Source organism: Numenius arquata, chromosome 4 (genome assembly GCF_964106895.1).
Source record: "Numenius arquata chromosome 4, bNumArq3.hap1.1, whole genome shotgun sequence".
In the NCBI taxonomy this organism is placed as follows: Eukaryota; Metazoa; Chordata; class Aves; order Charadriiformes; family Scolopacidae; genus Numenius; species Numenius arquata.
The window spans coordinates 29,805,510-29,877,598 of NC_133579.1; the positions used below are offsets into that span (position 1 = coordinate 29,805,510).

Sequence of the window (72,089 nt, forward strand, 5' to 3'; positions counted from 1 at the left end):
CAGAATTTGATTCTCTTCAAATTAATCCATAATGAGATGTTATTACACGGACAGCATATTCTTTGTCAAAATGTGTATCTTTTTCTTATGTTCACCAGCTTTGACATATTGCTAAGATTTCAACAAACTGAAGTCACCGAGAGAAGCAAATGAAGAAAAATTCAGAGCTGTTACAGTAATGGTCTCAGATTATTCCTTTCATGTTGGTTATGATTTTCTCAACATCTCTATGCATATGTGGACTCTCATACAATTACATAAGAATTCTCTTTTGTTAAACTTTATTTAAAAAAAAGGGGAAGAACTGAAGTTTCTTGTATTTAGAGAGGCAATGTTCTGTGAGGGAAAATATAGGTGCTCTACTTCAGTGTTTTTGTTCCTTTTGCTTTTTTATCTCCCCTCCCCTCCCCTCCCCCCCTCCCCTCCCCCCGCCACGTGAAGTCTCTATTACAAGAAAAAGAAAGGTGTTGCTTTATTCCTGTATTTGTTTTGTAAATATTAACTCTGCATCCCTCAGAACTCTGAATCACCTGAAAGAATATTTATTAGGCAAAAAGGGTGCTAATAAAAATATTCAGAAAAAGTTAGAGAGTGTGAAGGAGACATTTAATTTCCTAGAGAGGGAGTCTGGATTTATCTTGTCTTATCTATGCAATAGTTTTTATTTTGTTTTTTTTTGTTTGTTTTTGTTTTGGTTTTTTTCCCCTGCAGCTGGGGGAAAAAAGATCAGTGTCTGTCCCACTTTGTCTGAATACACATTACATAAAGAAAAAAGCTTGCCAGATAGTGAAAAATATATCTTTCTCAATGCATTTACTGCAAATTAAAGTTCTCCTAAAACGTGAAAGGAGACGAATATGTGCTTAGTCCAGCCTTCTAAAGTAGAAGTGAGACAGGCAGAATGAAAACCCTTCCAAATGGATTTTGTTAAGAATATGTTCTGCAAAGTGTAGATAATCTTACAGCGATGGGCTGTAAGATTATCTACACTTTGCGGAACATATTCTTAACAGCTAGAGAGTATTATATCACACAAGCTCTGGTAAGGGGGTAATTCTGAAAGTTATATCTGTTTATCCAATAACTTGACTCTCTTCAAGCCAGGTTAAAACTTCAGCATTATTGCAGCTTGAAAGCAATCTATACTTTTATGCCTGGTCTCAGGAGAGTTGTGATGCCACAGACTCCAATAATCTTGCAAAATGTTTTCATCCTGTTCCTTCCATGTCCACGCTGTAGTGGCACAGTGTCATAAGCATCTGCCATTCTTTGTTTTTGTGCTTAAAAGAGTAAAGTTTTCATAAGACCTGCAAGTATTTTTACCACAGTATCTCTGACAAGCCCTCTGACCGTGCAGCTCTTCAATGGTCCTGTTTGAAGTGTGTCATTGCTACTTCAGGTGGGCAGCAAAGGTGGTTCAGCTGCATGAGTCCTCAGCACAGCCCTGCAGAGTGCCTGCCTACTGCTCAGCAACACCTCTGACGGCTCAGAGCCATAGCTCGTCACCTATCAGCCCTCCACCCACTGATTTTAGAAACTGTATTCTTTTTTTAGCATAAGTTGGGACAACTGTATCTGAAAACATCTTGTCGCCAAGTTTAAACGAAGGTCAGCACTCTCCTTTTCTAGGTCATTAATAGATAGGGTCTTGGAAACACTGTGCTGGCTCACAAAGACAGGATGTCTGCAGGGAGACTGAGAGGAGATTCATGTAGCAACTTGCAGAGAAGACTCTGCAGGAAAGAGGTAATTCTTATATCTATTTTATAACACAGAAGCCAAGGAAGTAAATGGTCTAAGTTTACTATGTGCTGAGTTAAGGGAAAGTTCTGTTCTCTTGAGAAGTCTTGAGAGTGCACGATACAGGTTCAAATGGAGAACTTATCTGCACTTTTAGGGCATGTGTTGTTCACACATGTTCAGTTTTGTGCAAATGAACGAGCAAGGGTGAATAATTCCAACAATCAGTACTGTAAGAGCACAAGACAAAGACAAGAAGAATTTCTTGGTCTGACTTCTAATTCATTAAGTTGCATCAATGAGATGCTAATGCTGTGATTTTTAATAATATGTATTTTGCGCTCGTGAGACCCCACCTGAAATACTGTGTCCAGCTTTGGAGTCCTCAGCACAGGAAGGACATGGACCTGTTGGAACAGGTCCAGCGGAGGGCCACGAAGATCATCAGAGGGATGGAGCACCTCCCCTATGAATAGAGGCTGAGAGAGCTGGGCTTGTTCAGCCTGGAGAAGAGAAGGCTCCGGGGAGACCTCATAGCAGCCTTCCAATATCTGAAGGGAGCCTACAGGAGAGCTGGAGAGGGCCTCTTTGTCAGGAAGTGTAGTGACAGGACAAGGGGTAATGGGTTTAAATTGGAGGAGGGGAGATTTAGATTAGATGTTAGGAGGAAATTCTTTACCGTGAGGGTGGTGAGACACTGGAAGAGGTTGCCAGGGAAGTTGTGGATGCCCCATCCCTGGAAGTGTTCAAGGCCAGGCTGGATGGGGCTTTGAGCACCCTGCTCTAGTGAGATGTGTCCCTGCCCATGGCAGGGGGGTTGGAACTCGATGATCTTTAAGGTCCCTTCCAACTCTAACCATTCTATGATTCTATGATTTTTGGTTGAGTGCATTCTCTGTCAACTTAAAATTCTCATTTGGATACTATTCAGACAGGTAGAATATAAAAGAGAACAAAAAGGTTCACTTTCTTATTCTTTGTGGCTATGCTAATGCATTTGTATACAGCAGTGACATTTTCTCAGATCACTAATATAGTTTTTCCATCATATGACACGTAATTGTATTATGGCATACTCTTCTCATTTTCTGCCTTTATCATGCTCTTCCCTGAAAAACTGTGTTTCGGAATGGTCAAGAAATAGGGTTACCTGGAAGACTTAACAATTAAATAATGTAGCAAGAAGAGGGGAAGAAGTGAAGATACCAAAGAGAGAAAGTACTTACTACCAGTTGTGCCATGAATCCTAAAATTTCAGTTGTCATAGTGTCTATTCCTTTAAAGCTTCACCTGGGAGACTTGTAATGATATCAAGTGAATTTCTTTAAAGTGAAATTTTATTTACTTTTGAAAAAAATTTGTTCATTATGCAAGGATAAATTAAGCATCTGTTAATTGTTCTTCTCCCTGACTCAATTAAATGTCATAAAGACATTTCGTTTCACTAAATTAGGTATTTAAGCTAATAAATTTAAGAGTCAGATCCTGTGCCTGTTTATGCAGATCCAGTGAGAACTTGAGTCCATTCAGGTGTTTGTACCACACCTACTGCCAGAACATGGGCCCAGATCCACAGAAAAAAAATCGTGGTGTTTTTTTTTTTTTTTTTTTTTTTTTTCTGATGCTGGGGAAGGCTTAGAAACCCTGTTTCTACAGTTGCAAAATGAAATCTGCTGTTATGACCAGTTGGTTGTCTAAGGTAAGCCCTGTCTGGCAATCTATTCAGCTTTACTGAGATTGCTATCATGTGACATGAACCCCTTCCTGAAAGTTTCTAATAATTTTCTTTCATGGCAATGATAGCAAGAGTTTCAGCCATTTAACCAACAGCTCTGTGACTCTTAACGCCCACCAAGTGTGCAGGTGGCTAGATTCAAAGGTTTCCTGTCCAACATAGAGCCATAGAATCATAGAATTGTCTAGGTTGGAAGGGACCTTTCAGATCATCAAGTCCAACCATTAACCTAACACTGATAAAAAACATCACTATACCATATCTCTAAGCTCTATGTCTACCCGTCTTTTAAATACTGCCAGGGATGGTGATTCAGCCACTTCCCTGGGCAGCCTGTTCCAATGCTTCAGATTCGTATCTTCCACATATCAAAACTATAGGGAATCCTGTGTTGGAGCAGCTCTGATTTTTTCCTTGAAGAACTGCCACTTTCAGTAGATATTGAAATGTTTGTTAGACCAGGGAGAGAGTTTGTTCTCACCGAGCAGAAAGTTTTTGCTTGGTGATTAGGAGGGGAGTGATCAGTGTTCCCATTTATTTTTCTAGTGACTATTTAAAAATCTTAATTCCCTCCACTCTTTCAGATTGGGTGGAAAAGACCAGTCATATGTTCACATTTCCAGGGCTTGTTAGAAGTTAAATGAGGATTACGATATTCATGACTTCAAAATAGGAAATAAGTTGGATTCAGGCTAATGCTTTTAGTGACTATAGCACCTGGGTAGAATTTTAGCTGTCAAAAAATAAATCTGTCCATGTCCCCAGTGTTTCCAATTGTATCTAGGTGGCTTTTCAATAAATGCCTTTAGTGAATAATATCAATTTTCTTTTTGGTGATACTTACCTGTCTGATGTCTGGGCTGGGTCTTGGTTTAAGCTGACCAGTAGTTACTTCCAGCAGTACTTTAACTAGTTTCACTATTTTTATCATTAATTCTTGTATGGCTTGGTTTTATTTGTCTGGAACTGCAGAAGCTAGCATTCCATTTGCATTGGATAGTAACCAGTAAAATCTTCAGTCGAAACCTCGTCTAAAATAGGAGAGGTGAATTTTACCTTTGATTTTTTAGAAGGAACCATCATGCTTGTGTCCTAACATTCCTTAGGGAAACTCCAAACAAAATCTTTAAACTAAGTTTAATCCTGAATTTAATTTTTGTTCAGGAGGCACTAATTTGATTTGTAGCTTTTCTGTAACGGTAAAATGCATCTTAGATTGTTAAAGGTAGAGTATTGTAGCAATATAAGTTGGTTTTTTTTTCCCCTAATCATAAAACAAAACAAAATTAAATTAAAACAAACCAAAGCATCCCTCATCCCCCTCCTGCCCCCCCAATTCTACAAATAGTAGTAATAAGTACATCGGTAATGGGTGTCAGTTATGCCACCAGTTATGCCAATCACTGAATGGAAATCTAGACAAGGAATATGGGTATGTCCCTAAACCTCCCTTTAAAACCTGAAGCATCCTTTCAATATCTATTCTAAATTACAATTTTCGATATTCCTTTAAATTGGTATGTCAGAAAGACTTCCTCAGTTATTATTATACACGTTTAAGGATAAAGGGAAGCAACTCCAAACTAAAATACTCAATGGCATATTCAGCTAGTTTTCATTACAACTTGATTTATTTTGTGATTAAAAAATCCAAAGCTGCCCGTGAGAAACAAAGTGTTTTGATTTCTGCTTTTAGTATTCTAAATGAGTAATTCCTTGCCCAAAATATTTAGTCATTCTGATGTTGAGATTCTTCAGATTTAGTCATTCTTTAGTCTGCCATTTTCCATGATCTTCCATACATCTCTCCTTTTCTTTCCTTTCTTCTCTTCATTATTCCTGGGGCAAGGATAGTGGGAAGTGATGGCTGACTACTTGATCTGATGAGTAGACCTCATTTTGATAAATCTAAGTAGTTCATAGTTTTAGAGAACAGGATATTTGCATTTTCTTCCATCCAGAGAAGTATCTTGCATGGTATGTTTTAGTTCCCAAGGGAATAAGGTGTTCCTGGTATCTAGGTATCTCTACAATAGACCTTTCATTTTGGAAAAATCTAGAAACTCCTGTCAGCACTCACTTTATGGTCTAGTACTTCAATATGTATTCTATCTGTGCTCATGCATCATTCTCAGCGGCTCCAGTGGGAATGTCATTTCAGCGCAAGAGCTGAAGGACAAAGCACTATGAGCTCAGTCTAATACTCACTGAAGTTGGTCAGAAGCATCATACTGACCTTGTAGTGCAGCATTAGGCAAAATCAACTGTCCCCCACTGCAGTGTTTGTATTTCATAAAACAAGGCCTTCTATAAACAAATAAATAAAGCACTGGTAATACCTACTCTGATCTTGCACATTTATAATAGGCTTCATTTAAAAATTAATTTTTTATGATCGACCCAGTGCTGCTTGACCAGTATATTTATGTAGTATAATTGCACTTACTGTAATTTGAAAAGCACAATTCTTATTGCTCAGTGTTTCTCTTGTGGCTGCAGTTCTGGTCCATGTTTTCTATAATCGAAGCATCTGAAAGCCCACTACAGTTCTGTGACATTCTTACTTCAGTTGGCTGGCTTTAAAATCCATTGCCACTGCAAGGTTATTTACTAGTTTTCAAACATTTAAGAGTTACTAGAACTGGTACGGATGATAAATTTATTTTTCTTCCTTTTGATGTGTGTTAAATAATGAATATTGATGGTTATATACCCGTGTAAGGCTTGCAAGCATTCACTCTTCTTGTTTTAATAGCTGTTGTTGCACACATGAAAATGTAATTCCTGCATATGCACAGAATGAGTCTGCAAAGGCAAAGTGTCTTCTCATCTTTGTTGGAAAAAGAACCATGCTGGCAGGAAAGTTTGTGTCAGTTCTTCTTCCATTTTGTCCATTTTTGCTGCACAAGACTCATCTCTCAGGTAACACTGGGGGACTAATCTGTATACTGGCATTAAAGGTATGGGTGTTTGGTCACATGATACAACTGCATATGCAGTCGATTGCAGATATTGCACAATATAGGCAAACTTAAATGAGCTTAGATTCATGGCAGGAGAGGGATATGTCTCCACTAACAGCATACCACTGGAGTACAGCAGCACTGTCTCCTGCTACTGACAAGGCCACCAGCAGGAGAGGAAATTTAGCCCATCAGCAGTAGATGGCACAAACTGTTTTGGAGCAAGAGAAGAACGGATGCAACTATGCTTCTTTGTGTCATATAGGAGCAACAGAACAGGAGTGTAAAATGAAGATATTATCTGTTTTAATTTTCATGATATGCACACAATTTAACAGATCTGTAAGCTATGGCTTGCAGCTGTGAATGAGGGGTCCCTGAGCTGAAAACTGCTTTTGGAAGCATTTTTTCTCCACGAGGAGCTCTAGCTGCTGTTTTCTAAAGGCCAAATATACTGTTGGAGTTAGTCGCCTGCTGCTGATCTTGTTTATTATCTCCATGTTTATTATTTGCTTTCTTATCTCTTTAAGTCTTGTGTCTTAAGGACCAAAGGCAAAGGGGAGGTCTAAGTGCACAGAACATTACTAAAGAAAAGTACAAATAAAAGGTGGCTTTGAGTTTTTTGGGGTGACAATTTGCCTCACTGAGATACAAAATTAGCTAGATCATAAGCTATATTTAACAAAATAGTTTAATTTAAGAAGGAAGGAGCATAGTCCTTTCTTATTCTTAGTATTACTGCAGTCTGCTGATTGGTCAAATTTGATTATTACTGTCCCAAGAGTGACTTGGAGAGGTATTATTGTAGATGACCCTGACTTATTTCCTGCAAAGAGAGACAGTGTCTTCTAACTCCATGGACCTTTTGTGCGAAAGAACATTCAGACCCAGTAGCACTTTAAAGAAGAGCAGCAGCAGGAAAATTTCAATGCAGAAGTTAATGCAGACTCTTTTTGAAAGACATGAGTTCTGTTGCCATGCTGGTGTGTATTTTTATCTTTGAGCTGTTATGAAGAATGTGCTCTTACACAAACAAGACAAAACCCAGGCTCCTATATTTTATACCCTTATATATAATGTATAATTGTGTATAATTACAGAACATCTTTATAATTATACTTTGGTCTGAATATATACAGATCTCCTTCTATATACCTCCTGAATGTATTTCATATTCTAGAAGCTTTCATTTTGCAACCTGTAGAATAGACAACTCATAAGCATGTAATAAAATGTAGTTTATGTGGGCAGAATAGAAATGTTTGTTCTATACGTGAATGTATAATCATACACAGAGCACCATATACCAGACATACAGCATCGTGAGTTGTGTTTAAATTTTAGATCACCACATATGATGTCGAGTTATACTGCAGCTCAGTTTATACAGAACTACCAAGTGATGGCTCATGAATGTGCACTGCGAGCTAACCTTCCCAATCTGAAACAAAGTCCACTGAAGTGGGCACCAATAACATTTAAGTGTCTTTCAATAGTAGAACCAAATGATTCTGAGATACCATGCACTCAGGGTAATTTTGGTCATGGGTTGGTTTATTTTGCAGTCATCCAATACTTATTGTACAAATTTATCAAAAAAAAAAAAATCATACACGTTGGCTCATTTCTCTTGTACAGCAAATATTATATTTTTCATTATTATTTACTTCTACAGAGGAATGCAAGGGAATAAGACAAAATATATATGACTTGCTCAAAGTTGCCATGAAATTATCTTACAAAATAGAGGTGAAAACAGCTTGTTTGTTACAGCTTAGACAACTATTGATACTAACCTCTTTTTGTTCATTGTAGCAATTAGTGGATGAAGGAAGGGTCTGTAAGATGCACATAATGAAAGCAATATTTTTTTATTACACCTCTTGGAAATGTCTTGGTGACATTTAGCAGTCTTCAGAATGAAAACAATTTATTGCCTTACCTAGAAGTTTGAGTCTTTGTTACTTGATGTTCTTCGTTTGCTCCAAAATAACATAAACAGTAAGATCAGATTTTAGGAAGTTCCAGGTGTTTTAAATGCATGGAGACCAATTTCCTACTCATCAAGAGCCCTTTTGACTAGTTTCGGGTCATTTTTACTATCCTTTCATCTGGTTTGTTTAGCTTGGAACTTGCCAGTCCAAGAAAAATAAAAAGACTGAAATTTTTCAAGTGGGAACTAAATCTTCCATAGAGGAGTAAAGCTCTCAGAAGACTATTCTGATTATCAGAAAACAAATAAATTCATTCTGTCAAAGCATTAATGCTTACAGAAATTACAATGCTTACAAAATTGCTGATTAACTACTTTGTATTTGATTTTTATTTTTTTTTTAAGACTTGAAAACAGCTTTGGCCAAATAAAAGGTGTCGTGTGTGTCTCCTCACCACCCCACCCCCCCCGCCCCACCCGTCAGCTGATGTAATAAAAGCTACTATTACCATCTTCAACCTTCTATTGCTTAAGTAACCAAGATGATTTTTCCACCTTGTAAGAACATAAACAATTATTACTGAAAAAATAAGTGTAATCATTTTACACCTGGATGTGAGTACTTAAAGGCTCAAGGTTTTATCATTATTCCAGACATCTGCATCTGTCTTGTTTCTTTTGCAAGACCACAAATTACAACTTCTAGACCACACTGCACTTTATGTTGAAAAAGGAGTCAAAGCAATGCCCTTACATTCAGAGTTGCCACATCTATTTGCACTGGGGGAAGGAAGGGCAAATATGTGTTTTTCTGTAATTAAAGCACTGGATCATCTACCCACTGCCACACTTTAATATTTTATTGTTGTTCTGTCACTGAAAGTATTACAAGAATAGATCATAATCTGGGAAATGTGTTTCAGGTAGATGGCATGTATGTTTTTCTAGCTTGCAACTGATAATTGTTCTTTCTATACTGCATGTAGATGACTACTAACCTAAAGCTTGTGAAACTACACTGAACTACCCCTTGGCAAGGTTATTGTTAGTCAAACTGATAATAGCACACACAAATTTTCTTTGATCTCTCATTTCTGAAGCAATGTGTTTTGTCAAGTAATAACATAAAGATCTGTGGGAGAGCAATGATTAAAATTTTAGTTCAAATATTATTGTATACTTTTGAATGGGTAAAATGATTTTATAAGTCTGTACATCATTAATAACCTAATTAGAATTCATGATATTGCCTCTGGTGTTTTCTTCTATTCTCGAAGTGCCTTTAAATTATGTATAGGTCTGAGTGGTCAGATACACTTTAAAACTAAATTAAGACAAACAGAATTTCCCTTTGTCCTCTGGACATATGCCTAAAATATATGGATTAGTCTTACCGTGTTTATGCTGAGCTGATTCATATTCTGCATTAAGATGGCATGATCACCAGTCAAGATCTCTAGCTATGGAACCTAGCCAGCACATGTGAGCAATGCAAAAAGCACTAACATAATTCATCTACTTGTTGTATGAAATGAATAGGGAAATGAAAGATAGAGCTATAGAGAGAAAACACATCATAGCTTACGTATGTTTTGAAACCAGTTTAACTCTGGGCAGGCATGAATAAAAGGAATTGGTAAGGCTAAAGAAGGTAAACTCTGAAGATGTTATGCAGAATTTTATGGAAATATTTGACTTTAGAGATGAACAAGAATTTTTAGAAGTCCTTGCATTATGTGAGATGTCATTTAGGTCAGTAAATGAATCTTTTCACACCACTAAAAATTATTTTCAACAACTGAATTAATTCCTCTAATTAGATCTTACCTGATGTCCATAGTTGCTATGATAACTCAGTGCTGAGAAAAAGCTTTTTTCACGTCATCCATATTCACTAGGTCTACTTACTAAAAGTAAATGAGAAGCAACTCTGTAGAAGATACCGGATTTACATTAATATACACCCAGTATCTGAAGGAAAATCAGGCTCTATCACACTGCATTATTTTGGATGACACATAGTAAATAACATAAAACTTTCATTTAAATCAGATACTAAGTATGAATCTGGAAAGTAATAAGACCTCAGGTTTAGAATCTTTTTTTATTTAAACAAATGTCTTATTTATTCAAACTGCAAAATCCATAAAGCTACATTACAGAATTTATCTGGTTCCTAGATAGCATTGTGAGGATTCTCTATGAGATATTCAGTGTGCTAAAATGGAATAAGTACACTCTTTAATGTTCAATATGACTGAAATACAAAAAAGTGTGTTAATGAAATAGTGATAAGAAAAAATTAAAATAAGCATTAAATATTGTTCCAAAAATAAACATGGAAATTCAGAATAGCAGCTAAAGTTCTGAATGAACATGCTTTAATATTAAAAATCATTAGTGAAATAAAATTAGAAATGACAGTTTTCTACCTTGCTGAAGAATAATTTATGTAACCTCAGCAGAGAGATTTTGAACTAAACAGTATCAGTTAAGTATAGAATTGCAAATAAAGTGCCAGAGCATTTTTGCAAAAGCAACAAGGTTGATAGTTTGTTGTTGTAATTAAGGGCACCTGGATAATTATTTCTATTAGAAAAATTCCCTCTTAGAAATCTTTCAATTGCCAGAGCTTGTGTTCATATGAAATATAAATCTATTTTTATACCAAATGTATACAGTTTTCTTTCTTCCATTCTTTTTTTGCCCATTTCCTTTTTAATTTTAATATTTTTTTTGTACTTGGGATTTTTTTTTCCAATAAGAAATTCTAGAGTTTAAATATTTCTCTTAAGTTTGGATGAAAGAAATGAATGTAGAAACTCTGCTGAAAAAGATCCCCTCAAGTACCCCATTCTGACATTGTGCTATTGACTGACTTCTCTGAATTATAACACTTTTTTTTGTTTTAGATGTTCTTGCCTTACACAGCTAATATTGTAGTTTGTTTCCCCTTCCCTGTAAGCAAGCCATATCCTTCCTGTCTCTTCCTTTGACTAAAGTGCAGTGATGGTGCAAGAAGAAGTAAATGTCCAGAAATGATATACTATTTAATTTTTCATGCTTTTCATTTCTTTTTTTTTTTTTTTTTTTTTTTTTTCCTACTGGATAAAGACATTATTTATCATGTTAATCATTTGGGCTATTACTTTTTCTCCTACTACCCTTTTCTTATGGGAAAAAGAAATAAATCAGTGTAATATTTGATATAAGATCTGAAAACTTTTCATTGATGACTGTGATATTCCAAAATATAAAATGCTCATCACAGATAAATAATTCCAGACTGTAAGAATTCTGCAGTACTCACTCATGTGAACAATACTGTTGATTTTTAAGCATTCTTAATAGCTAAATTTTATCAGTAAAAAAGAGTAACATTTTCTGACAGGTTAATTTTTTTCTTGACTGATATGACAGATAGTGCTGAAAAGATATTGTAGTCAGAAAATTTGAGCCTTTGTAGTATATCACAAACAGTGAAACCATTTTAGTGGTGCCAAACACTTGAAGAGAGAGGAGAAAGAAAGATACCTTTTTCATTAAGACAAAGCGATTCTTTGTTGCTCTAGTTCCGCAGTGTGGATTTTCTCATAATGGCAAGAGCCCAAATCAAATTTTTTTCATTTGATGTCTAGCTAGACTTAAGACTCTTTGTTGAGAATGCTTTTAGCACTGTTTAAACAAAGGGTCAGAACATCTACAGATAGAAGTACATTAAGACAATTACAAATAGGAAAAATATTATTATAATAATACTTTATGCTCTAAATTTTAAATCAGTCGGAGACCCACGTGATCAGAGGTATGGTGAGATTCCAACATGTCTCTTAAATATTTTATTTCAACCATTGTTTCAGTGCAAGAGTGGACCTGATGGATTTAGCTTTGCCACTCTTGTTAAAACTACTCTGCAGTAGAACTGAAAAATTAATGAAAGTAACTGTCGGGATTTAACCATCAGCTATGACCACGCATCCACTCGCTCATTTGTCCTCCTCCCCAGTGGGATGGGGAGAAGAACTGGAAAAATAAAGAAAACTCATGGGTTGAGATAAAGACAGTTTAATATGCAAATCAAAAGCCTCACATGCAAGCAAATCAAAACAAGGAATAAATTCACCACTTCCCATTGGCAGGCAGGTGTTCAGCCATCTCCAGGAAAACAGGGCTCCATCATGCGTAATGGTTACTTGGGAAGACAAATGGCATAACTCAAAACGTCTCCCCTTCCTTCTTCTTGCTCCAGCTTTATATACTGAGCATGATGTCATATAGAATGGAATATCCCTTTGGTTGCAGTCAGCTTTCCTGGCTGTGTCTCCTCACAACATTTTGTGCACTCCCAGCCTACTTGCTGGCAGGGTGGTATGAGTAGCAGAAAAGGCTCAACTGTTCAGCAACAACTGAAAACACCAGTGCACTATCAACGCTATTCTCATCCCAAATCCAGACACAACACTATACCAGCTGCCAGAAAGTCAACTCTATTCCAGCTGAAACCATGACCCTATTATAAAGCTCCATGTCCTTTGTGCAAGAGTTAAGATTCATTTTGCATCATACCTGATGCTTGACAATATTAAATTGCTTCTTTTAATCTTGTTGCTGTTTCCCAGATATCTCATGTCTGCAAAATCCCATGAAGACAATTAGAATTTTTGATATTTCATGCTTTCAGGCAAACCTGATCTATTTATTATATTCCATCTATTTCTGTTCCCAGCACAGACAAAATGGGATAGATGAGGAAACTACTTAGAAATGTGTATATATATATATATACACAGAGTCAATATTTTTGAAAAATCTTACTTACGGTGGATTCAGTGATTTCTATGCAACCTTGTTTATTCATTCAGCTTCTCAACAAGTGCTACAACCTTTTCATGTGTGTCCAATATAATTAAAAAGGCATTGAAACAGAATTATTATGAACATATTCACACAAGAATAAATGCTTGGACAAGTCAAGAAACACTGGATGGTATGAATGGTGGTGTCATTCTGAAGATCATTGCTGTGTGGCAAATGACAAAGAAAAGTCTGTGCTTTGCTTAGCTGGCTTTTTCATTTCTTAATTTATGAGCCCTTTTTTTTATTGTAATTAAAGTTGAGATTTTTTTTATTTTATTTTAATTAGCAGTTTTCTTGTGTGGTGTTGTTTTTTGTTTTTTTTTTTTTTTTAATTGTTCAGAAGGAAGTCCCAAGATTACATTCAACATCTTTCTTGTTCTGACATTCATTGCAATTCATTTAATCTGTGAACTGCTTTGTGCTCCTCTCTGTTTTCCTGATAAGCTGTGAATCATAGAGGATTTCATAAGTCACTGGGCTAGAAGTGCCAGGCTTCTTTTCAGATTTCTCATCATCTTTTGTGGCAGAAGCCTGGGACTACAGTGGCATCCTTGCACCTATAGCTGCCTTAGATAAAATGATGCATGTCATACCATATCGATATAGAACCAAATCATCTTTTTGCCTAAGGAGTCTGTGACACATTGCCAATGAAAATTAAAAAATTGTGAAGTGGAAAGCAAGCTTCAACCTATGAATGGTTGAATGTGTTTTTTATGACCTTCTAAGTTGTTACACAATATCACTTAGCCAACAGTTTTTTAAAAAAAAATCAGGATGCTGTTATTGTCAAAAAATAATTTATTAACCTTATTTAAGATTAACTTACATTAATAAATTTAATTTGTTAGTCATTGGTGAGACCAATTCTGTGAATGAGCATTCTGTAAAATAACACTATACAATGAATATGAAAAACAGACTTATTGACAAACTGGGTTAACATGTTTATGGCAAGACAGGTTTTGTAGCTAGAGATAGCACAGGCACCACATTCATCCACCTTTGACAGCCAAGGAAAGGTATTCAGACACTCATTTGCTGATTGATTTGTTGTTTGGAGTAGTATTCAAGCTAACACCCCTGATTCACTAGAAAAATGTCTTCTCTGCTCTCCTTGCTATCAAGGAGAAGTTCGCTTGGGTTTTTTCTTATCTGGAAGTATAAGAGTGGACTGAGGCAAGGAGAAAATATGCTAGGCTGCTGCAAAAAACATTCAGTGTAATATTCAAACAGACAAATACAAAGCATGTATGTATCACATCCCTTGAGCTGCTGTGAGACTGTTAAGCAGGTGCTTTGTAAATATTAATTATTTTAATTCCACAGATCTTTAAAAATTCATCAGAGACAATAAACAAGTTGGATTAATATTTCCGACCATACATGCAGAAGTGTAGGATTTTCTCTGAGCATTATGAGGAAATATTAAAATACAAGAAATTTGAGGAAGTAGCTGTGAATTTATGATGATTGTTAATATGGAAAAAAAAATCAGAAAAAAAAAAAATAATACAAAAGTGATAATATGAGACAGGAAGGATTTCAGCCACTGGTGTTACAGGTAATTTTTTCACTGGGTCCAGAATTTTGTTCTGTACGTATTTTGTAGAATAATCCAGTAAAATAACTTTTCATAAAATGACAATGTTTGGAAGATTTTTGTCACATTTTGGTTGTACCTGTGCTTCTGCGTTCTTAACTTTGATACTTTTTGCACCTTTATCTTTAAATGGAGATGTATCTTTAACACACCACCTGTAAAATACATTAAATTAAAGACTCTCATGAAGTCTTTTAGTGAATGACGGCAGTAGTAGTAGTGCAGCCTTCTGCAAGAAACCTACCATCACCAGTTTATCATTACCTTTCATTCAAGTTACATACTCTGATCGTTTTTATGCTAAAAACAGATACGACAGTCAGGGCTCAGAACTAACAATAATTTGTATCCTAAACTGTTCCTGGTAAAGAGTTTCCATTATGGGCATCAGACAGCCATCACACTATATTATATTTACTAGAAGAAGAGAAAAATGGTAGGGAAAGTTTGCATTTCTTACCCAATTATCCTAATAAAGAAAATGAGCTTGATTTATAGCAAATAAGGGGTCTTGTAAAACAGAAGAGTCCAAATAACATTTTCTTGCAGCTCTGTGGGCACAACTGAGACTGGTGTCTTATCTTGTGTTTTCTTTCTTTGTTTAAATTTCTCACTGCTAGGAAGGATTTTCATCCTGGAGCAAGGCTTGAATATAAAGCATTCTCATATAAAAAGCAATTTATGTGAGGTCATAATCTCTCCCGAAGCATAGCCTGTATTTCTGGTATGTGTTCTGTAGAGATTTGCTAGAGTGGAGTATGAACCCTAGATCAAAAGTACTGGAAGACTGATAACAAAAAGCACAGCCTCAGAGACATGCTGCTTGTTGCAGTCATCTCTCTCCTAGGAAGGACCACTACATCTACCATTATGAATCCAATATAGATTACAAACATTGAACAAGAAAGTGCAAATAAACAGTAAAGAACTCTTGTTTCCACTGCCACCAGACAGTTTTGGGTGTTTGTGCCCTGGATCTCTTAATCATTGAAGCAGAAAAGTTTTCTTGTTATTAACACACTCTACTAGGAGTACTATTCAGGACTTGGGACGTGTGGCTTTCCTAGAAATCTGTTGTAGATGTCTTTTTTTTGGGTTAAAACAATTACTTTGGGCAAGTAATTTCTCTCTTCCTCTCCTCCCAAAATCTGTCCTGGGGATTATGTTTCCCCTTTGTTTAGTACAAGACTGAGTGCTGAGGTGACAAGTGCCACATAAGATCCTGCACAGAATAAACAATTCGAGAGCACTGTTCATACATCTAATTTTGGTTTCTATGTCCTTTTCAGCATTTAGAACAAACACTTAGACTCTTGAATATGTATTTGGGGAACCCCATAGTACATGGTTCTCCCTCCAATACTCTTGATGTCCTCAAACAGAACAGAATTTCAAAAACAATAGGAGAAACACAGCCAGAAAAGGAAAATTTTTCTGTGTTTCTGTCTCAAAAGTAATTGATATTAAGTGACTTGTAAATTTTTTTCTTTGTCTTTTTAAACTGTTTACTTGTTCATGGGAAATATTTTCTTGATTTATTTTTGGTATGTAATTTTGCAAGTAGGAGAGAGAAATTACATTTGTGTGCATGATAATGAGGAATGTCTATGTAACACCAATACAGACTTGGTCTCCAAACTATTAATTTTTAATGCTTCACCATTTAAAACATATTATATGTTATCCTGTTTTCCTTTGTAACTTTTAAATAAATGCTTTTAATGCTTTAGCTAAAAAATGAAAAGAACTTCACAGAAGGACATTTACTACAGGATACAGTAAGATATGACATTTCATTTAAGTTTTTCTTTATGGAGGAAGGGGCTGAATAATGAAGAAAGTATTGCAACTCATATAGTTCCTCCCCCCTACCTCCAGTTTAATAATCCAAAGGTAAAGTGCCTAAATATTTATTCACCTATGGCTTCTACAGAGTAAATAGAGAAATGTTCTTGTACCAAAAAAGCACCTAATTTACCTTAGGCATGTGTCTTAGAATGATATAACTCTCACAGAGAGAGTCTATAGTCTTTCTATAGTCTTTCTATAGTCTCTCTAGTCTCTGTAGTCTTTCTGTTGACTATGGGAAGCCTAGGGTGTCATTTTGGACAGGACAGAGCATGATAGCTTAAAAGAATAGTGCCCTGGATGTATAATGGTGTAATTACATTTTTCCTTAAAACAAACTGTTGTGGAGAGACGTCCTGTACTCCATGTCATAATGCACTCTTTTGAGACCTTGTAGATCATGAAACTATTGTGTTCACACAAAATTTGCAGAGTAGGCTTTCCATTGTGGCAGTTAAAGAATGGTTTTTCTCAGCTGTCTCTTTCATGGAGAGCTTCACAATACTGCTAAATAAAAAAGCATGTCTTGATTCTGTAGGAAATTTATTAGGAACTATGCAAAGCTTTAAGTGGTGGAGGATGATGCATCATATATCAGGTTTTGAAAGTGTCCTTTACAGAAATAGCAGCAGTACATGTTCCTCCATACTTTAATTTAGCTAATGTGTCATTTAGAGAAAAGGTAAAATCGGAAGACTGAGAAAAACATAGGACTTTGAACAGATGTTATCTGTGAGATTTATTTCTTAGGTGTTTTTTGAAAGCTTTTTAGCAACTACAATTTTTACAATATCATTAAAAAAGCTGCTCTGTACTCTAGAGGCGCTTCACCAAAGCCTGGAAATAAAATACACTTCTGTCCTAAGAGTATAACATCCATTTGTTTCTTTAAAGACATCATTAATCTGTATTTGTATAAAATCAGTTTCTGAAAATAGCCTATGATCAATTTGTTTTAATGAAGAGTTTTACTGAACTTGGTGATGTTACTCTTTACAGTAAATTTAGCTGTAACCATTTTCACAGTCAAATCTTATTTGAAAGGAGTGTAGATAAGGAGTTGCATGATTGAATCTTTAAGCTAGAATTGCATTTGGTAACATTAAAAGGTACACATGTTTCAGATCTGCAATTTCTACGATATTCTGTCAACCGTGTACTCTGCAGTACAAATAGGCTTAAAATGGACAGGAATTAGGACCAGGGGTCCAAAAGAAGACACTCCACTGCGGTCCTGAATATGTGCAGGGAGATGACTAGGAATTAAAACTAGAGGGGGTGGGGGGAGCAAAGGCAGAGCATGAATATAGGGGAAATCAGTAAAAAAATATAAAAATTAAAAATTGCTTGACTTTCTTCATTCTTTATTATGAAGAAAATCCTAAAAGTCTCATTTTAAAATTGGTTGTCTCCATTTCTATCATTGAAGAATTGCATCAGTAGCAACTGGAAGTTTTGCCTAGAGAAAATAAGGGAACATCCATTGTGGCTTTTAGTCAAATAAATCATTTCAATTTTACACAATGTTCACTTACTCTGGAAAAAAATACAACAAAAAACTTTCTACAAAATGCTTCCTTTGATTCTGTTAGGGAAAAATAGTAGTCTTTTCATCTTTCTCTCTTCTTCAGTAAAACTTTTCTTGGTGACCTAAGTTTTTCCCTCTGGTTTTTAATATACAGTTTCAGTGCTCTTTTTTAAAATGTTCATTTCTCTTTGTCGTTATTCCTTTTCTTCTTGTTCTTCCTACAGATTTCATTTTATTACCATTTGACTGTTCACAGTGTTCCTGTTCTCCTGATCCTCTGTTATTTTCTTTGGCCATTACATGTTTCTAAAGCAGAGTTCAGCTGTACAGAGACACAGTCAGTGCCACAAATGTGTATAGAGTAGGAACTAGATGGAGCTTTAGCTTTCTCTTGATCTCTTGTGCACACAGAAATGTTCTTACTGCTTCACTAGACCCAGAAACTTTCCATGTTTTGTGTGTACATTTTACTTTTCTGAAGTCTGAAGACTTAAATTTGGTGCTTGAACAACTGTGCTGCATTTCTAGCTGAGGAGAGCCAGAAATGCAGTCCAGTGAAAAATAAGCAAGGCTTTAGCTCAGTCATGGCACTACAGAAAATATTGCCGAGTGTTCTGACTTATATACAGACAGACTTGTTTGCTGAGGTGGTGTGAGCAGGCTCTCCCTACTTGACTATCATTGAAAATACTAATTCATGGGAGTACTGTGTGGGCTCCACCACTGTTGGACACTTTTTTATCTGTTTTTAGCTTTGCCAGGCATTCCCTGACCTAACACAAAGATTTCAAATTTCATGAAACAACTTAGGCAATTTGAAATGTTTCTTCCCAATTGCTTCAAGCAGACACAAAAAGTAACATAATGGATAAACCTATGGGTAATATCAGGATCCTGTGTCTGTGTCCATCTACTATAATGCAGTTTCAGGGTCCTTAGCTCTTTTCTGCTGTAATAGAAGTTTCCTCATTAAAAGGGAAGATGTTGCAAACTCTCTTCTCCTTATTATTCAGACATCACTTGCACCCTTGTTACAGCAGAGTCTGTCTTTGTAAAAATGATTCTTGTTATTACATAGATCATCTCCAATCTAAATCTAATATCTGTTCCATTTGAGTTAAATTCATTCAAATTTCAAACACCTATTGATTCCAGTGGGGCAAAAGTTCATCTTTTCTGCAAAGGAACAGTTTATTTTGTCAATGCAGTCAAAATGAATGAATGACTTTCATTAAAGAGAATTCATCTTTCCAGTGTGTCACATACAACAAGGAGTTTTATTTTATTGTTGCAAAAATCTCATACAGTCTTGGGAAAAACAGGTGAGTAGGGGGGTTCATTGCTTGTTTTTGTCAATAACAAGGACAATAAATCTTATACAGTGATAGGAAGCTCTAAAATATTGTTATTGAACTGATTATTACTGACGTTGCTTACAAAAAAGCAAGTGTGGCAATGCTGCTATTATTATTGCAGAGGAGCAGTTTCATCACCAAAGGATATCATTGCTTTTAATGGAAAATTACCTCTAACTAAACGTAGTTAGATTGTGAAAGATTGGACTGCAGAAAATATGCAACTCTTCAAATCAATTTTATATGCTTGACTCAGGAAGGTAAAAAATCAATGGCTAATGTATGATTTGAAGATACTAATAAATAAACTTACTAACTGTTATCAGGTTAAGATACTTTAATAAACCCACACCATTCTTGCTAATTGCTTTTCCAATTAAAGCATGTTTACACTTTGCAATGAACGGGCTATGCAGTTTAGCATTGGGTACGTATACAGGAAGGATAACTGTCTGTATTCTTGGGAATGTGTAAAATCATTCATAAGATAACAGGACCACCTTTAACCACTCTTTTATACAGTAGGAATCACAGCAAATACAGACAAGCAGGTCTATAATTGCTGGAGAATAAGGAAAACAGTGTATAGGACCTTTCATATATCTGTCTTGGAGAATAGGTCAGGGAGTCAGGAAATATAGGCAGGGAATCTGAATGTAAAGATGTTTTCCATGACCTTATGGAAGTCAACTCCTCTGTGTTGTGACAATTACATCTGCACTAATTAAAGGCTCTTAGATAACATTTGCTTGTTTTGTGCTTTTATTTTTTTAATTATATGTTTGCACCTGAAGTGACTGGACTGCAGTAAGATTTCAAAAGGTTTCATTTCAGGAATTTCATTTGTATTCATGACACAAGTTGATTGACATGTTTTCCTAAGTATATACTATTTTGCAATGCAAGATACAATAACATGTATATATTTTTTATCTTGAGATAGTCTTACATTTCTAATGTGTCATCTAACTTTATACTAATGATTTAATACTTCCTGTATTGTCTGGATCCCAAAGCAGAAAAAGGTGTGGCAAAAGGGCACACCTATGTCCAATCAGCACACACTTGCGTTTGGTAAACATGCACCTGTGTCAGATAAGCAAAAGCATTAGAAGTACCACATTTGTCAGCTGTGTTAGTAATATGATTTGTGTGATCTCTATGATAAGCTAAAGTTGAGCTATAAATGGAATTTAAAATGTGCAGCGTGTATTTCACACAAATCATGGAGCATGAACGACCACCATCCCTAAATTTTATTTCAGGAAAATATTGCAAGCTACAATTGATGCACTAATTAAGGAATACAGTCAGAGAATTTGGTTGGTGAAGAGGATAAAAGAGAGAAAGAGAAGTGGAAACTGGAAAAAATTAATTCCAAAAAACAGGGAAAGAAAGCCAAGTTGCAACAGACATATTTGATGAGAAAGCTGTTTTTCAGACACAAATTCTTTTTACAAAAACAAAACATACAGAATACTGATAAAGCGAACACAAGTGAGAGACAAAAAGGAGCATTTTGAAAGACAACAGTGTAAGTTAAGTACAATAACTCAGTCAAGTCCTCAGTGCAGGCTAGATTTGAAGGAGAGAGTTGACTTGCCAAAAGAGCAGCTCCGTATTTGTGTACTGGAGTAGTGCTTTTTTAATTTCTTTTTTTTTTGTAGGAATGTTTTAGTTACACAGTCATTAATTTATTTTACCAAAGTAAATGATAAGACTGGGATGGGGACTTCTTTGAAATTTGCCTTGTTTAAACTCAATTCAAAGCAATATAACATACTTGAAAAAGTTTAGTGGGATTAGTAGATCCACATAAGTGAAGGCAAACTCAATGCGGTCTGTGGTGCATGGGAAGTTTGGCATTCTTCATTGCTGAGATTTGTTTCCTAAACTACAGAAAGAAAAGTAAAAAATATAAAAAGGAAAGGCTTGTTAGTTATTCCCTAGAATGTTCCTTCCAAAGCAGGAAAATACTCATTGGTCACGGGCATTTTCCAGTCTCCTCTGTGAAGAGGAAAGCAATATACAGACAAGATGAACACTACAAAATACTGTTAGTTCTTCCTTATGCTTCAGTTACTTAATTATGTTTCTTAATGTGGGAGGTTTTCAGACCACTTCACAAGGTGGAATATTGTAAGATATGTGAAAGCCCGTGGCTTCCATTAATCAGAAAGGTTAAAGGAATCAGCTCAGCATTATGATAGGGATGAAAAATCATTTGTCACATTCTCACAGACACACATAGACAGACACACGCACACACACAAATAAAAATACATTAAAAATTAAGGTGTTATGATGCGTGAAGTGTTGGTTCTTCTGGCTCCCCTTCTGCAGTTATCTTCGGTTTGAACTTCTGTTTTATTTATGTTAAATCACCCAACTGTAATTAATTGGAGAACTTTTAATCTCATTAATACAAATAATTTCTATAGACTGAGCCTTATTCATAAACAAAAAAGCAACTTTTACAGTGAAATTGTATTAATTTTTTTTTAAAGTGATTTCTTACAGAAACAGTAATCTCTGGGAATCAGGTTGCTGGCCAAAAACATTTTGTGTTTAGTGTCTAGTTATTCAAGAAGGCTGAGTAAGAGCTGGGACAGTCCATGACAACTGGCTTGAGAAGCACTTCAAAGACTTTGTACTTAGTAGGCCTTTCATTCTGTTGCTGGTAAAATTGTTTAGTTATTTTAAGCCAGTGTCTGAAAATTAACCTTTGTATGCACTGAAGAAACTCTTCTTCTTTCCCAAGCATTTTGCTCAGAAGTTGCTAGTCTATCAACATTCTATTGCTTCCCTGATTCTTTTTCTGTAGAGGTACCATGTTTATAAGTGGCTGGTTTTACATAAAACATTAGGAGGTACACTTTGTAGCCATGAAATTTAATTTTAACTATGTTAAATCAATTCTAAGTTTCTTTCCTGACTAAATTTACCACGTCTCAGGACTTATATATACAACAACTCATTCTGAGTAGATTTCGAGGTTTCAGTGTGAATTCTGTCATGTCTAATGAATCAGGATCTTTTTTTTCTGTTTGATTCTGGGTGACATACTACTTCCTAGCTTCAAGCTCATTCAAATTTCAAATTCAGAGTAATTGTTCAATGGTTCATATTACTGAACACCTGCAAAATGGAAAATGTTCCTTCATTTTTATGGTGAATTCTGGATGAATTCACAATTAGTTTGCAAATGGCATTAGTTTTGCACACAAGTGGAATCCTGACTTGAACCTATTGGTTTCTGTGACTGATATTGCCATTAGATTTAATCATTAGGATATGCATTTTGATTTTGGTCATATATATTGTGATTCAGTAAAGCAAGTGTTAGTTCCTTGACTAATCTACAAAAATACTTGGATACTTATTCTAACGCTTTACACATAACTGCTTAAGTTTTCCTGTTTGAAAATAACAAAATAAAACTGATAATATCTTAAATTAAGAGAAATAATATATAGCATGCTATATCGGTTACATATTTGCAATGCATCACATAAGCTGCATCCTCTGTCAGAGGAAACAAATATTGTTGTGTTGTAATTTAATGTTTTTGCTACCAGAGAGAGCAGGAAGCTTTGAAAACCATGTTTTGTTTTTGTCTCAAAGGCCAAATTTATTCTGTCAAGGCATTTAACTTCATCAAAACCTTCTGCTGAATTCTGTATTAATATGCACGGGGACTTCCACAAGAGTTATGGCCTGTCATATTTTCAACAATGCCCTGCATAATGGCTTCAATATGCCTGTCATAAGCTCATCTTGTCCTGCAATGTCTACAATTATGCAGAACTCAGCCCTTTTAAATAATTAGATAAATGTGTATTTTTGACAGGAGCTGGTTCTAACTTTCAGAAGTAATTACTATAACACATAGTCTCTAGTGACTGTCTTCTACACATGTATATCTTGCTCCCATTTTATATGTTTTTATTTTTAATTGTAATATCATATATTTGTTGTAGGTAAAATGCTATGCAAAATTATATTTTTTGTTATATTGTATATGCATTGTATACTTACGGAGAAACCCAAAAATCTTCCTGCAGGAATTTATGACACCATTCCTTTTGATTTCAACAGAAACTGAAGCACCCCTTTGTTTAGTAGGCTTCTGTAGATGTATGCTAGGAGATACGGCAAGATGCGGTGCTGCTCTGAAGCAGTGTGCTTTGGTACAAGAATAGTCTAGCTACATCAGCATCAGCTGGCATTCTGCTAACATGCTGAACTGACTTTTATAGAATAGTTTTTACTCCAGGTAGGACTCAAAATTTGTTGGGTACTAAGGAGATTCCAATGTCCAGCTGACCATATCCACAGCTACTTCAGCTGTCATCATGAAGAGCAGAGGCCAGAATTATTATGAAGTAACCATCCTTATTAGCACTGCCTATAGTGCAAAGTATGTGTTTGAATCATTCAAGTTAACACTATGGATTTAATTTTATAAGGTTGAGTCTCACTGCAAGTTCATTTGCCTTATAATCATATAGGTATAATGACTGTAATCGTATTGACATGACATGGAATATTTTATCCCTTCTATTTTGGTCTAGCACTAGAGGAAGGAAATTTATGAATACCACGGTGGAGGAAATGTCTAGCAAATGTTTCCCAAATCCTTTGGATGGGTATTGGCTATCTAAAGAGCATGGCACTGCTTGATTAAACATACATATATTATTCTCAGCATTGTAGCTGAGTTCCAGCCTTTTATGAACAAGTAGGCCCATACATTTGTATTTGTTTTGTGATGTTCATAATGAGTACCATCTAGATTGCGGAGTGGGATTTATGTCATAAAACTTCAGATGTAAACTAAAAAAGGTTAGGTTTAGACTAGATATTAAGAAGAAATTTTTTACTCTTAGGGTGCTTAGACTCTGAACAGATTTCTCAGAAAAGTTGTGGATGCCCGAACCCCTGAAGTGATCAAGGCCAGGTTGGATGGGGCTTTGAGAAACCTGGTCTAGTGGAAGGTTTCCCCTGCCCATGTTATAGGGGTTGGAACTAGGTGATCTTCAAGGTCCCTTCCACTTCTAATCATTCTATATTAGCATATGAGATAGTCATTTAGTCCCCCATTAAAATCACAAGACTTACTTGAAAGATGTGATTCATCTCATCCTGAGGTAGATATCTGAGACAGGTCAGATGATTAACTTCTCTCCACTGATTTAAAAGGAAGTCTAGGTAACTAATTCAGGCATAGATACCACTGTTGGAAACATCAAAAGTGAGGTGGTGGCACTTTAAGAGTCTTTCAGTGTGGACAACACTGAAATCTTTTGGAGGGTAAATTATGTATTATTTTTAAAACCAATAGTAGTGCCCTATCTTCTTTAAACAAACACATTCAATGACTTACCTCTGTCTCTTGTCATTTGTCTTCCATTTGGTTGTGGATTCCATAGGGCTTTATTTCTTTAACAAAAAACTACAGTACTATGAATGTTTGAACTTTTCTTATAATTCTGCCCCATCTGCCCAATCTATTATGCAGTTAAAGAAAGTTCAAGTTTTGTTTTTGTCTTTTTTTTTTAACTATTGCATTCCTTATAACGTTTTAAGTGTTTGTAGTTACAACGGATCATTGTGAAACATTTTAATTGACTTCTAATAAATATATATATTTATTCAATGCAATATGAGAGGTTAGATAGTGGACACCACAGCTAAGAACAACTAAGAAGTTATGTAGGATTTTTGCTTTTGTAGTAGGACAGGAAAGAAGATAATAAATTAAGTATGATTTGGAAGAGGAGGATTTTACCAAGAATTTTCCAGAGCTATAAAGAAGTAGAGAAACTCTGCTTTTCTATCTGAAAATCCAAGAATGGAAGCAACCTGTCTATCTAACTTTTGATGAGCTGCAGGAACTGCAGTTATTTAAGTTTTTAATATTAATTAATAACATCTCCAGACATATACTCTCCCTAGTGCCTCTGTCTCCCCTTGTCGAATAATTACTAAAGTGAACTTATATTAAAAATACAACATTGTTCACACATTAAGGAAAGGTATAAAATCGAAAAGTTTCAGGGGTGGAATATAGCTGCAGCTGGTATGCGAGGAATCCATTCCACTGTGGTTCCCTGAACAATATTGCTTGCAAAGTGACACAGAGGGTGGAGTAGAGTGGAGATTCTGCGGCCAGGCTCTGTGAAAATACAGCAGAGATGGGAACGAGATGGTCCTATGGAGCTGATAAGCTGCATATTTACTACCCTTAGCCAACAGTCTGTCAGATTGTGACAAAATGCTGTCCTTTGTGTGAACTTTGCTCATTTTAATGTCATTATAATACCAAAACACACCTCCATCCCAAAGGCTACCAGCCTCCAAGGTGCGACCACTCCTCCTTGAGTCTGCACCCTGAATTTTTCATAAACTATACCTTTAAATGTGAGGCGAGAGAATTTTACGTCAAGCATAATAAAGATATTTATGACTAGAGTCACTCAAACTCCATCTTGAAGGTAAAAAAATAGTATAAAATGGCCCAAGAAAGAGGGGATATTAGGGAAGACACCATGGTGAACAAGTCAAGGAGGACTCCATCGCAGACTGCCTTTGAATTCTGGGACAGGTCGACAGGCTGAGCCTTTCTTCCCCCTCCAGGGACACCTTTGGGTAAGACTTAAACTATACGAAGTGCTTCCTCAGGAAACTTAGAAATGTCTCTAGAGAGTCGCTTTTCTACATTTATAGACAGGCTGTGTTCTTTATAACTTTGTCACACGTTTTGTACTATTAATAATACTTTGAATGTGCTTTGCAGACAGTGTATTTATCACTGGCAATCCATAAGAACCTGTATATCTGTTGCTTGAATAAACTGCACTGTTTAAGTAGCTAGTCATTACGGTTTCTCATTGAACATGACCAAACCCTTGAGTATGGCCGTGTTAGCTCATGAGCACAACTAGACTGAAGGTGCAGCCCACTATTAGTGTATCCAGAATTGTGATAGTTTAATATATTGAATGCAACTGGACTGACAGTGGTGAACTGGCTATCACTCAGAATTTAAACCTAGCCGCACCTAGCCTCCCGCCTCGGTGAGAAGCGTTAGAACGCAAGGGAGTTTATTTTCTGCCAAACTACTTTGCTTCTTAACACAGCACCCCTTAAGCTAATAGTTCTCATGTTGTGAAAGTAAAACGGAAGACCAACAGAGGAAAATGAAGCATACATTTACCAACTAGTCATGTGACATTGGTACAAAAAATACTCAATAAAGACCAATATAGTATGGCTCCTGCTTACAATAGCAGTGGATGGTGAACCCTTGGGAGCAGAGACAATAACATTATTTATCAGTTATTGATTTTGGAGGGAAAAGTTACAACTTCTCCAAATCCATTAAGATTCACTGTCTTCAGAGGCAAGCAGTAGCAGAATACTTATGTTAGCAGCACTGGGATATTTTTCCTGCTGTACAAATCAAGCCTTCCCACTATCTCATTGAGTTCACAGACATAATTTTAAAACATCTATTATTTTGGTGTTTAAAATACTTGAACAGTTTGTTTAATATGTAGCTACCTTTCCTTATCATTATCAGGAATTATTTATCAGGCTCTTTTTTTTTTTTTTTTCTCTGACATCAAATATAATGGTATTAAAAGAAAATTAGCTTGCTGAGATCATATGCTTCCATACTGCATCAACGGGTGCACTCAGCAGACAGGCTGGTAATTTGCCTATGGTATGCATCTAAAAAAAGTATTTTTTCCTCCAGAAATGTTTGTTATAGTTTTCTGCAAATCCTCAAACTGGCAAATTCAGTGTGTTCAGAAACTGTCATGAATATGAGATGTTTAGCTAATAGTGATGATAACAACAGACAAACTCTGCAGAGGTTTGTTTAGTCTTGATGCTTGTGATGAGAAAACAGGGACATGTAAATCACAAGGGCACTAATTTCTTCAGCTTCAAACTTACAAATTAATGGCAATTTAAAACATGGAAATTTCAATTAAACAAGAATAAAGATAAATCATAGCTACCCTGGAGCCTATTCTGAAAAGACTCTTGTGGTGAAAGGAAAATGATCTGATTTTCTGTACTTCTTGAATCCTCATTTACACTCCTGTTGTGATATTGTTTTCTGATCAAGCACAGAAAGAAGATATTCTTTATGCAGTCTTTGAAAATGCACAAAGACAATACTTAATGGGTTATATAGGAAAATAGAATGCTGCATGAATATCTGTAGATGTTAGACTGGGTAAATTTTTGGGTAGTTTGAATTTTTCAGATTTCAGACTTTGAAGGGAAAACATTTTGTTAATTTGTGTGTGCAAAACACAAAACATATTTATGTAGGAACCCTTTTGGAACTTATGATATACTATCTGAGTGACTGAAAATGAGATCTGTTTCAAAACAGAACTGAAGATCTTTAAAAAAAAAACGTTAAAGTTGACTTGGGAATATGAGACTTTCAGAATCAGAATCAGAATCAGAATCGTAGTGGTTGGAAGGGACCTCAGAGATCATCGAGTCCAACCAACAGTAAAAAAAAAAAAAAAAAAAAACAAAAAAAACCACCACAAACAAAACCACCACCCACCACCTGAACACACAACAACAACAACCAAACCAAAAACCATCACCCACCCACACAGCACCCCACCACAAACCAGTAATCTTGGACACTAGAGCATGCCCTGAAGAACCATGTCTACACGTTTCTTAAATACCTCCAGGGATGGTGACTCCACCACCTCCCTGGGCAGCCCATTCCAATGCCTGATAACCCTTTCAGTAAAGAAATGTTTCCTAATATCCAACCTGAACTTCCCCTGGCGCAACTTGAAGCCATTACCCCTTGTCCTATCATCTGTGACTTGGGAGAAGAGACCGACCCCCGTCTCTCTACAGCCTCCCTTCAGGTACTTGTACAGAACAATAAGGTCTCCCCTCAGTCTCCTCTTCCCCAGACTGAACAACCCCAGCTCCCTCAGCCTCTCCTCGTAAGACTTGTGCTCCAGACCCCTCACCAGCTTCGTTGCCCTTCTCTGGACCCGCTCCAGCACCTCAATGTCCCTCCTGTGGTAGGGGGCCCAAAACTGGACACAGTACTCGAGGTGGGGTCTCACCAGTGCCGAGTACAGGGGGACGATCACCTCTCGGTCCCTACTTGCCACACTGTTCTTGATACAGGCCAGGATGCTGTTGGCCTTCTTAGCCACCTGGGCACACTGCCGGCTCATGTTCAGCCGACAGTCGACCAACACCCCCAGGTCCTTTTCTGCCAGGCAGCTCTCCAGCCACTCTGCCCCCAGCCTATAGCGCTGCCTGGGGTTGTTGTGACCGAAGTGCAGGACCTGGCACTTGGCCTTGTTAAACCTCATCCCGTTGGTCTCGGCCCATCGATCCAGCCTGTCGAGATCTCTCTGCAGAGCCTCTCTACCCTCCAGCAGATCAACACTGCCACCCAGCTTGGTGTCGTCTGCGAACTTACTGAGGGTGCACTCGATCCCCTCGTCCAGATCATTGATAAAGATGTTGAAGAGAATTGGCCCCAGTACCGAGCCCTGCGGGACACCACTCATGACTGGACGCCAGCTGGATTTAACTCCATTCACCACCACTCTCTGGGTCCGGCCCTCCAGCCAGTTTTTAACCCAGCAGAGGGTATTCCCATCCAAGCCATGGGTTTCTCTGTAAGACTGAGAACAAATTGCAATTTTAATACCAAAGAAGCAACACCTTATTGACTAGTCAATTTCCTGTGGACTCAGAGTAAGCATGGTCTTGTGTATGTACATTCCTATGCTTGTGTAATTTGAGAAAGAGGCACATACAATTGGAGGTATACAATGTTTGTGGAATATTTCTAGAATTACTAAGAGTAGGTAGAAAAAGAGATGCAACGCATAATGGTGTGACAAAAAAAGCAAGGAAAATAGGAAAGGAACTAAAACAAGATGAGATGCATATAGCTACTAGAAGTTTGAGAATAATTATGAGAGCAACAAAACAGATTGCAGTAGGACATAATCTTTCTAGAACTGTTTGTAATGATGAAACTTATTGAAAAGGGAAATAACTGTTAAAGAGCCAGCACTATTCTTGTTACTCATCAGATCCTGGAACTTTTTGGAATATTTTTTTCCCAGTATCTCACAGAGCACATCATGCAAATATATAATGAGCTTCAAGGCACCTAAAGAGCCCAAGTAGGGCTCTCTATCAGCCCTATCAGGTTCTTCATAGGCAGTGAGTTGCTGTAAAGGATCCTAGTAATTGCAATAGAAACCAGCCATTTCAATGAATTATTGTGTCTGGGTATCATTAGTAGGGATCATCATTAGGGTTACAGACTATCTTGAAAGCCTGGAAATGGAGATATAAAATAATGTGCCTTTTTTCTCTGCTCTCATGGTGCTTCTGTGGCTGTGGATGGAGATAAAAAGCTTTTGTTTCCCTCTGAGGATGGACTATTTGCACAGTCTAACATTTAAAAGCAGAAAAGATACCTCTTTCCTCAATGTGGTATGAAGAATGTGACATTCACAGTTATGGAGGTTATATGGTTAAGTGGTCTTCAGTAGTACCTGAATGTCCTCTGTGGAAAATACTTAACAACTAAAAGTCTTCTCACTCTTTATTTAAAAGGATTTGCTGAGATGTTGTCCTTAGTAACTCCCACTGGGAGCTGGATAAAAGGAGTGTTCTTATTTCTGTTACTACATTGTTTATGAGTCTGTATAAACATATTCCTTTCCTCTGTCTCCTTAGGTTGGTTCTGTCTCAGAACCAGCTGGGGAAGATCCTGCTAACCATTAGATTCTTGATTAGTAACTGTTTGCTGTTAGATGATAAGTCACGTTAGTTAATTACATTGTATGCATAATGGATTGTGAGTTTAATATTTCTAAAGAATTTCAGCAGACATTTAAAAAACCTCTGAGTGTTAGGAATTTGGACATAAAAAACTGGTCACAAATTTGCAGACATCTTTCGCTTCCTGTACAGAAGCCTACCTGTAAAGTACCTATTTAAGGTTTTCTTTATTTCTATCTGAACTTTTAATTGTATAGAGGACCATGGAGAAAACAGTTTAGTTGGTTATGAGGGAGTCGAGTTTTATATTCTGTAATATTTTTCCAGATGCACAATATGACTTTTTTTTCCAAGATGTGCATTTCTATTAGTGTAAGTCTACATATAGGTTTTAGAAAAGAAATCAAAACTTTATGTGAAGATGACCTTTTTGTAACTGAACTGCTTAATCTCCCAGAATGGTTTGTCCCTGCGCTTTAATTATTTATCCTTAATATGTTTGGAACTCTAAGGTTGAAATAGAAAATCAATATGTCTTTTGTATATTAAAAATAAAACCCAGAAGTAATTGATTCCTGGAACCCTAAAAAGTTGCATCTAACATTTTGTGGTATAATTACTATCTTGATCTTTCCCATCTTTCCTAGCAAAAGGTTCATCAAAACTTAGGCCAAGAAAGGATCTTGGGATGGCTAATGATGGAACTGTACATTCTTAGAAATTATGTTTCCCTGGGAAATTCAGGATCAAATCAAGCACTCTATGCTACTGTCAAAAAATCTGTAATGTTTTGCCTGACCATTGTTACAGTTACATCTCTTATTTTTGCCCTGTCAAGACCTTACAGGCAGAGAAGTAGAGTCCTGCAATAGTTCTATGTATACATTTATATACAAACAGAAACTCAGAAACACACACATGTATGTTTGACAACACGTAGCAAGTCCCCCAACAGTGTTTTCTCTCCCAGTGGAACAGCTATACTTGTTTAATACTTTTTCATTGGTCTCCTTTTCTAGACCTTTGTTCATATAGTGTAATTCCTCAATGCATCATGCAGTCTGCTTCTTTGCTCCTGCAAGAAATTTGCCCTGCCATAACTGCGTTATACAGGTGACTTGTGTTCAGCTTGATTAATTTCAACTTTCACATATTTATTTGCCTTAATCTAACCAATTAACCAATTAATTTCTGTTCTCTATTTGTACAAAAGACATTTCTCATGAAGGTAAACCATGTGGACCAGGCATTGACTCTGGGCTTGCTGAATTTAGGGCACAGATATAGAATGATTGTGTCCCTCAGCTCAAAGGACACAGACGTGGGAGCAGTGAACGAGCACTTTATATTTGCTTGCTTTTGCATTTATGCACCTGATCCTTGCAGAGGAGTATGAGATGTAACATACATCTATCTGTGCAGTAATCCTGTGTGCCACAGGATTTAGAATCAATTACACACATATGGTGTTTCAAACACAAAGTAGAAATGAATCTCGGATATGTTTGTTTAATGACTGTATCTGAAAGGAATTTCTCCAGTTACGACTTGATGTGTGACCTAGCTTTTTTATTACTGAGTTTGATACTTCTACAAGACTAGATCTCCCAATCAACAAAATAATTTAAATTGTTATTCCAACCACTAGTGTACTTATAAACTCTACCAATTTTGTCTACTGTGAATTTAGTGAATAGTCTCTTTTCTTATTTGAGACTGCTTAGTCAATAGGCTCAGACATAGAGGAGACTCTACAAAGCCACCAAAGACACGTTCCCTTTATTTTTACATAGAGTGTTCTAGTTGTTCATCCATGCCATGGTATTTAATCTATTTAGTGTAACCTAGACTCTCCTGGGGGGAGGGGAGGGAAGGAAAAATACCTCTTCATAAATACCATATGAATTTAAATGTTTTATCTGAGTGTTTATAGAGCTCTACTCCTACTTTTCTGTCTCCCAAATTGTGAAAAGATAACAAGTTATCTCTTACCTTAATCCTTGTAAGTCTTTTAATAAAAAAAAGGAAAGAGAAGGTACAGTATTTTGCATGGTAGTCAGTATTCTTGTACACCTCCAGTTATTACCCTTCTTAGTGTGCAAACTGAAGTTAAAAGCAAATTATATTGACATAACTTTATTGTAACAGTTACTCGAGAGGAACCAATCATAAATCCTAAAACAATTAATTATGGTGTATCTTCTACATAATTACGTGAAACTGAGGAACACAGAATTGACAGTTCACATGTTTTCAATTAGAACATTATGTTCTTTCTGCAGAATTGCCATATTCCATTAGGTTAATACAACTTTAATACTTCACAGTAAGGAAAACAGAGAAATCTCAACTATGGCAACAATGTTTACATGTATGTTTATATACACATAAACATATAAATACATGTATACATGTAAGTGTATGTGTATATGTGTGTGCACGTATATATATGTAAGTGCATAAAGAATAACTTCTGTTTCAAAATGAACTTGTTATGCAAAGTTGTTCATATTTATTTACAACTCTAGCATAAATTCATAAATTAAATCCATAATTCAATATTGAGTTCCACTCTTTGGAATTACAGAATGGTCTTATATTTCAGTCCAAGTATTCAGAGTAATTGTGAAGTTCCATTATACACATTTTTGCTGGATGTAGGTGTCAGGATTTTGCCAGCTGGGATGCTGCAGGGAAGAGAAGGGGCCAGAGGCTGCCCTGTGCCAAACACAGCCAGTTTCAGACAATTCCAGTGGACTCATGGCAGGACACATCTGAACCCCTCAGCAAAGACGTTGACATCTCTGGGAAAATGTGTTTAGGAAAGGGTAAAAAACCTGCTGTACAGAATTGGAGAGAGAGGACTGAGAAAAAAAATGAGAGAGAAACAATCCTGGAAACACCAAAGTGAAAGAAAAAGGGAGGAGGTGCTCCAGCTGCCAGAGCAGAGACTCCTTTGCAGCCTGTGAAGAATACCATGCTGGAGCAGATATCCACACTGCAGCCCATGAGGAGGACCCCATGCTGGAGTGGGTGGATGTTTCCTGAAGGACTGCAGCCCATGGAGGACACACGCTAACGTAGGAGAAAAGTGTGAGGAGGAACAAGTGGCAGAAAAGAACTGTTATGGACTTACTGCAACCCACCCATTCCCCATTCACCTGTTCTTCTTGGCGGGGGGGGAGGAAGTAGGGGAGTCAAGAAGGAAGGAATTGAGCTAGGGAATAAGAAGTGGTAGGGGGAAGGTCTTTTTAGTTTTTGTTTTTTTTTCCTCACCATCCTACTTTATTTTTAATTGGCCATAAATTAAACTGATCATCCCCAAGTCGACTCTGTTTTGCCCATGATGGTAGGTGGTAACTGATCTCCCTGTCTTTATCTCAACCCATGAGTTTTTCCATCTTATTTTCTCCCTCTGTCCTGAGAGAAGTTGGGTGGGTGTCTGGCAGCCCACAAGGGTCAACCCACCACAATATTTTCAGCCACTGATTAATAAATGAAAACATGGTTAATAAATAGTATTCTGAACTAGTAATTACAGCCAGGCTGAAATTTGTCCTTCTGATATCACTACTGGTTTTTCAAGTATATGTAGTGGGTATAAAATTGTAGATTACTAAGTATGTGTGTCTCTTTATCAAAGCTTTATACATAATACTGTAGCTGTGATTTATCCCAAATCATATCTCTTTCAGGCTACTTATTGACATTTTTTTGTAATATTTTATATGACTAATACCTAATAGCTGTTTAAAATATAAGCATTTGACCGAAAAACTCTAGGTCTGAAAAGCAAAATGTAAGCAGTTAATTATATTTCCTTTTTCCTTAATTCAATGAATATTGTAATTTAAGTCCTGTTCACTGGAGTAAGCATCTGGAATATCAATACCAAAATTGATCTGCCTTAACAACAAATTTTAAAAGATAGCAAAATCTATTATTATTTTGTGTATGATAGTAGGGAATATTTTGTGAGCCTTTTACAAGCATAAAATAAATTGCACTCTCTACTTCAAAGTGAATATTCAATATTTTGCCAAAATTGTGTTTTGAGGGACTCCACTGATAAACTTGTTTATTAGGTTTCTGTAGAGTAGCTACAACAATGATAAAGGATCATTCTTCATATTTCTGGCATATTTTCTTGAGAAAAACTATGGCATGAAGTCTCTCTTGATTCACTAGGATTCACTTTTAGAATAAAAGCCAAAATAATTAGTAGATTCTGTTAAATGAGGTATGGAAATAATAAACAATTGACCAAATCAAAGGAAATGAAATCAAGTATTTCACAATCTTTTTTCAGATGTAAAAGCTAGAGAACTAAAGCTTTCTATTTTCTTCCTATTTATCACTATCTACACAAATCTAACCAACAATAACCTTTATTTTAAGTACTATCATGTAACTTTTGTTCTCTTAAAGTATTGCTATGGTCCCTTTCACTTTTGAAATGTAGTTTCCTCTGTATGTTAGACTTCTGTTGATGTTTTTTGTGCCCATTAAGTTGAAAGCTGTATGTGTTCAGACTGAAAGCAGTAATACATGTTTCCAAAAACCCAATACTAACCAGTTGCGTTATTTAATTATAGTTTCCCACTGTTTGCTAATATGTCTTTCTAAACATGATAGTGACCCAACTATTTGGCTGGTGAAGGGCCTGGAAAACAAATCATATGAAGAGCGGTTGAAGGAGCTGGGACTGTTTAGTATGAGGAAGAGGAGGCTGAGGGGAGACCTCATCACTCTCTACAACTACTTGAAAGGACACTGTAGAGAGGTTGGTGCTGGTCTCTTTGCACAGGTAACTAATGACAGAACGAGAGGGAATGGCTTCAAGCTCCAACAGGGTAGGTTTAGGCTGAAGATTAGGAAAGAATTTTTCACAGAAAGAGTGGTCGGGCATTGGAATAGGCTGCCCAGGGAGGTGGTTGAGTCACCATCCCTGGATGTGTTTAAGAGCCATTTAGATGTGGTGTTGGGGGATATGATATAGGGGAGAACTTTGTAGAGTAGGGTAGGTGGTTGGACTCGATGATCCCAAGGGTCTCTTCCAACCTAGATGATTCTATGATTCTATGATTTTCTTATTTACTTTTAGACTTATCTCCAAATCAAATACATAGTATTCTTTGATAGGCATGACACATTTCCATGCAATGAAGACATTGTAATTTAGTATCTGCAAAAAATGAAATTAAAAGTATCATTCCTTTGGTAATTTTTTATGTCATTAGAATTCACTATCATTTTTATGAAATAAGAAAGACAGAAACATGCAAAAAAGAGGTGAAAAGAGGTTAATAATGGAAACTACAAAATTTCATATTTGTGATAAGCATTTTACTTTATTTTTTTGCAAGGTAGACACACACAAATGGTGTAACCTATGCAGACAGATTAATGGAGCAGGGATAAGCCAGACCAATGCCTCAGAAGGTTCAGTAGGAACAGCTGGGAAACTACCTCAGATATGAGCATAAAACAGTGCTGTCTTTCCATTTGACCATGCCATTTGACAGAGCTGCTTAGAGGAGTTCTAACATTTGAACTCAAGAAAAAAAAAAAAAAAAAAAAGAGAAGAAAAAAACAGCCCACTATAACAAATGACCAGATGTGATATTTGCTTTTTTTTACGAGCTCTCTTTGGTTGGATTTCTTTTCTAATGACAGGTGGGACCACCTGCTTCCTTAGATCTTTCACTTTCTCTCTCCCTGTCCTTTCATTCTAATTTCCTTCCACACTTTCTCTGCTTATTCACAACTTTTCTCCCCCTACCATATTTTTTTCTTCATTTTAGCTTATCTTCTCCAAATCCAGAGAAACCATAGCAACAAAACTAATTGTGGAGCTATGATTTTTTTCTTCTACTACCTGTTATCCTCAGTCTATTATGTTCATCTGTCTTGCTCTCTTGCACCACCCTTTCTTCAACCCTTATACTCTATTCAGCAAGCAGGAGATAGCAAAACAAGGTCTATAAATCCTTCTATAATAAATATATAATAATAGTTATAATTATATAATTTGCTGATAATAACAGCATATAAAATATATAAATCTAATGAGTAGATTGCAGAACTAATTTAATTTTTTCATAAGTTGCCTATTGGCTCAGCTCGTAGTAGGACAAGGCAGGAGGTATAATATCTGACACTTTATTTTACTGCATTTTCTCTATCTTATATGAGAATTATTTGAGCAACCCTGTTAACAGTTAGCTCCCATAGATGATAATAAGTGTAGGTCGACTAAAAAAAGGTCTGAATCTCAAATTTTCAATGAAATATATTCAATACTCTGTCTATTAGCTTTTCTGATGTTACTATACATATTTTAAGAGCACTGAACAAAGACAAATACAGTGAAAATGCTATTCTTAATTTAAAGAAACCTATGTCCTTGCTTCAATGAGGTTAGAGTTTGTTCCTGACAACATCAGGAAAACAGAAATAGATCTGAACAGGGGTAACATGTTAAGCTGGTCTTTATTTAATCAACTGATAGTCTATGTAATATTACCAGATAATGGATTTTTTAATACCTAAAAATATCTAAAAATACAGGTATCTGCTTGATTCTGCCTAGTACAAGTTACCTGAATCTAGCAGTCTTCCTTGCTTATTATTCTGGAAAGATCAGCAATGATTTTGTGACCAAGACAGTAACAGATCTAACCTACTAACAATGTAAGAATTAGTGACTCTTAATGCAGAAATGCAATTCTAATTAGGTTCACACACAGACCGACCCATTTATTTTGATAGTTATTTTTACCTTGAAAGATTAATGGAATTTGTGTTCCTTCTTCTGTAGGAAAATGAATTGTCAATATTAGATGAATATATAAGCTGTCCACATCAGAGGTTCATCAATACCAGTTATAACTTGGTACTGGTGACTACAAGTAGATGCCAGAACAGCCTAAGAAAACAGCAAGCTTCAGTGGCACTTCCCAGGAAACTCATGATGACCATAGATACTTGTTTAATGTCCAAAACAAATGCTTTCAAGTTTTATGGTTTAGCTACACACCAGATGAAGTACTTCAGTTTGCTTTGGACTGAGTCCTAACAGGTTGTTGTTTTGGTTTGGTTTTATATCCCCTAGTTCTGGTAGTAGAAAATTTATTAACATTCATTTCCTATTTGCTCTTTCCCTGTTAGTCATATTTTTATATGCTATTATCTCACGTCTCTTCTACACCTTCAGGTTTTAGTCCATTTAGTTGTTACCTGAATAGAAATTTACACTATCTGTGCATTCCTTACATGTTTGGTGCAACCTGTTTTGCCATTTCTACTGCCCTTCTCTGTCTTTTCCAAGTTGCACTGTATATTTTTGTGATAAAGGGGGTGTCTGCATACAACATGCAAAATGTGAGGTCATGTAATCGTTTAATTTTTTTTCTTCTCTTGCTTTCCTAATACTTCCTTTTTTCTTAACCAACATTGAGCTCTACCCTGTTGTTCTCATAGACATAATTATTTGGTAAAGGACACTTCAAAGATACAGAATAAGACATTTTTCTCCTATGCACCCTGTATCTGTATCAAATTCCACTTGTTGATGTTATTAGGTTTGACCATTCACCTTCTTTTTCTCTTCTATCTTTTAGTCAATTACCAATGAGTTCATATTTTCACTGCTACTTAATTTCTTTAAGGACCTCTATGATGTTGCTCTTCTCCAGAGACTTCTTAATTACTTTTTTTTTTTTTTTTTCAAAGTTGTCCATTAGTTTTACGGGAAATAATTTTCTTAAGAAAAAACATGTTAACTCTTCCTCAAAAAAACATATTCATTCAGGTGGTCAGCAATTATATTTTCTGTCCAATTTCTGCAGAATGCAAATACAGAGATGAGGCTTCAGGTGCTCAGTTCTGTGGATCTTTCCCCAAATCCTTTTTGTAAACAGGTTGCTATAACCTAGCCATCTGGGTCTGGTACTTGAAAGAAAACACAAGCACCTGTATGCTACCATTAATAGCATGGCAGGATCATCTTATTTTCTGAGTACCATATGATTCTTCATTTTGTTAGGTTTTCCTATAATCTTTCTCATGACAAATCAGGATGCAACAGACCCTTTGACAAGTCTTCCATAAAGCAGGCTTTAGTTGCTGGAACTTCTTGAAAGTCACCACATCACCTGGTGGATGTGGGTGCAAAGAGTACATTTGGTGTTGATGGTGCTGTCTTATTGACCTTGAATATATCTTTTATATCAATGAGCCGATCACAACCTTCCCATTAGTGATGAGCTTGCAGAAAGATTCTTTAGTTGAAAATGTGCAAGTTGTACCTCCAAGTCTTCCAGGTGTGTTTGCTAAAATCCTGCCTTTTTTTTACAAAACTTTTCTTTGGGGGTGGGAGGGGCAGGTCTAACATCAGCACTCCCTCCATGGCTATGTGTGATACTTTTTCTCCACTTTCTCTTCAGTTTCCTCAGTCTTTACTATCTGTGGACCCTTGCTAGATGCCAGGTGCCCATCATACTCTATTGCTCCCCTCCTCAGCTGGACAGGGAAGAGAAAATATACTTAAAGCCTTGTGGGTCAAGATAAGGACAGGGAGAAATCATGCAGCAATTAACTTCACGGAAAAATAGACTTGATTTGGGGAAAATTAATTTATTACCAATAAAATCAAAGTAGAATAATGAGAAATAAAACCAAATCTTAAAAACACCTTCCCCCCACCCCTTCCTTCTTTCTGCCTTCAGCTTCACTCCTGATTTTGTACCTCCTCCCCCCCCATGCCGCAGGGAGATGGTGAATGGAGGCTGTGTTCAGTTCATCACGTTGTCTCTGCCACTCCTTCCTCCTCAGGAGGACTTCTCACACTCTTCAGCTGATCCAATGTGGGATCCGTCCCACAGGAGACAGTTCTCCATGAACTTCTCCAATGTGAGTCCTTCCCACAGGCTGCAGTTCTTCACAAACTGCTCCAGCGTGGGTCCCTTCAATGAGGTCACAAGTCTTGCCAGTAAACCTGCTCAAGCATTGGTTCCTCCCTCCACTGAGCCACAAGTCCTGCCAGGACCTTCTCCAGTGTGAGCTTCCAACAGGGTCACAACCTCCTTTGGGCATCTACCTGCTCTGGTATGGGGTCCTCCATGGGCTACAGGTGGATATCTGCTCTGCTTTTAACCTCCATGGGCTGCAGGGGGACAGCTTGCCTCACCATAGTCTTCATCACGGGCTGCTGGGAAATCTCTGCTCCAGTGCCTGGAGCACCCCTTCCCCCTCCTTCTTCACTGACCTTGGTGTCTGCAGAGTTGTTGCTTTCACATATTCTCAGTCCTCTCTCTGGCTGTAATTGCTGTTGAGCAGGGTTGGGTTTTTTTCCTCCTTCTTAAATATGTTATCATGGAGGTGCTACCACTGTCACTGAGTGGAACTGGCCTTTGCCAGTGGTGGTCTGTCTTGAACCAGCTGGCATTAGCTCTATTGGACATAGGAGAAGCTTCTAGCAGCTTCTCACAGAAGCCACTCCTGTAGCCACCCTGCTACCAAAACCTTATGATGCAAACCCAATATACTATCTCTCTGACAAATGGCTAAATACTCAGAGTACAGATGACTCAGTGCCCAAGGCTCTGTGTTCTGAAGCCATCACAAAAGAATCCTCTTAGTCTCCAACTTCTGTTCAAACTTTGCCATATGCATGTACATTGAATGCTTTTCTTAATAACAGCTACCTAGTTAGTGGAGTTTATTAATCTTTTGTAACTTTCTTAGTAGAGCTGCATCATTTACTGAAAACAGGTTTTATCCAAAGTCTGACAATGTGAAAAAAATATTTTTTTTTCGTTCAGTCAGAAATAGTAATGCTATGCAATATTTGAGTTCTGGTGGATCAGAATTAAATAAGGTATAATCTTGTGGCAGGCCAGGTGGCTTAGCAGCTGTTCAGAGTATTGTGGAATGGGAAGGTTGGTTTGAAAGCAACATCATCTATCTTTCTCTCAGCCATTCACTTGGCTGGGAAAGCTCAGCCATGCTGGTATTTTGAAGGTGATGCAGTTATGTGGCCTGACCTTGGCTCCTCTGCATGATGAGGAATATATGTAGAGGAGCAAGGAAAGTGACAGCTGTTGAAGGAACCAGTACCTCCTGCTGATCAGCTGATAAAGTAACATAAAAGGTACTTGCCTGCTGATTTTCTTGCTGTGTTTATTTTTCATAGTGGCTACAACATAGACACAATTATTTGCTCCCACTGCAATGCAATGACATGTATATATTAGCAGATGCAGAAAAATCTGAGCTTGCACTGTCCATGCTATGCAAGCAGTGAAAATGAGGGATGGAAGGACCTGAGCTTTTTTGCTGTTAGATGCAATATAATTTTGTTATATGCAATCACATATTTAGAACACTACAGGCTTTACCCTCTAACTTTTCTTCTAAAAGAACATATGAAGTTTTTTTTTATACCTCACTCACTTATGCCTTTAATTTACAGGCACACAAATAGATCACTTTGGAGTTAAAAATTGTCTAGTGCAGGAAGTCTATACCGATAAAGTTTCTTAGGTTGGGTTTACAGAAAAATAAGAGTCATTTTATGAGCAAATGATTGAGTGCAGACTCTTGAGGGACACTGCTCATCACAGGATTCCACTTAGATATTGAGCCATCGACTGGACACAGCCATCCAGCCAATTCCATATCCACAGTCTGTCCATAAAACCTATATCTCTCCAATTTAGTGGCAAGAATGTTGTGGGGGACTGTATCAAAGGTCTTAGAGAATCACAGAACAGTAGAAGTTGGAAGGGACCTTCGGAGATCATCTAGTCCAACCCCCTGCCAAAGCATGTTCACCTAGAGCAGGTTGGAGAGGAATGAATCCAGAATATCTCCAGATACTGGAATACCTCCAGAGAAGGAGACTCCACAAGTCCAGGTAGATGACATCTGTAGCTCTTCCCTTGTTCACTGATACAGTCCACTAGAAGGCCACTAGATTAGGCAGGCACAATTTTCGCCCGGTGAAGCCATGTTGGCTGTCTGTAATCACCTCCCTGTCTTCCATATGTTTTAAGATGTGTGTTAAGATATTTTCAGGAGGATCTGTTCCAAGATCTTACTGGGTACAGAGGTGAGGCTGACTGGTTGGTAGTTCCCAGGGTCAATGAGTATGAATAATGATTATGAATAGTAGACTTTCAAACCATAGTATGCTACCATGCTGCTGTCTCCTTAATTCAAGGCATCATGGCTGACATAATATGTGGCAGACACATGCACACACAAATTACAAATACATGATACTTAAGATATATAAGTATATGCATGGTAGATTTGCTTCCACACCAGGAACCTCTTCCTGCTTTAGAAGACCTAGCACAGGCAGTTTGTCATTAACAAATGACCTATCAGCAAATTCCATTACTAAGCTAATTGATGCTTCAACAACTGTTCATTACATCAAAGCTGACAAGAGAAAGCCTTTAGAAAAGTTAGCGTGAATAGATCAGCCAGTTGCCATCTACCAGGAGGGGCATGAAGATCAGCAGAGAAATATCACTCTATAGAAAAATTTAAGAAAGGTTGTTTATTTAAAAGAAATCACCCTCCTGCAATCTGTTACTTTTAAATGGCAAAGAGAAAGATAATGTTAATGTAACAACTGCCAGAACTATAACATTAGTATTTATTTCGTTGCTTCCCTTTATACCTCTTTCCATATCTCAGTACCACATAGCCTCTGGGGAACTTTTGTTTTGTTTAAACTTTTTCAGTGTGTTTACTGTTATAGTATATCTATTCAGTATAGATGTCAACAAATTTAGTTTTTCTAATAACCCTTTTAGAACTATGGGAAAGACTACGAGTCTTTCAAAGAATTAGTGTAGTCAAAGAAGGAAAGAATGAAGAAAGAGAGAGATGAATGAAAAAGGTAACCCCTGCTGGAGATCTCCTCTTGCTTTACTGCTCATTCAGAATCAATCTGATTTCTCTGAAAACTTTATTCCCAGCCCTTCTAGAGACATCTTAGTGTGCTTCTTGTGGCTGGTGAAGAAACAAAACCCTTTTATAGAGTTTTAATATCTTTATGACCTACATTTTAATGAGAATAGGCCATATCAGTGCAAAACATGTAGAGATGGCTTCACTTCTGACACTAGATCATCTTCATTCATAAAAATGTCCTAATACAGTACCTAGGACAAAATGAGGCATTGAGAAAATGTGTGTCTTGTTCTAACTGAATACAAAGGCCAAAACTTCACTAGCATTTAAGAATTTGTACTGCCTAATAGCTTGAATAGTTGTCATATTAGTGCAAAAATGAATTATAGTCTAGCATCCCTCTGCAGTCATGTAGATAAGCAAGTCAAGTGTAGGTCATGTAAGAACCGTGGCTGAGGAATCTGTGCCATGCAATGGGCTGTACAGTAGATCGTAATAATTAATTTGTAATCTGCCATGTCAGAACATAAAGGAAATAAAGCAAAACGCTTCAGAAAAAGCTTTCAGATGTTTTGTTATAAATTATTTATGTTTTTAATCATAATTTGTTTGCCATTTTATAGGTAATACTTTTTTGTTTTAGTCTCCCCTTTATTTGCAATGGTTCCTGAGGAAAAAAAGAATAAATCATTACTAAACACTTTAGCATTCTGTGTTTGCTTGTTAGTTTTTATTCTGAAATTTCTGAACTTGAAGCTGTTTTCTGGCTTCAAGCAAAATACTGTAACAGAGCAGAACTGTTTATCGTATCACTGTCAGTGTCCACCAGGCCCCAGGGTTTCATTTTGTAAATTGAGTTTGTAGTAATTCTCAGAAAGCAAATTAGGATTTATCCTTAATGCAAGGAAAATAGAAGAAAATAAACCTGTACTGCTATGAAAATAAGGCATATTAGGCAAATATTTTTATGTAAAGTAGCACTGTAATCAAAATTCATTATACCAACCTTTCAAAAATGGAAAGAAGTAATATATTTGTTATTTTTGTGAAATCTTGCTCTAGACAAATGATTCATCTCACTATCAAATCATGAGTTGCACTGATGCCTAAGGTGTTATACCTCAAAAAAAAAATCTAAAAAAATGATATCTATAATATCTATACTAGAGAAATCTGTATAAGAGAAACTCAGGTACTGAATTTTACTTTTTTCATTGAAAGTCCTTATGTTCTGAAAACTGAGTTGATACAATTGAAAAGGTAAATTTAAGACTTCTTAGATGATCCCCCCAAAAGCACAGATGCTCGTGTTGACTATAGTGCAACGACCGAAGTTGTGTTTTTAGAATCAGGACAAATTCAGTAAGGCAAATGAGATTAAAAAAGAGAATTGGACATACCTGCCAATGACGGCAATATCAGTATTGTGTTCTGAATTGGTGAAAATGAGAGAGTATCCCTTAGAACTCATATCTTTGTGCACTAAGCAATAAAAACCTAGACTGAAACAATATTGCTATTATTAGATAGGTTTTGGCCATGCAGTTATATCTCATTGATGTTTATAGTTATAGTAGACTATAATATTGTAGTTTAGACCTAGTTTTAAAGCTTTAATCAACTGTACATTCTACTGATGCAGTTGTAAATCCCTTGTTAGGCTCATCAGCTGTCTCATTTTCACAGTCCCCATTTATGATGCATCTCCATTATAAAAGTATGGATAGCAACAGTATTCTTGTCTATTTTGACTAAATATTAAATACAGACAAGGGGAATAAATGGGGAATAAGACATCAGCTTTGAAACTCATAGGCAGAGTATGGAAAGGTAAGGCCAGCAAGTTGTGGTAAGTGCCTGAACTGGATCCTACTACAGTTTGTCTCAGATGGTCCCATGGACCATCCTGTCTGGAGCAGCCAACTGAGTTAAAATGGCTGCCTTAGAGCATGAAAATCTGAGGAAGTTTATGCAGCTCTCCCTAACAGTCAGCTAGCCTCTGTTTCCTACAACTGTTCCTTCTAATTTTGAAAATGTCTGTCTCTCACATTACCAATCTTTTTAATCCTGCTGAAAAAGGTTGCATTTTTTTCCACCAGTGTAAATGTCCAGATAGCATAGAAACATTTTCATTTTGTTTTTTCCAACACTTGCTCATATACTATCAGTAAAATAAATGTGAATTTGTTTTACCTTTCACTAGTATAGCTGTGGAGTGCCCAAGCTATTCAGACAGGTCGATAGATATTCTGATCCCCGTGATGAAGATGGCCCATCTCTTCATTGATCCATTCAAGCTCAAACAAGAATGTCAAAACCACTACAGAAGCCTTTTGTTTGTGTTGATCTTTCACAGACTTCAAGTAGCCATCATATCTATGGTCCCTTCCACAACAGGCTTCAGGCATGTCTGTTCCTGTGAAAATTCATCAAAGGTCAAGAGTTTGTTCATCTCTGGTAAGCATCCCTTAGCAAAGAGCTGTCTCATTCGGCCAGCTTCTACCCCTCTGCAGTCTCAGAAATCGCGTTTTCCAGGTGACAGTGACATCATTAGGCATTACAAAAACACCAGACGGTCAGTTGTGACTGATTTGATCTGTAATTATGCAGGTAAATTGAGATACATTCTTTATTGGTAGAAGGATAGAATATTTTGCATTAGAAGTTTTATGGTTAACTAAAGAAGTTGCTTTTCAATGCATTTCATATTGACGAGATGTTTCAAAACACGTATTAAGACAGCTGTCAGTGAGAATGTAGTACTATTCCAGTCAGTTTAATAGTTTTTGATTCTGTCATTTCAAGCAACCGCTCTCTCACTCAACTTTCTAGATTATTGCATCACCTTTTCAGTGTAATCCAGCCTGTACTCTTTGCAAGATGTTACTTGAGAACAACCGAAATCTTTTCTTGTGGTTCTGTTGCTACAGATAGTCTACAGGTAGGCCTGCTGCTACAAATTGCATGGGAAACCTTTTATTTGTGACACTGCTGACAAAATAAAGCAGTCAACATCAGAGTAGTCCTCTTTATTTGGGAATTTAAAATATATATAACTCTAAATTCCATGGATATCAAAGTAAATTCAGTAACTAAGTACTTTCAAAACTCTCAGTGGCATTTATACAACTTGGCATTTAATCATGCTTGGCACGTATCATTCTTATATATGAATAAGTAATGTTTGTTGCTGATTCCCTCCAGAAATAAAATGTGCAAAAATGTATACAATATATATTTGGAAGTGATAATTTTTCCATTTTAAGGTGAACCTGAAGTTTCACTGATCACCCAGAGGAAAAATTCACCAATTACTTAGTCACTTAGTCTCATTCTGTGACAATCCTAACTTGGATTGATATACATCTTTCAGTATTTCCCTGGGAAACAGTTGTTTCATCATTTTTGAGAGAATAAAGTAAATAATGGACCTTATGTGATATAAAGATGAGAGGCACCTGGTTGTGAAAAAGGTTTTATAAAAAATTCAGGATTGTATAAACTGCTTCATTTGGCTTTTTTGACAGAAGCAACATGAAACTGCAGCAGCATGAGCAGAAACACTGAGAACTTCAAAGACTGGAGAAGTTAACAGCAAAACATCCTTTCAGAAAATCAGACAGGGATTGTGATATGTAGAGAATTTGATAGAGGAGTAATGAAACCAGATGCCTGGTACTGAGCTGATAAGTATAATGATAACTATATTGACGAGTGTGGATCACAACATTGAGAAGTGGACTAATGCAGTAACATAGGGTATAAAGAGTGGAAAACATCACTGGCTTTGACTGTAAATAAAAGGATTAACCATAAAGGAAAAACATCAGAAAACCACAATAAAAACAACAATAACGACAACAAAAGGTAACCTGAAGTGAAAACTAGGCTCTTCTAAATTTTATTTTTTCAGGACTATAAGAAAGATTAAAACAGAGAATGAAGTTCAGTAAAATATGGCATTATATTAAGTTCAAGGCTAATCATGACATTTTAACTGATTTCTTGCTATGATTATGGAGAAAACCAATTGTTATTAATGCATGGAAGTTATTGTAAATAAAGGCAAATATCCCCTGTAACAATCGTTCTCACCCAGAGTGTTATTATTGCAGTATCTCTCCTCTCTCCAACTCATTTTCAATAAAGATATATTCTTGTGTTCCAGTTACTAGATCTATGTTCTGTCTTTCTTCATTGTTTCTTACAATCTTAGTTTGAACTTAGCTTGAAAAAATACACTTACTGATTACTCTTACACCAGATTTTTACCTCCTTGTTGAAATAAAATGGTGCTTTACTAAGTGAAAAACACTAAATTAAATCTGCAATAAATTAGAAAGCAAAAGGAAAATCGAATATGAGTAAAGTAAGCAGACTCTTTTAAACCTTTGAATTTAATGTGTACACAATTTATTATAAATTTCATTCTGCCCATCTTCAAGCACTTTGGTTTGAAGTATTTTGAATACTTTGAAGTATTGACTTCAAAGTCAATATTTTCAAGTATGGATATATGGAAAGTTATGTTTTATCAATAATTAAAACCAGTTGAACAATCTGATCATTATTTTTAGACACAAGCAGTTTAGACTTTATTAGTGTAAAGCTGGAGGTGTTGTGTTTCCATCTGTCTTCAAGTGTAGCACAGCTACTTTGATGTTCCTTTTACATTTGACATTGTTTTCAATTTACATATCTTGCAGACCATCCCAGAAAATCAGTCGGATGACTGACATATTCACATCTAAAGCAATAGCGTGGCTTTAATGTTTTAGCCCAAAGTGCGCTTTTATTTCCCTTCACGTTATTTTGGTTTACTGCACTGATGGTAGCACTTCTGAAGTCTAAGTAGAGGAGATAATTTTGCAATGTATTTCATTGTTTCTGATAAACTTAGAAGTCTTACAGAGGGTTAAATTGTCCCCATCTGCCATTAATTTTAAACTTATTTTTTCTTTTCAATTGTTAGATCACAGATCAGTTTGTCAGCTATACCACAACTGTCTGAGTTGTAAAAACAGTCATATAAAAAAGATGCAAATCACTCAGTCCTTGGGTTTTTCTGCTCTCCTGCAAAAATAACATCTCCCACAACATTTATTAAGGGCCAAAGTGCTTACTGCCTGTGAGACTTGCTAGTCTGTATAATGAAAGGATCATCTGTTATGGTAGGTAAGTTGTAAAATATTCCACATCATCAGTCCTAAGTAATGAAGCAAAAATCTTCCTTTTTTATATATTAAAAATAAGATTGCTGGCAGCTTACAAAGAATGTGTGAAGTGCAAGTATTTCTGCTCTGGTGGCTGCCACATTGGCAGTCAATCAGGTGGACATAAGAGTGTATCATGTCAATATAAGTAATGTCTTGCTGTAATGACACCCTGCCAGAAAGGTTGGAGATTTATTGGAGATTCTATTATTTAGTGAATCACCTGTGAGAATAAACTATTATTACTCCTATTCTTACTTTATAGTTCCCTTTAGTATCTCCATGTACACAGAGTATCTCTTTACTACTGCTTTGTTCACTTAGCATGAGAAACATGCAGTCATTTCTACTTCTGCAAAAACTTCCTACTTCTTTGCTTTACACAAAAACAAACAAACAAACAAAAAAAAACACAAAAAAACCCCACGAAAAACTTACCAGAGATAGCTGCTGCTAGTGTGTTGCACATGCTACATGTACACAATACCCAAATACCCGCCTCCACTTCAGAGCTAGCTACAGTAATGATTGTATTTTAGGGGTGATATCACTCCTGATCCAGGATTGACTCAGTAGGGGCAAAATATAGAAGAAAATTTGCCATAGGAAAGAATTCACAGAAAAAAACCTCTGCTTACACTGGATTGTTTCTTCTCTAGTGAAATAACAATGTCTTTTCCCTGTTTTCCACTACGAAGTACATATATGTTTCTACAGAGGCATAACTGTCCTGGCACTAAATCCTCAGGAGATGGTACTTGCTGAGAATCTTTGAGAATGTCTGTTGTGAACCAGTGGTGCTTTTCAGCTAATAAATAGTTAGCTATCTATCTATTTATCTAAGTTACTTTCAGAGTTTCTTCAGGCAATTGGTGTTTTCCACTCTGACCTTTTATCAAGAAAATGTAATACGACAGTTTGTCTCTGATACTCTATGTAACTGGAAGAGATTAAAGGAACTTTAAAAAGACATGTTTTGTTTGCTTATAATATTCTTTATTCAAGATGTGCAGCCAAATAGCTGTTATCAGCATTCTATGATTTTAAACAAGGATTATTTTTTTTTTTCTTTCAAACAAGATTTTAACTTTATTTTAGTTTAGTTTATTTTCTTTTCCAAAATTTTTTTCCTGGGTTGCAGGGAATCTGACCTATGAAGAAGCTGGAGCATCCATGCCAGACATGGTCCTCCCTCTCAGATAGAGAGAAAATGTAAATGTGCATAACATGAGGATCTGTGAATAACAGCAGGTCCTCTGAAAATGGGAACAGATTATCAGTTCTGTTATATGCATGGACTCTGGACTGCTATATTTAGGAATAGTAACTATACTAAACTGTAAGACCAGGTAGGAAGAGAAAAGGCTGAGAATTAGAGGCCATAGGAAGTTTTTTATGATTTGGTAAATCTTTGGAAAACAGATGTATAAGGCTAGGAAATAGTAGCCAGCTAGCCCAGGGTTTCTTCACAGTTCTGAATTTGGGCATTTTATAAAAGAGATCAGCTCTGGGGTTCTTGAAGAATCCTATCTATCAAAATGAGAGAGTGATACCTAAAAGCACAAGGAGAACTGAAAAATGAGGTGGTGAGATCCTGAGACCCTTGGAAGTGCTGAAATATGAAAACTCTTGGAGTCTGAGAAAGCAGAGCTTGAGAAGGAAGCCTAAAACTGTAAGACGTGTAAATCCAGAGGGTTAAGGTATTTCAACTGTTGAACACTTCTGAAAGTGAAGCACAACATAAAACTTGCGAAGGTGAGGTGGTGGTTTGACCTGAATCTAGACTGGGTATGACACGTGCACGAAATTGTCAGTGAATTTTACCTCAGTGTAGGAGGTTGATGCAGAAACCTGTTCAACATAAATTGCCATGAAATTGTAAAAGGAGTGCTTTCTGAATCCGAATCTGAATTTGGAGGTAGATAGTTGAACAGCAGTAGAAACAGGTGTTAGGGTTTGGCACTCCAATAAAATTTATCTGTATTTAAAGTCTAAGCAGGCCAATGACTCTGAATCCAGTTTCCTGAATGAGTATGATTAAATCAGCATTAGTTCAAGCCTGCCACATTTGTACAGTGCCTGGTAGAATAGATACTTAGCTTCTGAGAACATCCACTGCAATTAATAAAAATGAACATGCTAAATGTGTCATGGGTATTAATTGCCTTTTCCATATGTGAAAACCATCTGCTATTTCTGTTAGTCAATTGAAGTGCTTGAATTTAATTATATAGGTAAAATAAACTATGCAAAGACTAAAGGAAGCTGATATAGTAATTGTAATTTGACTACAAGTCTCTTAAATGTATTTGCTTTAGCTAAAATACACATAAAATGAATGTGTTTCTTGTATAAAAATAAATACTGTCATAATGACAGCAAAAAACTGAAGGTTGTGGTCCTCACTGTTCAATTTTTGACTGAATACAAAATGGAAGAAATTTCTCACTCAAATTGTCCCTCACCTGACATAAGATTGAGTATGGCACTGTTCCAAGCATTTGTCTTGTTATCCCTGTCAGTGTCTGGTTTTGATCTGACATTATGCGGCTTTCTTATTTTTTATTTTTTCCAACGTCATCAAGTATTGAAGGAACTTTTGCTAGTGACCTAACAATACCAGCTCAAGAGTCTTTCTTATGGCAATATTTGATAACTGTGGAAAACAAGAAAGTTAGAAGCTACCAAAATATTCTACAAAGGATGGATAATGAAACTACCTATGTCACAGTGAGAATGTTCAGAATCAATTGAGGCTGTTCATCCCTATATATTACATTTCTGCAATAAGGAACTGACTTAAACTCACAAGTGAAGTCCAGAAAGTCTCTTGAAGATGAAATATCTCCGTCCTAAGTTCCCAATGGTTAGGAGTAAATGTTATAACGATTATTGGAATTTAACAGAAGAATGACTATTTTGTAATTTTTCATACATGCAAACTGCTCTGATTTATAGGTAGAAATCATGGTTACTCAGTAGAGAGCAAGAGAAAACAGGTCAGAATTGCAGGCTCTTCGAGTATATTTATGATGTATTTCTCATTTTGATCAAGACTTGTCTTTTTGAAACAAAACTCTCAATTGTCCCCCTGCTTTGATTTACATTATGGATCTGTTTGGATTGCATGGATAGTTTTCTTTCTGGATGAAACCAGACTGGAAGACATGGTGCAGAACCACACTCACAGAGGCCACTAGTATGAATTCAGTTGACTGGACCACTCTACATCCTGTCTGACATTAATCCTCCTGCAACGCTCACAGTGTAGATATACTTACAGTAGAGGAAATATCCACTATTTTACTCTACAAATGTGATCCCAGTGGGTCTCATTGTTTGCTAATGGAGACAAAGCACTAGCTTCCATGAAGACAAGGCCAGAAATTCTTATTAGCTACTTCAAGGAACAGCTATAAAGAAAAAGATGTGGGTCTAGAGCTTATCTGTCCTGTGGGTATTGAATAGAAAGGTGGGATTACTGTTTAGGTGTTCAGACAGCCAGAATGCACCTGGGTTTACACAAATTCCACCAAGGCACATATAAATAGTTCTAAGAAGATAAATGCCTAAAAAGTCCCAACAGGGGAATTTTATATACCTTAAAGCAAGTTCCTCAAATATATCACCGAACTGGGGCCTGCAAAATGTGCCATGATTTTTTAAAATTTATTTCTATTTTCATAGTCCTCCCTCACTGAACATCTAAAGAATTTAGGATATCTTCTGTTCCTCCCCTTGAAGTCAGTGTGGTTCCACACCATCCATTCTGTTGGGAATAGTTACCTGCCACCACCTTGTCCACAGTGGATGGGTTTCTGATACATAGGAGAAAGGGCAGTTTAGAAGTCCATGCACTGAGATGCAGAAATTTGGTAATGTTGAGGTTTTGTATATATTAGTGCTGGGAAAAATGAAGCACTGAATTATCCTTTTATTTTTTTAATATCTTTACAATCAAGAAAAATGTTGCATTGTGATACATTTTACTGTAACAGGAAACATCAACTTGTCAGGAGGAGAAAATCTTGTTAATATAAAATGAGAAAAATTATGCTGTACCTAAATCAACTACCTACATAATACATTAACTTCTGTTATAAAAACTTGATAAACAGTAAAGGTAGAAATGTTTCCAGTTAAAAGCTTTATCAAAAGCCCTAGTGTTTGTTGTGGAACCAAAACCCCAAACCAATTGCATTAAACTTTTGTTAAAGAATAAGATTGAGTACAAATGCACAAATCACCTTGTTAGTCCAAGCTGAAGTTTTAACTACTAGAAGAAACCCCTTCGGGTCTGAATAAGTAATACATTTTCTGAAAGATAGTTTTTATTTTTAACATTTCAAAGCTACAGCAAAACAGAAAGAAAATCTCTTAACATATGAAGAAAGCTATTCCTAATTTAGGTGTACAAAAGTGTTTATTGGGATATCTTTTCGGTTTTATGTTCTGAACACAAATAGGGATACACAATCTACTTAATTTTGTAGACATACTGTTAATACACTAATAAATTGTAACTATGCATGCATGTGAAATAATTATGACCTTAGTTTGCTTTGAAGGGGATAGGTTTCCTTTCTTTCTTTCTTTCTTTCTTTCTTTCTCACTGGTGCACAAGGCAAATAAATGGGTTTAAAATGGGAGAAAATATGAAATCAAGTATCATTGTAAATTGGAATACAAACATCTTCAATTACGGCTGAGAAGCTGGTTTGCAGGGTTAAACCTCGGTTCCAGAGTCTGGTGCTCCTCTTGCATCATTAACAACCTTACTGTTAATTCCATGAGGAGGGCATATGTGTTTATTAGTATCATTTGTAGATGCTCTTAATCATAAATTGCAAATCCAAACACAACCTATAACTGAATTTTGTGCCTCAAACCCATGCCAGCTGCAAAAGTTAGATTGTGTGCTTTCATATGAATGTGCACTTATCCTAAGCATATGCATTCTTTCAACTTCAAATCACTTGTTTTATAGGCATTAATGCAATCGTTGAAATCTTCATACTTAGGTTCTGCACTGATAGAAATAATAGACTAATAACCCCTCTTAACATTAGTAATTTCTATGAGCTAATGATCCCTTTCCTTGGAGGAAATCATCTTTTACAAAGTTCTGTCACGGTCTTGAGTGATTACAACTTCATACGGCTGTTAAACACTAATGGATTTACCAATTGCTACACTATTTATTTTTTTTAAACTGCTTCTATAACCCCTCTGCCTTCCTCTCATCCTGGATATTCCTAACAAGCTGCTGGATGAAGGTGTGTAATTTTTAAAACATATCAGTAAATAGTGGAACAGCAACATTTTCTGTTTGCAATATAGCCCTTCAGGATGCTTCTGTCTCCAGTCAAGATAAGTCCCATTAGCCACAGCCTAATTATGGAATAATGGAACAGTGTTCAGTTCCTTTGGCAGTGGACTATTGGTTCGCCTCCTTTTCGTTTTGTTTGTTTTATTTTTCCCTTCTGAATTTGGTAAAGACTTTCTGCAAAGGAAAACTAACAGCCCCACTTATTTGTGCCAAGGATCTGATACTAAACCCTCAAAATTTAGACCCTTCAGGGATAATAACATCTACCATGTGTCAAAATGCATAGAATTTAAGATAGCTCCATGTCACTCCACTGCTCTCTTACTTAATGATGTAAATCTCGGACAAGATACTAGCCGTACTATTGAATTTACAGGGATTTTTCAGTAAAATGTTTTTTCTCTTTTTCTGCATGTACATATTTGTCTGTTTGTTGATTTATTTAAGTAGTTTCCATTCTTATAGTTGAGCTGTTAGGAGACTTGTAAATACAGAAAGAAAAAGAAGAGAAGAAGAAAACAAATAGCTAAGGAAGCTTCATGTTAGGGTCTTTGATCATTTGTTTTAAGACATAATAAGTACACAAATACAGGTAACTGAAACTTAAGCACAATGCAGAGACATTTGTTAGCGCTTCTGGTAAAGCGCGGTCAGAACATGTGTCTAAGTTGCCCTGTGCTGGCTCTTGACCCATCTTGGGAACTAAGTCTTCTAGGGTGGGCTTTATTTGGTGTTTTTCTATAGGATACAGGCCCCTTTTTTGGATCTATTGCTCAGCTTGGTTCCTCTTTGTCCTCACTAGCCTTTCTATGTTATGTATGTGCACTTTCCTGCTTTTTTTTTTCACCCTGGTGGGATTCCTTGGTAAGAGGTGTTCTCAAATATTGCTTATGCTTGCTATATTTGAACTGCTTAGCTTTATTGACATACTTTAAACCAGGCAATATAGACAATGAGCAATATGTGTGTAGAAGGATCATTTTATGGAAGAGTGCACTGCCTGTAATGTAGTGCTGGATGTCTTTAGCAATGTTTGTCACAAGTTTTCAGGCAAGTCTAAATGGACCTCCAGGATCTCAGGTGGTCTAAGGTTTTATGCCACAGGCCTAATATCAAACTTGTGTTTCCTATTTTGCTGGATTTCTTATTAAAAAAAAGGCAAAACAAAACAAAGCACACAAAAAAGCACATCAAAAAAAGCCATAAATCATAGAGTTCTTCAATGCTGCAAAGAAAACACAAACCTGTGGAAAAAAATGTGGAAAAATGTGGAAAAACATCCATAGTGGATAATGCATATTGATTAGAGTAAACCAAAAATAATATTGTTCTTATTTCCTCACCATTAGAAAAATGGAATTCTGAACAACCATAAAATCCAAGAGCTGAGCATAAACACTCCAGCATGATAGCTCACACCATTTTATGTGAGATATAAAACTGGTTTTTTGGAGCATTTGCATGCAGAGACAGTGAATCAGTTCTATTACACTAAAACATCACGGTTTTTATTCTTTTGCTGCATACACTACAGCATACATAACAAAAAAATGTATCTCCTTCCCATCTCACAAAATTTCTGAGCACAGGTACAAGCCAACATGTTAATTACAGACTTATAAAATTGGTATTATTCTTTTTTTTTCTGATATAGATTCTTCTTTAATTGCCATAAGTTGCCATAAATTGCTCATTAAACTTCAAGCAATGCAATGTAATGCCTTCTACCATTTATAGGCAATGCTCTCCAAAGTATAATTAGAGGGAGTATTATGACACAGAACAATGGAGACAATTATTTCTGAAGTTTATTAATGCTAATTAGCATATGGCATCTAAGACAGCTGCTGATGCTTCATTGCTAAATACTGAGGGACTAATTAGTGTTTGATGTTAATTAGCTTCTTCTGCATGTGCATTGTCCTTAGACACATATGCACTGTCACCACTGGTCTATTAAAAATCTGGCCTAAGCGTTCTTGCAGTGGCAAGATATGGCATTTAGGAGATTTTGCAGACTATACAACACAGCTCTCTACTGTGCCCTTAATAGCCACTATATGAGCTCTAACAAGCAAAACTCACAAATTCTCATTGCAGTACATAACAAAATGTATTTTAAAAGTAGATGAATAGTCTACAAATTGTTTAAAAATGACAGTTTATTGCATTTTTATTGATAGAAATAACAGCCTAAGATATTAAAAAATCTCATATCATGAACTGAGGAAGAGGAAAACAACAGAATTTCACGTTTACACAATGCTATCTGCTATTTCATCTCCATCATTCTCAGTATAAGTAATATGGGGTTTTTTTTCTTTCTTTTTTCTTTTCTTTATTCTTTTCTTTTTTCTTTTCTTTTTTCTTTTTTTTTTTTTTTTCCCTACAGAGATCCCTGTTCTCTGTACATTTTCAAACATGTCTGTCTTCCAAAACATTTTTGGAAGTTGGAATGCTATTTTAAAAAATAAAACAGTGAAGTTGTCTTATCTCTAGCTAGCAAGAAGGAAATAACCATATCTTCTTTCTTTGTTAACAGATTACTGTTGCCTTACACATGAGGTTATTATTTAAGATCAGATATTTTTTAGGGCATACTAGTGTTCCAGTGAGAATTCTCTATGTCAATCATAAACCACTCTTTTTCAGGAGTTAATAAGAATTGGCTTTAGTGTGGTCATATTCCTATATAATTAAAGAATACTCATTTCCTTAAACAGTAGGAAAGGGGCGTAAAAGCTAAGATCACAGAGGTGAAAAACAAGCCAAGAAAAGCAAAGTTTGATAGTTAAGGGGTTTTTTTGTGGATCAAGGTTGCCCTTTATTTCATTGTGACAGCAAGCACCTTGGTTGAAACCTGAAACAGAGAGGAGTGGTGATGAAGGACAGGAGCTAGGAAACTGAGCACCTACCACATAAGGTGCTAAAAAAGAAATCAAAAGAATAAGGAAAAAACAAAAAAAAAAAAAAAAGGAAAAAAAAATAATTATAACATAGGACCTCAGCAAAAATGTGAGGAAGATGTGAGGGGGATTCTTGGAGACGAGCACTGAAGAGTTTGAAAATTATGAACATTGAAGCTTGTTGTCATCCTCAACTTTATCTTGAGATAGGTCCACTTCCCCATCCACTTTCCAGCTCTAGCAAATACCTTTGATTTTTGAAATCAATTTAACACTACAGCTGCCTTGTCAGATATAAAACGAGACTTTTAATACCTTAACTTTGTAGGCAGAAGTTTCACAGCAGCAGCAAGCTCCTTGGTTATGCAAGGATAGTTAATAGTAGCTCATTACACAGAAAAGATCTCTTTCAAATAGGTTCGGTCTAAAGTGATACTTAAAAGTTTTCGGATAAAGAAGCCTGGTTAAGAAAGTATATATTAAATATTGATGAGGCCTGTGCTTTGTGTAAAATCCAAAGCCTGTGAGATTTGTTGAATCCACTGGATAAAAAAGGTAACATTTTAGGAGATTTCTGATCCATGACTGAAAAATCAGTTTTGCTATTTCTAATGAATAACTGTGTCTTTGATAAAAGATGAGGTTTTGACTGAAATTCAAAAGAAATAAAAATAGTGTCCAAGGGGAAGCCTAGCAAGGATGGATGAGCCTATTGAAATGACTGGAAAAGCAAAATATCAATAACAACAAAATGGGATCTCTTCCAAAAAGACTGGTGAAATTCACAGAATCACAGAATCTTCTAGGTTGGAAGGGACCTTCAAGATCATCTTGTCCAACCATCAACGTAACTGACAAAAATAAACACTCATAAAACAACAAAATGCAACACCATCACTAAACCATGTCTCTCAGCACCACGTCAACCTGTCTTTTGAACACTTCCAGGGATGGTGCCTCAACCACCTCCCTGGGCAGCCCATTCCAATGTCTGATAACCCTTTCAGTGAAAAAATTTTTCCTAGTATCCAGCCGGAACCTCCCCTGGCGCAACCTGAGGCCGTTTCCTCTAGTCCTGTCACCCGTGACTTGGGAGAAGAGACCGACTCCCGCCTCTCTACACCCTCTTTTCAGGTAGTTGTACAGAGCAATAAGGTCTCCCCTCAGCCTCCTTTTCTCCAGGCTGAACAACCCTAGTTCCCTCAGCCTCTCCTCATAAGACTTGTGCTCCAGACCCCTCACCAGCCTTGTTGCTCTTCTCTGGACCCGCTCCAGCACCTCGATGTCTTTTTTGTGGTGAGGGGCCCAAAACTGGACACAGTACTCGAGGTGGGGCCTCACCAGTGCCGAGTACAGGGGGACGATCACCTCTCGGTCCCTACTTGCCACACTGTTCTTGATACAGGCCAGGATGCTGTTGGCCTTCTTAGCCACCTGGGCACACTGCCGGCTCATGTTCAGCCGACAGTCGACCAACACCCCCAGGTCCTTTTCTGCTAGGCAGCTCTTCAGCCACTCTGCCCCAAGCCTGTAGCACTGCCTGGGGTTGTTGTGACCCAAGTGGAGGACTCGGCACTTCGCCTTGTTGAACCTCATCCCATCGGTCTCAGCCCATTGATCCAACCTGTCCAGATCCCTCTGGAAAGCCTTTCTACCCTCCAGCAGGTCGACACTGCCACCCAATTTAGTGTCGTCTGCAAACTTACTGAGGGTGCACTCAATCCCCTCATCCAGATCATTGATAAAGATGTTAAAGAGAACGGGTCCCAGTACTGAGCCCTGGGGGACACCACTCGTGACCGGACGCCAACTGGATTTAACTCCATTCACCACCACTGTCTGGTCCCGGCCCTCCAGCCAGTTTTTAACCCAGCGGAGGGTACTCCCATCCAAGCCATGGGCAGCCAGTTTCTCCAGGAGGATACTGTGGGAGACTGTATCAAAGGCTTTACTAAAGTCCAGGTAAACAACATCCACAGCCTTTCCCTCATCCACCAAGCGGGTCACTTTGTCATAGAAGGAGTTCAGGTTTGTCAAGCAGGACCTGCCCCTCGTGAAACCATGCTGGCTGGGCCTGATCACCTGGGCGTCCTTCATGCACTGCATTTTTCAATTCAAATTGAAAAATCTGGAAAAAAAAAAAAACAAACCCAGGGAATAAATAGAATGGAATGACTGTAACAAACAAAGATAATGTGAATGGGAAACATGCAAAAAATGCAATCGATCAGCTCTGCATCTAAACAGTACAGATAAAAAGGACTTAGCAGTACTTGGTTTTTCATGTATTCTCCTACTAATTCCTCCCAGGAAAAATAGACAATGTTGTAGTATAAGAGAAATAGTCTGTTAGTCCAAAGCAAAAGTAGTGTATTTGTTTTCAGTTGGACTCTGGTGTATACAATAATATGTTGCCATAAACAGTAATAACTAGTCTGAAAGCATTAAAGGGATAACATTTAGGGGGTTTTATGTGATAAGTACATCCCCACAGAAAAATTGTAACTGGGCAGATAAGTAGCAAACTGCAAAGGATAAAATTCGTAACAGTCCTAGGGAAAAAGAGCCCTGCTTATTAGGTAATCATATCGTACTTTAAGACTAACCAAAAGTTGGGCTCCCTATACAAGCAAAAGCCTAGACTAAAGCAGAAATATCCTCCATGAAGAGGAGAAGCTGCAGAGCTGCAATATCCATACTGTGCCCATTCAAGTCCTTAGGAAAGTTTTTCAGGGTTTGCCCTGAAAAAAGCCCGTGTAGGGAAGGATTTGGCTGGCTTCTTTTAACTGGTACCTGACACCAGTGACTTTCTATCTGCTGTGTGGCTGCTTGTGCCACCAGACCAGAGGGATGGGTGATCGCTCCCATTGCACGAGTCTCATTTTGCTGGGATCATCATAATTCGTAGAGGCAGCAAATAGGGAGAGGGAATTAGAGTGTACCTCTGTCATGAAGTGATAAGAGTATTCTGAAAGAGAGAGATACTGTTTTCTCTCCCTGCTCCAGTGAGTATGTTTACATATTTTTTATAAAACAAGAAAAAAAGCTTGTAACTTTCACGTTCATTGAAGAAAAATTGTCAACATATTCTCCGAGGATCCTGAAAGAGTCAGAAAACATAAGGCACATATAAAAAGCCAAATACTTCTCACTTGTCTTCCTAAATTTTCAAGTCAGTCTCCTAATTTCTGATGACCTCACAGATGTCTTTTAATATCTCTGGTTTCTTTCAGCCTAGAGAAAATATGGCTGAGGATGGACATGACAGAAATAACATGACAAAATCATGAAGTCAATGGAGGAGGTGCATAGGAATCAACTATTCAGTGTCCTTTTTGGCATAAAAGGTGGCAAGTGAATGAAGCTGGAGAGAGACAAGATTGGGTTCTTTATGCAAAGTGTAAATGAGTAAATTAGATGGTGTGGGTCATTCAAAGTAATACAAAGGAACAGCTTTCTACTGCTCTCCTCAGAATGATACCCCTGTTGTCATCTTGTTTTCTCAAGCCAAAGTGCTTGTGAACAAGGGATAACAAATAAAAAATCTCAAGCAACACTTTGTTTTGTGAGAATGCTTATTTTGTTTTATTGTTGAAACTTGATTTATAGTCAAACAAATATATTATTTTTTATTATAATTTTGTTATTGCTAGTGTTGAGAGTCAAGCCTCACAATAGTGTCAAGTATTTGAAAAATGATCTAGTATAATTGATCTCATTTTGAGCAAAACAAATAAACAAACCAGCAAACTCAAAATCCTCTCAAAACTATTACAGTCTTTGTTTTTGTGTATTTAAGTATTTGTTTACCCGTTGTCTTGTTCTCAGGTTTCAAACATTTCCCAGAAATTAAATCTAACATTCTAAAACTGCCCATAAACTGTTTAGTTTATTTTGATACTCTGTAGACAGCTTCACATGACAATCGGTGATGTTTTTTCATAATCTGGAGACTACAGTGAATAACCGGTAAACAACTGGGAAACTGCAGCTCAACAATTGATCTACATGGCATTTTTCATTCTTTAACTTTTAAAAATTATGCCCATCTCTTCTAAAATTATGCTGCATTTATGCCTATGTTGTGTGAAAGGTACTATCATACATAAATCTGCTACAGAATTTAAAAGGGAAATAAATAGTTATGTGCTACCAGATCTACTAAGGAATTTAAAAGATATTTTTAAGACTCTGAATATCTCATTATTATAGTCTAGCACATTTTTTCTGGCCATATTTCCCTAGAAAAGAGATATGAAAGCCAGGTTACCACTTGGTTTTTCTATCAGCACTGTCAAAAACTGTCCCACTGAATTATAAAATACTATGAAAATGTGGACTAAAGAAGGGCTGTCCTGGTGATGATTTAATGTAATTCAGTGGAAACAGCTGTTAAAATCACAGCCTATTCCTAAACTACCCTGACTGCAGCTAGAATCAATATTTCAGAGACTGGGGACCTGAGTGGGGAGAAATGGTCTGCTTGGAGTTAGATCCACAAATCATTCTTGTGTGAACCTAATTTTTGCTCCTGGATTTATTTTGCCAATAATCTCATAGCCATTCTGGATTTAGAAAGCTCTGTGTAACTCCAAAATGTCAAAGTAAGAAAATACTCAACTTTGACATCCTATTTTGCTTTGTTTATGTGAACTTGGGCCCATGTACACAGTTTGCAATCATTAGACCAAATCTAATGTATTGTTACATATGGTAATTGACATCTACCTATGCATGAAATTAGATTTTGCTGATACATTTCAGGCAAAAAGTGCTGAAGACTAATGATAGCACTTTTGTGGTATGCACCCTGGTGATGCCATCAACAAACTGGCAGAACTGTAAAGGGGAATACCCTGAGCTTCAGGATTACAGCTACTCTACTATAGTTGAAAGCAGAGGGAAGCTTCAAGGGAAAAAAAGAGTATTGGCAGCTGTGAACTAGTCCTGCAGAGTGCTTTATAGGCAGCTTCTCATATACCTTTGTAACTAGAAATACCTACATAATGGAAAAAGAAGCATAAACCAAGATCTTAGCGGTGTTAACATGTCCAAGAAAATACCATGTGTAAGTAAAGATCTTGTAAAACAAAGCATTTAAAATTCAAGATTAATTTCTAAAATGTGCATTTAACACCTGTATCTTGTGGTGCTTTTTTTTTTTTTAATGGGGAAGATGTTTTTTTGGTTCTATGTGTCTGGAAAAAGAATACTTTTATTGAAAACTAAGGCATGGCTTCAAAAGCCTGAGGGAAGAAAAAACAATTCTATTTTGTAGTAAATAATTCTTATTTTTCTATCTTAGTATTTGATTAAATTAATTGAGTTGTATATGTGGAGAACATGAGGTGACATCCATATGGTGACTGACAGTGGAAAATAGATAACAAAATATCAGGCACTTAGCCTGGTTCCATAACCATTAACTCACTTTCCCTAGGATTTACTTAGCAGTTTCACATTGACAGTTCTTAAAAAAAAATGAAAAAAAAATAAATTGTTGCAGTTTATGGGAAGAAAGGATTGTTAGAAAAATCCTATATATAAGAAGGTAAAGTGTTTTTCACAAACAATAAACATGTTTCTAAACTTTTTGCTGGTGTAGTCGTAGGTTTTATCCTATGTTTAATATGGTCATAGCCAAGGTGTAAATCAAGAGCAATGAGTTTGAAATATCTTTTGGATTTTTCCTTCATCCCATATGTGTCATCCTGTCCATCTGACTGAACCTTCTACTCTGTAAAATACTGAGAAATACTGGCAAATATTTCCAAAATAGAATGTTCTCTTACTCTGTCATTCAGCTCAATAACAAATTGCTACCTCTTCTTTTGTGTCTTCATCTTATTCCTTTTTCTCTGTCTTTTTCTCTACTACTTTTATCCCTAACAGTTGTCATCCTTGCCAATTTTCTCTGTCCTCTTTTATCTTCTAATGCTGACTTGTTCTTCCATCTAACGTAAGAAAACAGAGCTCAGGGAGGATTGCTTACAGCAGTTGTAGATTCTGCTAACTATAGCATAGCAGTCAGAAGGCCAGTGAAAGCCAAAACTGTGGGAAAGAAGATAGAAGCAAAAAGTTCAGGGAACAGTAAGTTAAAGTAAGCACTAAAGGGATGGCAATTTACAGGGGAAGAAGAATACTTTTTATATTAAGTCTCTAGCAAACAGTAGATAGGGTTCTTTTTTGCTGGTGAGACATCAGCAGGGAAGAAAAGGGGCTTAGAGAGTGTCTTGTCTCTTTCCTGCGCATTTAGTTACAGTTATAGGAGAATCCCTGATTCTCCTTAGGGGATCATAAAAATGGGACTAACAGAGAACGATATCAGTAGAGGCTGCATTATTACAATTTTTAGCAGCAACTTCACTGAAGTTCTCTGTGGCACAAATATAAGTTGTAAATGGAGACTGACAGGCTGGTATGCAGTATAATCATAACACTCAGGAACAGGAAACAGGAAAACAAATCTGATTTCAGGATTTTTTCCTTATCCAGTTTTCAGTCACACAGAAGGTCACTCTAAGTAAAGAACTAGAAAATGTATTATGTAAATTTTAACTTTTAAGTCATTACCACTCCTTTCTCATCCTGATATCAATGTTACTGGAGGGGAAAGAAGTATCTGGAATAGAATATTTAATAGAATATTAAATATAATATAATGCTAGAATAGTTTGTAGAGCATGGTACATCCCTGGAAAGCCCAATTCATGCTCATCCCAAAAGGCACTGTTGGACAACTGTTCTTAAACTAGCTTGACTTAAAAAGAGAGTCCGCATTAGTAAGATAAGCTGTGGAGCTAACCCATTTGTCATTCATATCATAGAAATACAAATATATACAAAATAACTTTGGTATTGCCTGGAGAACATTGCACTTTCTCTATAGATGTTATGCAGATGCATATATGCACAGTTGCAAATACAGTAGTTATAATCAACTTTAGTGAAGGTGGTCTGGTACAGGAGGTTTAGATAATCTGTAATTGTAGATATTTTTTAGCACGATGCAGTCTAGAGGGGGAGGGGAAAACATCCCCTGCTCTCAAATTCATCTTTATTCAATAATAAGGGACAGTGAAGAGGTGTTATCTGATAATATTTATTTATTTTATTCACAAAAGTAAATTATTACTGTGCTCTCCCAAAAGCTAGAGAAGGAAATATAGTTTGCTACTCAAGCTCTGAAAGGACTCATTTTTAATCATTATATTTTATAATAGAACAAAATTCCCCATTATAATAATATTTTTTTTCTTACAGCTTTACTCAGATTATGCCTTACAGCTGTAAATAATGAGTTTCAAATCAACTATCTCAACAACAAATCTAATTGCAGAAATACCTAAATTTGCCAAGAGTGGTAAATGGTAAAAATGGCTGCAAGTCAGCCTAAAAAGAAATGTATTTTTTGCATCAATAAAAAAAGAGAAAGGTTTTAAAGATACAGTGCTCAGCAGAATCAGCAACAACATAAAACACCTATGGAATGCACTAGCATTCAGCTCTTCAAAGATTTATATTTCCCAGGCAGCCAGTAGTCTGGATTGCTCTGCATATTAAAGGTTGGTTGTAATTTTGTCTTAAAGTCTTCCTTTTTAAAGTTTTTATTTGTTTGAGTTTTTATTGTTTATTTGTTTTGTTTTGTTTTATTTTTACCTTAGTTTGGAGTTACAAATAAGAAAATAATAAGGTAGGAGGCATGCATCCACCACAAACTTTTACTGAGCAAGACTTATTTATTGTACAGTGAGAGTAGAAAACTGTGAAAAGGAGGTTAATTGGCTACTAATCAGAAGTGCAAATGTATAATCAGGAAAAATAGTTCGTTGGGGAGAACATGAAATATTTTTTTCATCTTCCCAGCATGCACATTCCCATCTTGTTCCCATTTTCATTAACTCCATGCTGCATATATCTGAATTCTCTTCCCAAAAGACATTCTGTTGTCATGCGCTTTGATGACCAGTGTCTGGTGAGCTTAGTGTTCTTAGGCAGCCTCATTAGTGTAGTGTCTAATACAAAATTATCCATCTTCCCATTTTATAATTAACAGAATCAAGGGTAAAATCTTTTATTACATTGCTCAGAATTTCTTAGTCACAGAAAAAAACAGAATGGAGATATCTTCCTCTACCCCGGAGGAAATGGACCTGATTTGAGTTGTTTCGGGGCAACAGGAAAACAGTCTGGAACTGCCTATGTTTCAGTTTTAGGTTTGAAGGGTACCAACTATCCTGCCAAGGATACAGTATAGACATGTGATTTCTTCCTAAATTTCTTTCATTAATCTGAACTTCTTAAAATGAGAGAAAATAAAATTGTGATCATAGATGTATTTAGAACTTTGTATAAGTCAATTCAACAAGAAGGCAACAGTCATAATATTCCAAACTTAGGAATTTCGTATTTGAAAGAAGAAAAAGAGAATGATCAGATAATGCAGAATAAAAAGAATAATTATAATTTCACCATTTTTGAACATTTTATAGATGATAATATTAATGCATCATTGTTATAACAGTCTCTAAATTGCCTCGAAACAGTAAGTAAACATGGTAGTACTTAGATGAGCATAACACTTATAACACTTTTGGGGGGAAAAAGGACAAAGAATACAATAATCTACCAAATGAGTTAGCAAAATACCTTCATTACAAAATACAGCTATACTTTTCTCTCTCTTGAAAATTAAAATTATTTTTCCATGATATTACCAGAAGCAAAGTCAGATCTTTAGAGAATAAATACAAAGAATTAATTGGAAATGCCATTTGCTTTATCAAAACACTGAGAAGCCAATGAGAATGTATGAGGAGAGACTGAGAGAGCTGGGGTTATTCAGCCTGCAGAAGGGAAACCTCAGGATGATATGAGGTAACAAAGTCAGACATTTCTCAATATTGCTTGGTGGCAGAAAGAGTCAGTGGGCACAAATCAAAACAAAAAATTCCACCTGAATGCAAGAAAACACATTTTACCTCGAGGATGGTCAAACACTGCAACAGGATTCTCTCTGATTTTGCTTGGATACCTTTAAAAGACAAGTATCAACAGATGAAATAGGCTTTACTGCAATTCCAGACAATGTTAGAGAACAAAGAGGCAGAAGAAGGACTAATAACTGAAGAAAATTAACAGCCAATGAGGAGAGGTGTGCTGCTAACACCTAGACCTTGTGCTAACAAACAAAGAAGGATTATTTGAGAATGTAAAGGCTGGAGGTAGCTTTGGATGCAGTGACCACGAGAGGGTGAAGTTCAGGATCCCGGGTGGAAGAAGGACAAAAAGTAGAATTATAGCCCTGGACCTTAGACGAGCTAACTTTGGCCTCTTCAAAGACCTACTTGGTGGAATCCCGTGGGTTAGGCTCTAGAAGGTAGAGGGGTCCAAGAGAGCTGGTTAATATTCAAGCACCACTTCCACCAAGCTCAAGGTCCGTGTATCCTTATGAGTAAGAAATCAAGCAAAGGGGGAAGGAGACCTGCTCAGATTAGCAAGGAGCTTCTGGAAAGACTCAGAAGAAGGAAGTTTACAAAATGTGGAAAACGGGACTGGCCACTTGGGAGGAATATAAGAAGGCTGTCAGAGCATGCAGAAATGCAATGAGGAAGGATAAGGCCAACTTGGAACTAAATCTGGCAAGGAATGTCAAGGACAATAAAAAGGGCTTCTTCAACTATGTAAGTAACAAAAGAAAGACCAGGAAAAACATGGGCCCACTGCTCAATAAAGTGGGTGCCCTGGTGACTGAGGATGCAGAAGGCAGAGTTACTGAATGCCACCTGTGCTTCAGTCTTTACTGCTAAGGCTGGCCCTCAGGACCCCCAGACCTGGAGGTAGGAGGGAGAGCCTGGAGGAAAAAAGATTTTTCCTTGGTTGAGGAGGATTGGGTTAGAGATCATTTAGGCAAACTTGACACCCACAAATACATGGGCTCTCGTGGGATGCACCCAGGAGTGCTGAGGGAGCTGGCAGATATTTCAAAGCCACTCTCCATCACCTTTGAAAGGTTATGGAGAACTGGAGAGGTGCCTGAGAACTGGAGGAAAGCCAATGTCACTCCAGTCTTCAACTAGGGCAAGAAGGAGGACCCAGGAAACTACAGTCCAGTCAGGCTCACCTCCATCCCTGGAAAGGTGAAACAGCTCATTCTGGATGTCATCTCTAAGTACGTAGAGAAAAAGAAAGTTATTGAGAGTGAATCCATAGTCAACATGGATTCACAAAGGGGAAGTCATGCTTGACCAATCTGATAGCCTTTTATGATGGACTGACTGGCTGAGTGGATGAAGGGAAAGCAGTAGATGTTGTCTACCCTGACTTCAGCAAGGCTTTTGATGCTGTCTCCCATGACATCCTCATAGGTAAGCTTAGGAAGTGTGGGTTAGATGAGTGGACAGTGAGGTGGAGCCACTGGAGGGGAGCCTCTCTTCCTCCTCATTTAAACCATTGAATACAGTTGTTCACTGGCTGAAATAATTCAGAAGGAGCACTTTTGTGCTAGTTTATAAGCAAGCAGATTTTCTGACAAGTTCCATATGCAACACAAAAAAACGGTGCAACTTTTGTTGTTCTTTTTGTCATGACCTGTAGTTTGAGGAGAAATTGTATGTAACCGAAGTGGATGAAACACCACCGCATGGATACCACAACGGAGGGAAGTAAAATAGAGATTGATTGTGACTGAGACAGTCTATTAGGCACTAGGTGTGAAACTTTAAATGTTGTGCAAAAATCTGCAGTATTGCCTAAGGAAGCGGTTCTTTCCATAATGACTTTAAATGTTTCCTTATGTGTGCAGTTATTTGCAGCTCTAAACACAATGTTTGTTTGGGTGTGGGACAACTAAATTGCTATCGGGGGACTTTTACTTGAAATTCCAGTCAGTCCCTAACAAATAGAATACTTTCTAAAAATAATAGTAAAGTCCTGATGCTGTGGTCCTGAGATTCTGAGTGATTTCACAGTATAAACTAATTCACAGGAGAAGATATTACCTTCTAAGACTAGGAACCATTTTCTCTACGGATTTTCTTAATAACCATCCTGCCTTAAATTCAGGTAGATTATGGTGCATATAGAAAGTTGACAAAAGTTTTTAAACTGCATTCTGCAACTCGGACGGTGTGGCTAGAGCCCTTACCAGTGAAGATCAAGGTAAAAAAGTTGTTGAGTACCTGCGCCTTGTCCACATCCCAGGTGATCAGGTCTCACTTTTCCTTCCAGAGAGGGCCCACATTTTTCCTAGTCTTCCTTTAGTCACTGACATACATGTAGAAGATTTTCTTGTTGCCCTTGATGTCCCTGGCCAGATTTAACTCTATCTGGGCTTTAGCTTTCATAATCTGGTCCCTGGCTGCTTGGACAGTTTCTCTGTATTCCTCCCAGGCTGCCTGTCCTTGCTTCCACCCTCTGTAGGCACTCTTCCAAATTTCTCTGTGAGTAAACTGTTCAGATTTCTTTCTCACTTCGGTCTGTGTTTATGGTATTTTTGTCCTTGCCTATTTGAGAGATTTGTATATTTAGGTTAACACTAATATCAGTGAACTTGTTGCTGCCATATTATCTAAAAAATTGCATATCTCTCATTTATTGGATTTTGTACTGACATGTTGTAGCAATAAATATATATATGCACAATTTACAGGCATGGTGGTTGTCTTTATTGATTTATTTAAGATAACTTGTTTGAAAAACAAAAATTACTCACGGTCATTTATTCCACCTTTTCTTTTTTTTTTTTTCCTCTTATAGCATTTACTAAGGTGAAAATTACCAAGTCATATGCTTCATTGTTGAAATTTCTGTTTTTGATTTTTATCAAAAAATGGAGAAATTAAAATACCATTTTTTAATGTGATTTATGTGATCATAATGCTTTCTTTTGAACTAACAATCCTTACACAATGAGAGAGCAATCATCTTCTTGTTGAGGAAAACCAATGTCATCACAGTCTTCAAAAAGGGCAAGAAAGAGGACCTGGGAAACTAAAGGCCAGTCAGCCTCACCTCCATACCTGGAAAGATGATGGAACGGCTCATTCTGGGTGTCATCTCAAAGCATATGGAGGAAAAGAAAGCTACCAGAAGTAGTCAACATGGATTCACCAAGGGGAAATCATGTCTGACTAACCTGATAGCCTTCTACCATGGCATGACTGGATGGATAGATGAGGGGAGGGTGGTGGATGTTGTCTACCTTGACTTCAGCAAGGCTTTTGACACAGTCTCCCCCAGTATCCTCATAGGTAAGCTTAGGAAGTGTGGATCAGATGAATGGACAGTGAGGTGGATTGAAAACTGACTGAAAGACAGCTCAGAGGATCGTGATCAGTGGCACAGAATCTAGTAACAAGTGGAGGTCCATAACAAGTGGTGTTCCCGAGGGGTCAGTACTGGGTCCAGTCCTCTTCAATATATTCATCAATGACCTGGATGAAGGGATAGAATGTACCCTCAGCAAGTTTGCTGATGACACAAAACTGGGAGGGGTGGCTGACACACCAGAAGGCTGTGCCGCCCTACAGCGAGACCTGGACAGGCTGGAGAGTTGGGCAGAGAGACACCTGACGAAATTCAACAAGGGCAAGTGTATGGAGCTGCACCTGGGGAGGAATAACCCCATGCACCAGTACAGGTTGGGGGCTGACCTGCTGGAGAGCACCTCTGAGGAGAAAGACCTGGGAGTCCTGGTGGAGAATAGGATGACCAAGAGCCAGCAATGTGCCTTTGTGGCCAAGAAGGCCAATGGCATCCTGGGGTGCATCAGGAAGAGTGTGACCAGTGGGTCGAGGGAGTTTATCCTGCCCCTCTACTCTGCCCTGGTGAGGCCCCATGTGGAGTACTGTGTCCAGTTCTGGGCTCCCCAGTTCAAGACAGGGAAGGACAGGGAACTGCTGAAGAGGGTACAGCAAGGGACCACAAAGATGATTAGGGGCCTGGAGCATCTCTCTTATGAGGAAAGGCTGAGGGAATTGGGTCTTTTTAGTCTGGAGAAGAGAAGGCTGAGGGGCGATCTGATGAACACCTATAAATACTTAAAGGGTGGGTGTCAAGAGGATGGGGCCAGTCCTTTTTCAGTGGTGCCCAGTGACAGGACAAGAGAAAATGGGCACAAGCTTGAACATAGGAAGTTCCATCTAAACATGAGGAGGAACTTGTTTACTTTGAGGGTGGCAGAGCACTGGAATAGGCTGCCCAGAGAGGTGGTGGAGTCTCTGTCCCTGGAGACGTTCAAAACCTACCTAGACACCTTCCTGTGCAACCTGCTCTAGGTGGACCTGCTTTGGCAGGACTAAATCATCTCCAGAGGTCCTTTCCAACCCCATATCACTCTGTGATTCTGTGATCTTTTCAGATATGTATAATTTGTATTTTGACTTCTATTTTAAATATTAGAAGACTTATTATCTCACCCTCTTTTTTTTATCAAGTTTTCTTTTTTAATGACATAGATCAATAGGGTTTTGTTTCTATTTTAATGTTGGTTTTTCTTTTGCTGAGCTGTTACAGAGCAGACCACATGCAACTGCTATCCCTTCTTTACCTAATCTTTTTAAAGTCCTGTCTCTTGATGCTATGAAACTTCTAAGAATACAGATTCCTGACTCTCCTGTGCTTTTTCAAATGATTTCTCTCCCTAGGGGACAAATGTCTAGCTTTTCAACCACTCTGGTTATTTTAAATAAAAAATTCTAGATATTTCTACAGTGAACCCACAATAAAATCTTCTGTATTTTATATCCAGTTTCCTGGATTTGATCTTTGCTTTAATATCAACATTTAACGCCTTGGGATGCTTACCTGTGTCTTCTAATTTATTTGGTGAGCTTTCACCACTACCTTGGTAGCTTTAAGTCCCGTCCATTCTGCAATTATAGTTTTTCATGTGAGGCTAGTCCTGGGGGGGTTTCTTTCTGTATATGTATTAAAATATTATGTTCAGTTTTGCACCCTACAGTGTTTTCGGCTGCAACTAATATCACTTATTCTAGACCTTTAAGAGACCAATTGCATTCACATATTAAGGACACACACATCTTATTTCACAGCTGGTAATTGAGAGGACAAAACAGAATCTTCAGTTCAAGGATACAATAAAGAAGGGTATCTTAAAAAACTGCCCCAGGGATCTTGTTATGCAAATCAGACCATAGGTGATGTCTGTAGAAACTTCATTCTGGTCTGACTTTGATCATTAAAGACACATCTAAAGCACTGCCTAATCTAAATTAGAGAGTAAGAAAGGTTATCTAGAAGTTTAGAGAAAAATCTGAGCTGTTAAAATGAACTTGGGAGTATCTTCCAGCAGAGTGCATGTGTGATTAAATCTCTGCTGCAAAGCCTGAGTAAAAGCAGTAGCATTGCTACCCTCCCCTTTAACCCCCTGGGAAAGAGTACTTGGTGTGGAAGGAGAAAGATCAAAACACCCAGCAGAGGCTTTATAAGACTGGGGCAGGAACCTTAAAAGGAAAGATGAAACATGGAACTGAAAGGTGATGAGAGCATTGAGTATTAAACTAAACTAAGGCCAAAGATTTTTGTGGGAACATGTGACTCAGTAAGTGTCAAATCAAAATTTCTTCCCCTTCCCTCTCACCTAGGAAGATGTAAAGAAAGATAATGTAGGACAGATGAGAGAATTTTCTTCAGCAGTCTTTTTCTTTTTTTTTTTTTTTTTTTTTGTGAATCCTGTTATGCCAGATTGGAGAATAGGCAAACGGCAGTGATTTTGTGACCTTTCTTCTCCTTTCATATAGTCAACACTCTTGTTTGGTGTAAATTATATGTAACTTGAAAATAAACATGTATATATAACTGAAAAATAAATACGACATCACAGCTGTATGGCAATAGATGTAAGCAAATAGCCATGCTGTGAATGATTTTCAGTGTAGTAGTTATTAATTGACCACTCAAAAATATCCAGTTTCCACAGTTACTAAGCAGTGTTACGCAAGAAATTTCCTCCAAATATAATGGTGCAGTTCTATTCCTCATAACAATAATTTCCAAAACAATGAGAGCTTACCTTAAATGTCCCAACTGAACTATCAGTACCAACAGTTCATTTCAGACCACTCCTTCCCATCAGACTCTTTGACAGTGTAGACACATACAGCTTACGAAAGTGTCATGTGAAACTCATGAAAGAGAAGTTCCAGACCATCCAGCATCCCTTCACAGCCAGTATTCCCAGGAAGGACAGGACAAGTTCCCATATGCGGGGCTTTTGGGGTTTGAGGTTGGTCAGGGTTTTTTTTTGTGGTCATTTTTAGTACCTTAAGCATGGACAGTGATGTATATTTGTGACCAGTACCTAAAGGTGATGTGGCAAAACTGAAAATCCTGTATGAAGAATTACGCTCCAGGTTGATAAGATACTCCTTTTGCTACAACGAGAAATGAAGATCATCAGTGAATGACATTATTATTTGTTCAGTTCTGCTATGGCCAAACTACAAACACCAGCAATACAATTTTTCACTTTTATGAAAGACTAAGAATCTTTATAAGTTGTGCTTAAGTGTCTATATGGTACCAAAACATCATTGTTGATGTGGAGATAGGAATGAGCCCTCCTTGAGTTCTCTAGCCGTCTATTTTTCTCCTGTTTAGTGTGTGTATATGTTCTGTGTTGACTTAAGGTGCCAGAGGTTGTTATTTTCTATAAAGAAAATGGAAGAAATAGGTAAGGGGGGGGGGGAAGTAATGGGTGAGCATTTACATTCAGCATTTTATGGCTTATTAATTAAAAGAGAATTACAAAAGCAAGAGAAGATGTATTCATGAAGTGTTAATTTTGGTGTTAGAGCAGGAAATATGACAAATGAAGCCAGAAGTTTACTGTCCCTTTTGGAAGACATGATCAGCTGATTGTGTTTAAGAGTCTGCCAACACTAATAAGAGTCATTGATTTATTGTTGTTGTTGTTTTGAGAGTTTTGGTGAGTTTTGGGGGGTTTGTTTTTGGTTGCTTGGTTGTTTTTTATGGCATAGTGTTTGTTTTCAATGGGAGATAATTTTTTTGGACAGCATTCAACATGATAATTTTGTTGATGAAAAAGAGTTGGTTATACCAGACAATTTTTACCATGACACCACTTTTAAAATATTCAAGACTATGTTTTGGGCAAAGAATTCTCTTGCATTATAAAATATTTGTACCATCCTTGTTCATTTGGGAAATCTACCTATTTCACACTCTTGTACTTTGGCTTGGGAAAGAGTTCATTGCAAAATATTCTGCATCGTTAAATTAACATCTGTTCTTACAGTCAAATAGTTTGCTTGGGGCTGAAGTATCTCTGGTGGTCTATAAAAGCTATTCAAAT

The 72,089-nt window shown here is 36.9% G+C and overlaps 1 long non-coding RNA gene across 1 annotated transcript; it reads left to right on the forward strand.

Moving 5' to 3' along the window:
- Positions 1 to 1,668: 1,668 nt before the first annotated feature.
- Positions 1,669 to 46,478, forward strand: LOC141464110 (uncharacterized). The gene is made up of 4 exons (XR_012463246.1): positions 1,669 to 1,746; positions 44,662 to 44,762; positions 45,138 to 45,246; positions 45,833 to 46,478. It is a non-coding gene; the product is annotated as an uncharacterized lncRNA (long non-coding RNA).
- Positions 46,479 to 72,089: the final 25,611 nt, after the last annotated feature.